The 60,948-nt window shown below is 43.5% G+C and overlaps 2 protein-coding genes across 3 annotated transcripts in view; both read left to right on the top strand.

The window, feature by feature from the left end:
• Nucleotides 1-7,303: 7,303 nt before the first annotated feature.
• On the top strand, nt 7,304-41,913 carry ABCB10 (ATP binding cassette subfamily B member 10). 2 transcript variants are annotated; one of them, XM_080822690.1, is made up of 13 exons: nt 7,304-7,852; nt 18,010-18,210; nt 19,083-19,285; nt 22,904-23,038; nt 23,818-23,964; nt 24,907-25,042; nt 29,041-29,136; nt 30,226-30,435; nt 32,517-32,596; nt 34,345-34,525; nt 37,112-37,155; nt 39,531-39,565; nt 40,034-41,913. In XM_080822690.1, exons 1-13 carry the CDS (start codon nt 7,336-7,338, stop codon nt 40,263-40,265), a joined length of 2,217 nt encoding a protein of 738 aa, XP_080678816.1. In that variant the 5' UTR covers nt 7,304-7,335; the 3' UTR covers nt 40,266-41,913. The 2 variants fall into 2 exon arrangements, with proteins under 2 accessions (XP_080678816.1, XP_080678815.1); XM_080822689.1 differs by lacking the exons at nt 29,041-29,136; nt 30,226-30,435.
• Nucleotides 41,914-46,759: 4,846 nt separating this feature from the next.
• NUP133 (nucleoporin 133) overlaps nt 46,760-60,948 on the top strand; it is a 56,101-nt gene continuing 41,912 nt past the window's right edge. Inside the window, exons 1-8 of the mRNA XM_080823475.1 lie at nt 46,760-47,053; nt 49,236-49,354; nt 51,885-51,988; nt 53,161-53,268; nt 54,822-54,956; nt 55,815-55,985; nt 57,673-57,828; nt 58,115-58,185. Coding sequence (XP_080679601.1) covers nt 46,872-47,053; nt 49,236-49,354; nt 51,885-51,988; nt 53,161-53,268; nt 54,822-54,956; nt 55,815-55,985; nt 57,673-57,828; nt 58,115-58,185 — 1,046 coding nt within the window. The 5' untranslated portion in view covers nt 46,760-46,871. The remainder of the gene's footprint in view (nt 47,054-49,235; nt 49,355-51,884; nt 51,989-53,160; nt 53,269-54,821; nt 54,957-55,814; nt 55,986-57,672; nt 57,829-58,114; nt 58,186-60,948) is intronic.

The raw sequence follows: 60,948 nt of genomic DNA, 5'->3' as shown, positions 1-60,948 counted from the left end.
AAGTCCTGCTCATTTTAAAGTTCCTTATGGAGTGTTTTGATCCACTAGAACCCTTCCCTCTCTCCCATATTTTCACCTCTAAGTTTTCCTTCCCTCTTGTGATTTTAGGCCAATTTTAGACCCCTTGCTCCCCTCTTCTTTTGTTTTCACAGGTTTTCTGAAGTCTTCCTGTCCCAGGTCTGTTCAAAGCCTTGTGACAGAGCTGGACAGAGAACTCTGGCAAAAATTGGTGTTTATTTTTCTATGCACTGGCAATATGAGCTTTGTAATTACATTATAGGTATGAGATTTGTGTGGCTTTATTTGTTCTTTTTGTTAGTCCATTTAGTTTTGGGGCACAGGTATAAGAAGCTCCGTATTTAGTTGGCTACGATCAACAACAGTTTTCCTTAGCTTCTTTATTTTTTTATATCCTAGATTCATTTCAGCAATTAAAAAAATATTTTTCAAGGGCTTAAATAGAATTATGTTAAATCTATAAATTAATGTGGGAAAACCAACTTAGCCGTTAGGCATGTGCTTTGGAAACTTCCAGAATCAAATCCCGCTCTGCCATCTACTATTTGTGTGGCTTGAGGCAAATTGCTTCAGCTCTGTGGGTCACAACTTCTTCAGTTTTTTTTTTTTTAATTATAATTTAAAGATTTTATTTATTAATTTGTTAGAGAGAGAGAGAGAGCACAAGTAGGCAGAGAGGCAGGCAGAGGCAGAGAGAGAAGCAGGCTCCCCACTGAGCAAGGAGCCCAGTGCAGCACTTGATCCCAGGACTCTGGGATCATGACCTGAGCTGAAGGCAGCGGCTTAATCGACTGAGCCACCCAGGTGTCCCTTCTTCAGTTGTTTAAAAAGAAAGAGAAAAACCCCTCAAAATATTGTATGATTATGTGTATAAGTTGCTTAACACAGGACCTGGCACATATCATGTATTTTTAGTTGGTCTACACACCCAGGAAAATATCTCATCTTTTTATTTGAGTCTTCTCATTTCTACCTCAGTACAGCTTTATTATTATCTTCACATTTGTCTAGTACATTCCTTTTAATTTGATTACTAGGTGTTTAAATTTTTTTTTTTTTTAAGTTGGCTCCACACCCAGGGTGCAGGTGAACACACGGCTTGAACTCATGACCCTGAGATCACAACCTAGGCTGAGATCAAGAATCAGCTGCTTAACCAACTGAGCCACCCCGGAACCCCTAGGTGTTTTACATTTTTATTATAATTATTAATGCCATTTTTGGGCAGTATATTCTCTACCTTCATTCACAAGAAAACTTATTTTTGTCAATTTTGGATCCAATGACCTCATAGAATTCTTATTGCTTCATTTTTTTTCACTGAAGTCTGTTTTTTAGGTAAATAAGAATATAATTTGCATGCAATGATAATTTTATCTTTCTCCTGTTGATAACTATACCTCATTCATTTTTATCTCTTCCATCGGCTAGTACCTCCAGCACCATGTTTAACAGTGGCAGTGATGACTGGCGTCTTTGTCTTATTTTTCTAGTGGTTCAATAATGAGTATGACGTTGGCTGATGGCTTGATCTAGATGCTCTTTCTTAGGGCACTGATTGTGTAATGTGACAATTCTATTCTTATCATGTTAGTTTAGTGATAATGTGTTCTGTTGGATATGATTTGCTGTTGTCTTATTAAGAACTTGTATATTGATATTTTTCTGTCTTTTGCTTTTGGTGGCTATCTTTGTTAGGTTTAAATATTAGGGCTCATGAATTTCATAAAATAGACGAAGAAATCTATCTTTATTTATGCTTTGGGGTATTTTATTTTCCACGGGAATTATTTGTTCTTTAAACATTAGAAAGAGGAGGGTGCCTGGGTGGCTCAGTGGGTTGAGCATCTACCTTCAGCTCAGGTCATAATCCCGGGGTCCTGGGATCCAGCACTGCATTGAGCTCCCTGCTGAGCAGGGAGTCTGCATTTCCCTCTTCCTTTGCCCCTCCCCCTCTGCTCGTGCTCTGTTTCTCACTTTCTCTCTCTCTCAAATAAAAAAAATTTTTTTTGAAAGAGGCTCTCAACACAAGGGTTTGTAAAAATAAGGAAAAAATTACAAATAAAAAATTTTGAAAAATTTTAAAATTTTCCTCCCTTTTTCCACATAGAAGGCTTTTATTGTTTCCTTAATTTTTAGTCAATAATTTTAGTTATTCTACTAGGTGTGTCACTTCTGGGAATTTAAACTACAGACAAACTCCTACATGCGTGGAATGCTAAATGCTTACAAAGATATTTACCGCAGTATTGTTTACAATGGCAAAAGCCTAGTATTAGGACATTAGTTAAATAAATTGGGGTACATTCAGGCAATGGAAGGCCATTCAGCCTTTAGAAAGGACGATGTGCCCGTTGGGAACCAATCCTAAAATGTACAATGAAAAAAGCAAGGTTCAGGGCTGCATGTCCAGTATGCTATATTTGTGTAAAAAATAAAAATATAGGGGTGCCTGGGTGGCTCAGTGGGTTAAAGCCTCTGCCTTTGGCTCAGGTCATGCTCCCAAGGTCCTGGGATTGAGCCCCACGTGTGGCTCTCTGCTCAGCGGGATGCCTGCTTCCCTTCCTCTCTCTCTCTCTCTCTGCCTATTTGTGATCTCTGTCGAATAAATAAATAAAATCTTTAAAAATAAAAATATAGATACATATACTCACACACACATGCACTCCTATATTACCAGAATATCTTTGCAAGGATACACAAGGAGCAGTGGTTTTCTCTAGACAGAAGTGAATGACTAGGGTATTGGTATATGTGTCCTCTCGTAACTTCTGGGTCTTTCACCTCCTACTCAAAATATGCTAAAATGTTTCTCTCTGTCTGGGTCCAACCTCAGATGGTTAACATAAGAGAAAACACTGTACCTAAATATTATAAAAATTATAGAATCAGGCTCGCTGTCTGGTTTCATGTATGTTACCTTTGTGTAATAGTCCCGAGCTGCATTTCATGAGATCATGCAAGCTTCTCTGTAGCCTGAAATCTGGCCAGCTGTGAGACATAGTCCTGGTAAAACAAAGTTAGGCGTTGTAGGAGATAAGGCCTGCAAACCGACTGCTTAGAGTAGCCTGAATAACTCAGTTGCTTATTTGGCTAAACATGGGTTAAATGAGCAAATACCGGGCATCTATTGTAGTACGATTTAAGACATTGATGTTAGGCCTTTGTAATACTTTCCTAGAGCTGCCTTACTAAAATACCACAAACTATGTGGCTTAAAAGAACAGAACTTATTTGTCTCGTGGTTCTGGAGGCTGAAATCAGGGTGTTGGCCGAGCCATACTCCCTCTGAAACCCATAGGGAAATCTTCCTTGCCTCTTGGCAGCTTCTGGGGATTAGCAGGCAATCTTTGACATTCCTTGGCTTGCAGCTGCATAACTCCCAATTTTGCCCTGGTCATCATATGGCGTTTTTCCCTGTGTGCCTCTGTCTTCATATAGCCACCTTCTCATCAAGATACCATATTCCTACCCCAATTAGGGCTTCCTCTTACCTTAATTAACCATAACTGCAACCACTCTGTTTCCAAATAAGGTCCCAATCTGAGATACTAGGGGTTAGGATTTCAACATTATCTCTTTTGGAGGGACACAATTCAACCCATAACCACCTTTGGGGAGAAGGTGAGAGAGAATGTAAAAGCCAAAGATGCGGGAACCTACATACACTGCATTCGGCCTGCCTGGGTCCTATTGGTGAGATTAAGTGATAGCCTCAGGCTTCACTCTAAGAGCACAGTGAAGATGAGTTAGCAAAAACTTCAATCTGGGCTCCAGAGGAATTTACAAATTCGGCCCCATGCAGAGCCCCCCCCACCCCGCCCTTCCTGGTTCCTGTTTCACTGATCCGCATGCTCTACCTTCAGCCATTGCCCTGCTACCCCTGAGTTAAGAGAAAAAGAAATGTACTAAGAACGGTGGAATGACAACCCCCCCTCGCCCCCCCCACCCTCATCAGATCACAGGCTTCACACCAGGAAGACTTGCATTGGCTTCTTGTGCTATTGGGCTCCAGGGGCCCCTCCTGCTGTCCACGTGAGCACCTTTCGTATACTCTGAGAGGTACAAGAGCCCACAGATGGAAATGTTCTTGGAGTAATCCCAACTGCTCTCAAGTTTCCGTCCAAAGACATCCTTTTTGAATTCAACACCTGTTGACCACTAAGCCTCTTAAGGGTCTGTTCACTGAAGGCCAGATTTGGCTGCTTGGTTCAATCACACCTCCACTGTGAGCCCTTTCTGTCTGTCAGTGGGCAGGATATGGACTTCTGTTTGTTGTCTCAAAATTAATACACCCTCTTTTCTTGCTTTTCTGTGTTTTTTTATATTATTAATCCATTCACATCTAACTGTTTGAATCTTACTTTCTCAAACGTAGCTTAGCGTATTTCTTCCCTTTTTCAGTGGCCAAAGAACGTCTAAAAAGGCAAAGAGAAGTTATCCTTATTTTTTTTTTAAAGATTTTATTTATTTATTTGACAGACAGATCACAAGTAGGCAGAGAGGCAGGCAGAGAGAGAAGGGAGGAAGCAGGCTCCCTGCTGAGCAGAGAGTCCGATGCGGGGCTCGATCCCAGGATGCTGGGATCATGACCTGAGCCGAAGGCAGCGGCTTTAACCCACTGAGCCACCCAGACACCCCAAGTTATCCTTATTTTTAAATGGGAATAGGTCATGGTGATGCAAAGCGATAACATGTATTTAACACATATACATGTGCAAAACATAGATGCTTATTGCTTTGCATTACAGCAACCTTCTCTTCTCATATGAATGTGTATTGAATATATATATACACACGCACATATATTTAGAGTAGCTTTTTTTTTTTGGCGTGATAACTGTGTTAATCGCCCTAGTGATTATTCTGCCAATATTTATTCCCTACTCCATTCTCCCATTGTATGTATTTTTTAAGAGCCATTGACCTTTTCTTTAGAGTCTACAGAAATAATTCTTGCCTTGTATATGATATGATGGCTGGGAAGGATTTTTATTTTTAGCATGACATTTTTGTCAAGGTTGATTGATTTCCTATTACCTGCCTGATTTTTAGAAATGCAAAGGACCAATAATTGTTTTGTTTTTTTAATCAACTACACTTGGAGTTATTTTTCTGTAGACTCCAGGCCCCAGAGAGTGCTTGCCGAATAAGTCTAGTGGACATCGCTCTGGGGAAGGCAGAAAGCAAAGGATGGTCCTGCCTCCCCAGCCCTTGGACCAGCAACCGCGTTCTGGAAAATGGGAAAAAAGAAAGTAGGAGAAAGGTTAGATTTGACTTAAAATTGTCACTTTCTGGGGCGCCTGGGTGGCTCAGTGTGTTAAGCCTCTGCCTTCAGCTCAGGTCATGATTTCAGGGTCCTGGGATCGAGCCCCACATCGGGCTCTCAGGGAGCCTGCTTCTGCCTGCCTCTCTGCCTACTTGTGATCTCTCTGTCAAATTAAAAAGGAAAAATTGTCACTTTCCAACTGGGAGAATGTCATTTTTTGACATTGCTTCAGCTGGGGCTTAAATGGGAATGTATAATGTGAGGTATGAAGCACTATCTCCTCGCTTTTTAGAAGTCGCCTAATAAAATCTTTCCAAAAAGCAACATGCCTACTCATAAATCAGTGGAGTCAATTTCAATCTATACCCTGCGTTCTAGAATTTAGACACCAATGAGAGGCTAACCTAAGTCGTGGTTAACTTGGATGGGGGGGGGGGGCGGCAACTCCATGCTCCCCTTGGTCTAAGAGGTGGAGTTTAGAGGACGGCATGCTTCCTGCTTACTTCCTGCTCACTGGGCATTTAAAGCACAAATTATTTAATTCCACACTACTATCAGTACTTCGTTTCAAAAGTCCTACACTCCTTGCCTACCACCGCCCCAAGTAGGGTGAAGTGAGTCACTCTCCTGGGAGTGAAGCTTAATGGAGGCCCAAGAAGTCTCAGTAACCAAGATATATAACATTTTAATGAAAATTTTTTTTAAAAAAATGGTAAAGTAGGCCAGCTGCTAACTGCCTATTTCTGTAAATAAAGCTTTCAGGGGTGGGATTAAGAAGAGAAGAGAGGCTGGATCGTGCAACTGCACAAATGCATTTGAAGTTTGATATATTTGAAGCTTTGATGTATTGCTTATCATGGATTTTTTTGCATTAATTTTGATTTTTTAAAAATTAATTTTGACTTTAAAAATATTGCATTAAAATATTTATCTTGACTAATGAAATGTGAGTTTTTTCCCCAAATCCATAAATTTTGCAATTGAGCCAAGTGTCTCTCGCTAGCCTTACCCTAGTATCGGCCCTGTAAAATTACGAGTCAACAAAAACCTATCCACCTTGTTCAACCATGACTCTTACATGTGAGAGAATCGGGCTGCTCCCCTCCCAATCCTCAGCGTAGGGATGCCCGCACCATGGAGTCTCCTTGCGTCCCCGTGGGTTTTAGGATCCTCTTCTCTGGCTTTCCTTGCACGTGTACTGAAATACTACATTGCATTTGAATTGGTCTTGCTCTGAACAGCCAGCGTGCCTCGACTGTGTCTGCTTTTGCACTTCGGCTCAAGTTAGGAAATGATCTCTTCCTCTGCTCAAAGTTAGCCAGTTCACTGCTCGCCCCCGACGCCCTCCAGAACGCCTCCCACAACTGCGCTGACCCGCAGCGATGTCCTCTTAGTGTTCCGCGTCTCAGGCCGGTGCTCTGGAGCGGGACACAGGGTGACAGGACCAGCCCTAGCCTGGGTCGCCGAGGCCGCGGACCCGCCCCAAGCGCCGACCAGCGAGCTGTCTGGCAGCCCCATCCTTTCACCGGTCATCGTGTGATCTCGTCTGGGCGCTCCGCCGAGGGCTCTGGCGTGAGAAACGGCTCGCGCCGCTTCCAGGTTTTTACGGGAGGATGCTGAAAAGCGCGAAAAAGCTCCCCGCGCGGTAGTGCGCAGGCGCAGCGGCGCCCGGCGCTTTCTTCAGCCCAGGCCTTGGCGGAACCCGCTGCGCGCCCAGCGCTCGCCATCCCCGTGGGGGCGCTGCGGGGAAAGCGTCCGAGGCGGGAGGGGGCTCCTTGGAGGGGGTGGTGCCGGGCCCGGGTCGCCGGCCGCGGGGGGCGGGGACCCGTGCGGGCGGAGGGCGGCGGCTGGGATGGGTCTGGGGCGGACGCGTCCCGGGGCAGGCACAGGGGCCGCGGGCCGGATGAGACGGGTGACGGCGGATGACAGCGGGCGGGGCGGCGGGCGGCGCCGCGTTCACGCCCTCTGCTCGGCCGGGCCAGGAGGGTCCTCGGACTCGGTGCGCGCTGGGCCGGGCGGGCTGAGGCGCGCGGGTCGGACGCGGCGCCATGCAGGGCCCACTCGCTTGGCCGCTGCGGCTGCTCGGGTGGCGAAGCCCGGCCGCCAGCACGTGGACCCTGGCCGCCGGCGTCCCGGGGCCACGACCTCCGCTGACGGGCCTGTGGCCGGCGCGGCCTTGGGGCGCGGGGCCGGGGCTCCTCCGGGATGCCGGCGCCGCGCGAGACCCGCGTCGCTGGACTAGCGGCTGCCCGGGCGGGGGTGCCCGCGGCCCCGGCGGTGGAGCAGGCTTGGCGCGGCTCCTGGGGCTGTGGGCGCGGCCCCCCGGCGCCAGCAGGTGCGGGGCCCTTGGGGGGCCCGACGCTCCCCGGCTCCGCCGCGCTGGGCTCCGGGGCGGACCGGCAGTCGCTACCCGAGGCGGGGGCGAGGCCTGGCAGCGCGGGTCGGCGTTGCCTGCGGCCGCGGCGACCCCCGGAGACAACTCGCGGCTGCGCCCGGCCGCGGCCAGGCGCTCGGAGGCCCAGAAGCTCTTGAGGCTGGCGTATCCGGAGCGCGGGAGGCTGGCAGGTAGGGCTTTCTCCGTCCTCTCCCCTCGGCGGGTCCGCGCACCTTACAGCGCGCGCGGTCCTGGGACAGAGTGGGGGCGGCAGGGAGACCCCGGGCCCCTTGTGACGCGGTGGGGAGGGACGGGCTGGCCCTTTTGTGGGGATCTTTACCAAGAAGTGCTGAATGGAGCGCTCACCTCTCGGGAGCATTGTCGAGCCTTTCAGGTTGGCTGAGAATCTGCTGTCAGTTGTCTTTTAAGTTTGTTTTCTTGGCTTGACACAGAAGGGCAACAGTATCTCATTATTGGAATCTTGGGGGCCGTTCTGCTTTGGCATTGCCAGCGTTCTCAGAGTGAGCTGGGCTCCCCCCCTTACATTTGAAAATTTATTCTGGCCAAAAATATACCTGTTTTGTATTATGCAGTTATATCACTTCTTATAAACTTTATGTATTAGGCTAAGCGAAATTAGATAAAGACAAATACCGTATGATTTCACTCATGTGGATTTTAAGCAACAGAACAGATGAACGTAGGGGAAGGGAAGGAAAATAAAATAAGAAAAAGAGAAAGGGAGGCAAACTGTTAGAGACTCTTAACTATAGGGAACAAACAGGGTTGCCGGAGGGGAGGTGGACAGGGGGATTGGGTAACTAAGTGAAGGGCATTAGGGAGGAGGGCACTTCATGTAACGAGCCCTGGGAACTGTATGCAACTGATGAATCACTGAATTCTACCTCTGAAGCTAATAATACACTGTATGTTAACTAAATTGAATTTAAATAAAAAATAAATAAAAACATTTGTTTTAGACAAGTTTGTTAAACAGTCAAAAATTTTTTGCTATGTGAAGCGAAACAATGGAAACCTTTCAATTTGTTTCAAGTGCTTTTTGCCTCCCTGAGTGGTAAGCAGGAAGTTACTACCTCTTCAAACAAAATCAAACACTGGCATGATGAGCAGTCTGTGTACTCCAGAAAATATGAGAAACTGTAGATCATAACCCAACTAAATCATAATTGAGTAATTTTTAAAAGAAATCAAAACGAGGGGCGCCTGGGTGGCTCAGAGGGTTAAGCCTCTGTCTTCAGCTCAAGTCAGTATCTTAGGGTCCTGGGATCCAGCCTGCATCCTGCTCTCTGCTCAGCAGGGAGCCTGCTCCTTGCCCTCTCTGAGGGCCCCTCTGCCTACTTGTGATCTCTCTCTGTCAAGTAAATAAATAAATAAATAAAATCTTAAGAAATCAAAACAAATGTTTTTAGAACGGTTTTCAGTAGTTCCTCATTTAACCATAGTAGGGGAAATGTTTACATGCAAGGGCCTTTTAAGATCTAAAAGTTTTTGAGATTCCCCTAAATCTTCATTTCTTTAATTAATATTTATTGAGCCCACTCAATATACAGTAGGCCATGTGGTTACATTGGCAAGCAGAAAGAAACTTGGTTCCTGTTCCCCTTAGGGCTCCCAGCTTAGTGGGGGAGGAAACCTAAGTGAAATAATCCTATGACTAGAGATAAAAGTGCAATCATGATGAGGGCGTGGGAAGAGGGCCTGTGAGGTTGTCAGATGCAGCCCTTGAAACAGGTGAGAATCCCACGTGCTTTGCTGCAAATCCATTGCTTTCTAAAGAATTTAACTGGAGTCATTTGTCTTGTAGGGCAGGTAGAGTAGGAATCTTTTACCTCTGACTGACCTTTGAAGCTTAGGGTGGTTCTTGGTATCACAGAGGTATAAAGAGAATTTATGTCATTGCTCAGTTGGTCGTATGTAGATTTTGATGGAAATAAAGATCTTTTACTTTATTAAAAGAAAATTTTGAGACTAGGTGATCTCACTGGACTGTGAGCTGCTTGAGACAGGCGCTGTGTCTAATTCTGTCTAGTTCTTAGCATGTGTGCAGCACAGAGCAGGGGCTCAGAGTGCCTGAGTTGAGGGAATAAATAGTGGTCCCACCAGGCCCAGATTGAGGCCGAAATTTGGAGATCCTGAGTGCTACAGGGTATGTCTGCCATTCCTATATGCAACTCAAAGTGAGTGCAAGGAAAGCCAGTTTTGTTTTGTTTTGTTTTAAAGATTTTACTTATTTGACAGACAGAGACCACAAGTAGGCAGAGAGGCAGGCAGAGAGAGAGGGGGAAGCAGGCACCCTGCTGAGCAGAGAGCCTGATGCGGGGCTTGATCCCAGGACCCTGAGATCATGACCTGAGCCGAAGGCAGGCACTTAACCCACTGAGCCACCCAGGCACCCCAAGGAAAGCCAGTTTTGTTTTATTCCTGAAATATCAGGTGCTGAGAAGGTATTTTAGGTATCAGGCTTTGCTGCTGCCCACATGTGCTCAGCACTATGGGTAGCCCAGTCCTACCTCTTTTGTAACCATCATCGCTGTACCATCTTCCCATTCCAACATGTCCTACCATGCTAGTATGTTGAGAAGACAGTTTTAAATAAAGCAAGAGCTGTACCTCCTTTATTTTGAGAAGAGCGATTTTGATCTGCCTCATTGAGTAATTGTGACCATGTCATTTGAGAAAGTCCGAGGTTGATACACTAATTTTTTAAAACAGATAATAAATACATATTGTATCTTACACGGAAATCTGATGAAAAACCCTTACTAGGACGTATGGAGTCCTTAAAAGCCATTATATGTGATATATTGAAGCCAATCTGGATGTTGGCATTTGTGGGATTAAAAGGAAGTGGGGTGTCATCTTTAATTTGTAACTTATCATCGTAAGAGCAGCCTCAGATGTTGGCACATCTCTTTGAAATTTGGATAAAGAGCTGTGTGTGTGTGTGTGCGCGCGCGTGCGCGTGCGTCAAGAAACCAAAAAAAGCTGAGATGAAGAAAAGCAATTCCAGTGTTAATTTGCCAATTTTTAGGAAAACAAATGCAAAAATCCTTTCTCAACGATTCAGCTATACATTTGATAAACAGTATTTTCATCTGTCTTTAGCAATTTGCTGAGTATGCTGCCTGAAGTCTGGGACCAGAAAACTTTGATCTGAAGTAATTTCTATCAGAAACTTTAAAATCAGGGTCTACCATTTGAAATGTTTCCAGATGTGTGTGGAGAAGAGTTTTAGCGTTATTCCCATCCTCCTCCCAAAGGCACTGCAGTCCTCTCACCGGCCCCGTGCTCCCTGTCCCTGAGGCTCACTTGGTATAGGAATTCGCAGCCATCTTCCTATAGCCGTGGCCCACAAAGTTGCTCTCCCGTGTCTCTCTCTTATCACCTTGGCCAGAGGAGTCTTAAAAGATACAGGAGCTCTCTGGGGAGCCCCTGTGGGTGGACTGTTGGGATAAGAAGTAATTTGTCCGAGCCCCTTGCTGCATCTGGCAGATAGAGGGAGGCTGTGGAGGGCTTTAGCCATCCCACTGAGTTAGGGGCAGGGAACACTGCATAAATTGATACCAGGAGTGAGCTGTGGGTGGTTGGAGTACTGTGAGGTTCTAATGACAGTGCCAGCCTGCAGGTGCACACGGAGGCAGATTGTGTTCCCTACACTTCCCAGGCAGATTCCCGGGTACACAGTGCAAGCAAGGTACACCTCCATCCCTCCACCCGCGCCGTTCAGTTGAGGCCTCTGTGGAGAACTGGGGAGGGTGCCTCTCGTTTAAAATACTGATAAGGGCTTGTGTGGTTTTGAGATTAGGACTGTTCTTAGAACCCGATGCCCACCAGGAGTTTTTGCTGAATTTTCTTGTTTTATTTCTTTTATGAAGGGACCAGAAAGAACAGAGTGATGAAACCACTGAATGCAGAAAGCAAGGAGAGGGTGAGCAGTGCTTAGAGTGGCTATTTCCTGAAGCCCAAGTCAGGACAGAGACTGTACCAAGGACAGTGCTGCCGGCCCAGGGGGCCGAACCTCTGAAACTGAGACTGCTCCAGAAAGCTGAGGACGTTTGTTTGCCCTGGAAATACCACATTTCAGAGAAAACATGAACATTCTGTAGTTGTGCTATGAAATGTGTTAGAATTGATTGAAGCAGACCATGCCTACCATATTTTAAAAGAACTCGGTATGAAGAGAAGTAGGGTTCATTATTTTTATGTTGATTACAGGTTGATCGATATTTTGGGTACATTGGATCAAATACACTGTTGAAATTAATCTTACCCACTCTTACTCTTTTAATGTGGCAGAAGATTTGAAAGTACGTAGGTGACCACTGTCTCCTGTCCACTGAACACCGAGTGCTGGAGTCAAAGGCATTCTTCCCACGGTTGCGGATACGGCCCACATGCCTCCGTCTTTAGCACGTGCTGGCCGTCTGGAAGGTCTTTGTTCTGCACATTGCTCCATGAGCCTGAGCAGTTTCCTAAACTCTGTTTCCTGCTAGCCTGCCAGCTCCTGACACCTTCACTTCCTTTCCCATCCAGCTGACATACCAGGTTTCTTCACCTCACCCTCCCTCTAGCCTGCAATATCCTCTCCTCCTTTGTGCCCCATGATACCCGCCTTGCATCCACGGAGAGTGTCGTAGACGCTTGAACACTCAACATGTCCAAAAACCAAAGTTGCCTTCCTCCCCAAAGCTGCCTTTTCTGCTCTGTCACTTCTCCCCGAGAGTGGGCTGCTGCGTGAACCCCTTTGCCAAAGCTGGAGACATTCTTGGTGCCTTGTGAAGCTAACAGTAATGAAGATAATAGCTAATTATTGTTTGCTAGATATTGGGCTCTGTATCCGATGCCTCACATATATGTACTAATTTACTCCTTGTAATGTTTCTGTGAAGGAGATATAACTTTATTGCCATTTTATAGATGAAGAAACTGAGGCACAGAGAGGTTAAGTGACTCACTGGAGGTCAAACAGCTAGGCGGCAAAGAGAGGTTCAGTTTAGACCCTATCCTCCTATCATGTTCCCCAAATCAAGGCAATCCCCTGGTCCTCTAGCACCTAGTTCTTATTTATCTCCAGTTCTTGTCACCCTCCCTGTCCTCTCGACCCCTATCCCAGTTCCCACCAGTCCCTCTTGCTTGGAGCAATGGAATAGCATCTTCTGAGGAGTCTCTGTCAGGCAGCCAAGCTGGCCTCCGGCCTGCAGCCAGAGTGGATCATTTAAGATGCAAAGCTGGGGTCACCTGGATGGCTCAGCCGGTTCTGTCTGCCTTCAGCTCAGGTCGTGATCCAGGAGTCCTGGGATCGAGTCCTATACCACGCTCCTTGTTCAGTGGGGAGTCTGCTTCCCCTTCTGCCTGCTGCTCCCCCTACTTGTGCGCTCTTTCTCTAATAAATAAATAAAATCTTTAAGTAAATAAATAAATGAAATGCAAAGCTGACTGCAGCACTACCCAATGTAGCGTCCTCTTAGCCTGCCATTCTGCAAATTCCCTATTCCATGCTGTGATCTAGAGCCCACTACCTCTCCACTTCATTTCTCAGTATTTCTTCCTTTGCACCATGAGGTCCCTGTCCCAACTCTGTCCCGCAGCCATTCTGCTTCCTGGCCTGCCGCAACCCCCGTGCTTGTTCCCCTTTCTCTGCTTCGAATGTGGTGAGATGAAGGCTTTAGCTCAGTGTGGTTCTGCATTACATGAACTGGGTGACCTTGGGCAAGCTCCCTCACCTCTCTGTGCTTGAGTTTCCTTTGAAATAATGTGGATAAAAGGGGTTTGGGGAGGATTCAAGGAGACAGTGCCTACCACATGCTTCAGACAGTGACGGGGACTCACTTCTGTGTTTCATCTATAGTCCTGGACCCCACCTAATGGTCAGATGACTCGTTAAAAGATGGGTACCGTGTCTCGCAGGAGCTGGGCGTGCTGTACAGCTTTTTCCACGCATCCCAGACCTCTGTTTTTTCACGAGCTAACTCTGCATTTTAGGGTTTCTTTCCCCCTTTTGAAGAGTTTTTCCTTTTACTTTTTGAAGGCCATGGTTCAGGAAAATGAAGATAGCAGAAAGATACCTGAAGATATCTGTCAAGAGATACATGACAGTTGCTGGGGTCCCATCAGACAAGGATAGGAACAAGCAAGAGGCTTAACCACAGAGAAAAGTTGGAGAAGGATTTCAGAAGGATTGTAGTATAGTCAGTATGTCCAGTTTAGGGAGGGATCTGAATTGATAGTTAGACATTCACTAATGTCTAAGACAGTGGTATGTGGTAAAACCTCCATTAACAAGAATCCATCTAAACAAAAGCTGAGAAAAGTCTTTTACTTTTGTCTACATTCAGTGTGTAGGAAAAGGACACATATGGCAATAAAATAAATGGATAATTTTTTAAAAATTAAAAGGCAAAAGGGGATATCCTGGAATGAGTTTGGATTCAACTAAATTCCTTCCTCCGTAATCATTATTATTACTGTGTAAGAACTAGTGTTCAGAATCAAAATCATAGGGCATTTCATTTACAGACTACAGATTCTGATTTGGAATCAAAGCCTTGAATTAGAGCCCTGGGGGAGGGAGGGAGGGAGAAGTGGACCCTTCCAGCACTTTGCATACATTATACTCTTGGAAGCATTTGCCAGAGTGGAAGAACAGACCAGAGAGAGTAGCGACTGGTGAAAGATGAAGCAGAAAGCCTTCTCAGCTCGATCCCTTATTCCCCAGGACACCTCCTCCTGGAGCCTGCCTGTTCACCACAGTTGTGTCATGCAGTATCCCAGGTTAGACGTTGTGCGTGCCTGTGGGCTTTCAGTCCCTCTGGGCCCTGTCCTTAGGAGCATGGCATTTTGAAACAAGACCCCAGGTCTTATAGCAAAGTGAAATGGCCCCTGGCCAGGTTCATATTATCAAGTTAAATTGTGGTTATGGGATTTTAAGCCAGACACAGGGACTTTCTGGCTCTCTGCAGAGTCATTTCCATCTGGATTTTCTGAGGCACCAGATCTTCACGTTCCTATTTAGGCAACTGAGGAACTTTCGTCTGATACACTTTTGTGCCTTCTTTGCCAAAGTTCAATTTATTTGTTCATTCATTTAATAAATATTTATTGAACTTCTACTGTATGTCAGGTGGGGATATAGCAGTGAACAAAGCAGACAAAAATCTTTTATGTCTCGGGGCACCTGGCTGGCTCAGTCGGAAGAACTTGTGACTCTTTATCTTGGGATTGTGAGTTTCAGCCCTATGATGGGTGTAGAGTTTACTTAAGAGTAAATTCTTAAAAATCATTTATGTCCAAATGGAGACACAGACAATAAATAAGTGAAACATTTAGAATGCCAGAAGTTCGGGGCGGGGCGGCCTAGGAGAGAAATGAAGAGGGAGTGAGACAGCCAGTTTTGGATATCTGTATTTTATTTTATTTTTAAAGATTTTATATATTTATTTGACAGAGAAGGTGAGAGAACATAAGCAAGGGGAGCAGCAGAGGGAGAGGGAGAAGCAGGCTCCCCGCTGCCCCCTACAGGGCTTGATCCCAGGATCCTGGGATCATGACCTGCGCGGAAGGCAGCCACTTAACGGCTAAGCCACCCAGGCTTAGTCTTTATTTTAAATAAGGTTGTCAGAGTAGGTCTTCTCCAGAAGGTGTCAGAAGGCCTTGAGGAAGGAAGAGCGTGATCGTGTGAAACGTTCCTTGCTTAAAAGACTCTGCTTTCTCCTAGAGCTCTGCCAATTAAAATTGTTGACACTGAGTTTGCTCTGTACTCTTTTTAAGTATAAAAACTATTTTTTACTTGAAGTATAGTTGGTGTACAATGTCATATTAATTTCAGGTGTATAATATATTGACTCACTATTCTGTTACTCAGTGCTCACCGTGATAACGGTAGTCACCATCTGTCACCAAACAACGTTTAGTAATGTATTATTCACTATGTTGCCTATGCTGAACTTTGGTCTCTGTGACTTAGTTTGTAATTAGAAGATCGGACCTCTTAGTCTTTCTTAATTTCTCACTTTCTCAATTTCTCCCTCCCACTTTCCTTCTGGCAACTCTCAGTTTGTTCTTGTATTTAAGAGTCTAAAATGTTTTGTTTATTCATTTGTTTTGTTTTTTATATTCTACATATAAGTGAAATCACATGGTATTTGTCTGTCTTTGACTTATCTCACTTAGCAAAATACCCTCAAGGTCCATCCATCTTAGAGCAAATGGCAAGCTTGCCTTCTTTTTTATAGCTAATAGTCCAGTGCGTATGTGCGTGTGTGTGTGTGTGTGTGTGTGTGTACCAGATCATCCAGTCATCTGTGGGTGGACACTTGTGTTGCTTCCATATCTTAGTATTGTAAATAATACAGTCTACACTCTTTTTATTAAGGTCACAGAAAAGTAGTATCTTTAACTTCGATGTTAGCATTAGACAAAACACAAAGAGAAGCAACTGCTGTTTGCAGGGTGTGAGAGCTCCCACCTCCCAGGGCTCAGTCCACGTTGTATTGATGTAGGAGTCTCACCATTGAATCTGGTGGTGGTGGCACTAGCTGAGTTCCTGGTAGGACCAAACTCAAAAGGGATGCAGTGGCAGGTACCCTGCCCCAAACACCTCAATCTTTTTCTTTTTTTAAGATTTGATTTTATTTATTTTAAGGAGCAGGGGAGAAGCAGAGGGAGAGAGGGGGAAGTAGACTCCCCGCTGAGTGCAGATCCCGATGTGGGGCTCGATCTCACCACCCTGTGGTCGTGACCTAAGCCGAAATCAAGAGTCAGATGCTTAACTGACTGAGCCACCCAGGCGCCCCCAACCCCAGTCTTTTTTTTCTTTTTAAAAAAGATTTATTTATTTATTTTACACAGAGAGAGAGACACACACACACACATAGAGGGAGCACAAGCAGGGAGAGTGGGAGAGGGAGAAGCAGGCTTCCGGCTGAACAGGGAGCCTGATGCAGGGCTGGATCCCAGGACCCCAAGATCATGACCCGAGCTGAAGGCAGAGGCTTAACGACCGAGCCACCCAGGCGCCCACCCCAGCCCCAGTCTTAAGAAAGAACTACTGTTACCTGTTTCTTATTACTCTCTCAGAGATGTGCTGTGTGTATATGAACTTAAGAACCAGTGAGCAAATGTTAACGTTTGTGTCTTAGGCTGTTTTCCCTAACAGGTTTATCTTGGTGATGTTGACACCTGGAGAGTTCCCTGTTCTTCTGAATGACCATGTAATACGCGTAAAATCAATGCTCCTTAATTAATTAACTTGTTCCCCACTGGCAGTTGTTTGCATGCTTTGAGTCTTTTGCTGGTATAAGTAATGCTGTAATGAACATCCTCGTATGTATATGTTTCACGTGCACATATGGGAGTATGTGTATAAGTTACAATCTTAGGGGTGGGATTGCTGGGTCAAAGGGAGTGTACATTCACATTTTAACTAGAATGAAAACATCATCCTCCATGGCAGTCGGAGCACTTCGCACACCCACTAACAGTGTAGATGCTTCTTTTCCCACAGCTTCACCAACTCAGTGTGTTATCAAACTCTTTCACCCTTGCCAATCCGATAGATGAAGACTGGTATATCTTTGTAGGATAAATTTGCATTCCTCTTGTCATGAATGCACTTACTTGCCTGGGGTATGTGTTGTTCCTGGTTGGATTTTCTCAATATTTTCCTTTCTGTTAAGACTCTATTTCCCTGTTTTTTGTATGTGTGAACAATTGTGTTATTATCTGTTTTCATATCATGCTAGTATCCTGGAGCTTTATTCTCCAAAGCAATAAGATTAAGGATCATGTCATGTGCGTCATGGATGCCAGTTACAGTGTACTATTTCAAAACTTTGTATAGCCTTTAGAAATAGTATATGTAATCAAGAGCTTTACCTGCATTGTTTAATCTTCAAGCAAAGACACAGTTAGATGCCAGAGAATGACAAAGTATAGCAGGAATGTAGGAAAAATGTCACCTGAGCTGAACACCCAGATCAAGAGGCCGGGAGGGAGGTCAGAACGGATCTTCAGATTTTCATAGTTAGTTTTCTTGGTTATTTCTGGCAAGGAAGACACGATCAGACAGACCTGGGTAAAGCAAAAGTCATTTTGTCGGGTACTTGGGTATGATCCATCCCTCCCTACAGTTGCCCTGCTTGTCCTGTCCCTAGAACCTGCTGGATTCTTGCCTTTAGTCAAGGGTCCAGGAGCAAAAGGAAGGAAACTCCCATCTCCCGGCAGTAGCACGTGCTCTGAACAGCGGCTCTGGGAGAGAAGCATGGTGAGGTCGGCCCCCTGCTCCTTGCTGAAGTGCCCACGGACCTGAGAGCTGCTTGTGTTTTTCTAGCCGCAGTTGGGTTTCTGGCCATGTCCAGTGTCATCACCATGTCCGCTCCCTTCTTCCTGGGGAAGATCATCGATGTCATTTACACAAACCCCACTGTGGACTACAGCCGTAACCTGACCCACCTCTGCCTGGTGCTCAGCGGTGTGTTCCTGTGCGGTGCTGCTGCCAACGCTGTTCGTGTCTACCTCATGCAGACTTCAGGTAAAAAGGCCCCCATCCTGCACGAGCGAGGCATTCCAGAGGACTCTAGTGTGGTCATGTGGGGTTACCGGGGCTCGAGCTTCCTGTGCCCCGAGCCATGTGGTCCTCTCTCCCTCCCAGCACGTTCAGTGGGGACAGAGCCCCGTGTGCGGCCAGTTGTTGGACTACGAATTGTTTTAGGGCATACACTCTCTTCTCAACTCTCCGTGTGCATGAAGCAAAATGAGGGAAGTAGCCTGTCTTATGGGAGGTTTGCAAACGTGGCCCCTGCTCAGGAGGCTGGGGTTCTGCAGCTCCTTCAGGGACCTGTGCAAACCTCATCTGCTCCGTGTTTGTGCTTCCCCTTCAGTCGGCACGGGGGTGATGAGTTTTTACAGTACTTCCGAGACGAGGCCTGGCGGCCAACAGGTGGGCGACTACCATCATAGTCATAAAGCCCGGGATGCCCGACTCTAAGTCGCTTCTCATCATCTAGCTAATAAAACACTCTGCAAATAATTAACCCATGCTCGCTCTTTGGAAGTTCAGTAGAGAAAAGGATTGCCAACGAGGAGCAAAATTAGCTTGGGCGAAGTTAATGTGGTGCAGCTTATGGGTGAACACTCCTTTTGAAACATCTCGGAGATACTGTATTTTATCCTCCACATCCACAGTCTGTGTGGGGTTACTAAGAGAGAAATCAGTGCTTGTGACCAGCGCACACCTGCTTGTATGCCAGGGCTCAGGCGAGTCCCTTCCCACTGGGGGGACGCAGGGCCCCAGACATGCCTCAGAGCCTGCAGTGCTCAGAAGAGGTTGAGGACCGCAGGGCCAGGCTGCTGCCTGTGAGGGGGCTGCACCCCAGCTGATGCCATTCCTGTTTGCTTTTGCAGGTCAGCGCATTGTGAATAGGTTGAGAACCTCCTTATTCTCCTCTGTTCTGCGGCAAGAGGTTGCTTTCTTTGACAAGACTCGCACCGGAGAACTGATTAACCGCCTTTCCTCAGACACCGTGCTCCTCGGGCGTTCGGTGACCGAAAACCTCTCAGATGGGCTCAGGGCGGGGGCCCAGGCTTCTGTTGGCATTGGCATGATGGTATGTTGGCCCGGCCCGTGCGGTACCTTCTAGTCAGGGCTCTGGCCTGTGCCAGGCCTCACCGTCATGAGGGGAGCTCAAGTTGAGCTCTTCTCATCACCCTGTGAGCCAGTTAGCCAAGAAGGCTGGCACAGGGCAGCAGGGTCGTGGAGAGGGTCCCCTGCAGCCTTCGTTTCTCCAGGCCTGCCCTGGTCTGGGAGTGGACCATTACATTTAGAAGAGATTACATGATTGCCCGGGTTTTCTAAAAATGTGTGAAAGAATGTTGCAGAGGAAAGCAGCAGGTGGAAGGAATCCTTTGGGTGCCAGGCAGTGGGCTAGAGGGAAGACTGTGAGGGACATTCTCTCCCTGCCCCCAGGAAAGACAGTGTTATCTTGACAAGACCAAGGGATCGTTTCCTCTCCTCTTCGTGTAAGGAGGAGGATGAATTCCATCCTTCTGTGCACAGAAGTAGATCTGTATGGCCCTGAGGTGAGCTCTCTCTGCCCCCACAGCCTCTTTCCTGCCTTAACTGGGTGGCTTGAGCACTGTCTTGTCTGTTTTCCTCCCTTGACAACCGTGTTTCTCTTCACACCTGTGCTGCTGGCCAGTAGAAATGTCATGCAAGCCACACAGGTAATTATGAATTTTCTAATAGCCGCATTTTAAAAAGTAAAAAGAAAGATGAGGTGAGATAAACTTCAATAATATATTTTACTTAACCCAATATAAACAAAGTATCAGTTCAACATGTCATTTCTATAAAAATTATTAATCTGATATTTAGTATTTTTTTTTCACGTTAAGATTTGAAAATTCAATGTGTTTCTTATACTTATGGAGCATCTCAATCCGGATACCAAATTTGCATTGGAAATACTTCATCTGCATTTCGATTTATAGAATTTGCCATTGAAAAAGTGGATTGATGTACCAGGTTTTCCAGACGTACGTAAAACTTTACCAGTAACTGAACAGAAATAGAATATTCCTTTTTAAGTTTAAATTTTAATTAACACTAAACAAACTTAAGAATTCAGTTTCTCAGTCACACTAGCTCCATCGGAAGTGCTCAGTAGCCCCGTGATGCTGTCATTTTAAGCAGTGCAGTCCCAGAGCCCTAGAACGAGGACTGTAATTCATCCCGTCTCCCAAGTGAATAGCGTGGGCTCATGTCCTCTTTGCTTCCACGTAGCGTTCAATCCAGACCAGAGGAAGTGTTGCAGGCTGAGCTGGTAAGGTCGGATTATGGAATGGGAAGCTGCTTGGAAATCCCGTGTTTTCCCAGCCAAGAGAGAAGCCAAGCTCTGGGAGAAGACCTGTCCCGCACGAAAGCAGCGTTTCTAAATATTGAAAATTCTGGGGTTCAGGAAGAGTCAGGAACCTCTGTAACAGTTTCAGACAGTTCCGTGTAAGTCTGATGGCTAATCAGAAGCGGCCTTCGTCTGCTCAGGCCGCCCTAACAAAGTACCACAGAGCGGGGGCTTAACCGACAGATTTATTTCTTACAGTTCTAGAGGTTGGAGTCCAAGGTCAAGGTACTGGCAAGGCTGGTTCATTGTGAGGCCTCTTCTCTTGGCTTGTTAGGTGGCTGCCACCTTGACATGGGCTCACGTGGCCTTTCCTCAATGCTTGGGTGAGAGTGTAGCTTCTTTGGGGTCTCTTCTTTTAAGGGCACTGATCCTAAAAAGGCCCCACCCTTCTGACCTCATTTCACCTTAATTACCTTCTTAGGGGTCCCATCTCCAAATACAGCCACACTGGGGTCAAGGCTTCCACATATGAATTTTGGGGGGACACAGACATTCAGCCTGTACAGGGCCTCATGAGGTGGCATCACCTGGAGCCTGGTCTGTAGCTCTGGAGGAACAAAGGGATTCTTCGCTTCTCACAAGCTCCCTGGAGATGACTTAGGATCTTCCTGCTCACGAGAACCTAGTAGTGTCTCTACCATACTGCAGGTTTAATCCTTTACATTATGGGATCTTCCTTCCTGCATTAATATGTGTTTTCCTGCTATTCCAACACCCCTTTTTGGTGACGGGGCACCTTCAGAAAGTTCCTACCGAGCATGGAACCAGAGCACAGAGAGGGGGTGGTTCTGAGACAGTCCCCCCAGGTTCTGGTGTTGTTCCTGCCCCACTGCAGAGGACACCCCATGTGGATGGTTTTCTTGAGCTGCCTTCTCAGGCCCCAGAACCATCAGGCCTGCTGTGATCGCGTCACTCACCCTGCGTGTGTCCTGCTGGCAGCCATCATCCCGGGACCCTGCTGGACTGTATGACTTGCTTGCTCGGGGCCGGGGTGGATGGTCATTCCACAAACTGAAGGTGCCAAGCTAATTCCTGCTTCAGGGCCTTTGTGCACTTGCTCGTCCAAGACCCTATTACACCTGAAATAGTCCTCTCTGTCCCTCTTTTACCCATTAGCTCTCTAGCTCTCCCCTTGGGTAAAACTCCGCATGGGTCAGTTATCTAACAGGTGCCTGGAATGGCGTGTGCTGCATGTAGGCATTGGGTTAACGAGCTGTCAAACGAGTAAATGAATGAATGATCGGTTGGTCCGTCTGTTGCTGTGCATTTCAGTGTGCAACTTTTCCTCAGCTTTTTTTTTTAAAGATTTTTAAATTTATTTATTAATTTGACAGAGAGACACACAGCGAGAGAGGGAACACAAGCAGGGGGGGTGGGAGAGAGAGAAGTAGGCTCTCCGCTGAGCAGGGAGCCCGATGCGGGGAACGATCCCAGGACCCTGGGATCATAACCTGAGCCGAAGGCAGACGGCTAAAGACTGAGCCACCCAGGCACCCCTTTTCCTCAGCTTTTTAACAAAGACTTATGCTGATTATACTATTTTCCATGCAAATGAGATTTGGCAGATTTTAACAATTTGTTGAAAAGATGCTAGTGCCATTTAAAATCTAGTCACCAAATTGCAGGGTTGATAGGACCCACTGTGTTATTTCTATGGAAGTTGATTACTTCCTCCCTGAGCATCTCCAACTGTTAGAAACTCCTCCTGTCGAGTCCACATCCATCCTGCTGAGACGTCGTTCCTCTGAGCCGTGGAAACAGCTCCAGCTCTCCCTGCACTTGTTAGCTGTAATCCCTGCGGGCAGTCCTCTTCCGTCTCTTATTCAGTGTGGGTTTTTGTGTGTCTTTGCCGTCTTGGTCATTTCAGTGAGGCATGTCGCTCGGTTGTTCAGTGCTTTTGAGGGGATCCAAGCTCAAATACAGAATTCCTGGTGAGGCCTGGTCAGCACGGAGCAGCGTGGGCCTCCTTCCTTGACTCCTGTCCTGCCTGCCCCTTCTCTGTGAACAGCATGGTCTACTGTGCAACAGCACTGTATTGGCAATGGTACAGCATTATGGGGTCAGATATTTCCATCCTTTCTTCAGCAGCTTTGTCTTCTTACCCCTGTGTGGCATGCTGCATTTTCATGGAGTTTTGGGAAGATTGAAGATGTCCGAAAAGTTCCACCCAAACAGGATGTACAATTTAGAGACAGCACCTTCAACCTTCAAACCTGCCTATTAATTTAAACACACACACACACACACACACACACTCTTACAGTAGGTCATGAGAATGTCTTGCTATTCTGTGTAATGAACACCTTTGGCTTTTGTTTTTGACAGTTTTTTGTCTCACCTAGTCTGGCCACTTTTGTTTTGAGTGTGGTGCCTCCAATATCCATCCTTGCTGTGATTTACGGACGTTATCTACGGAAACTAACCAAACTTACGCAGGATTCCCTGGCACAAGCCACTCAGGTAAAGGCTGCTCCCCTGTGTGGTCTCCACCAGAAGGAACTCAGAGTGGCGTACTAGGGGGCACGCTCTCGGCGATGTACTTAGGCTTTTCAAAAACCTACTTACTTTTCTTCAATTAGCCCTCAAGATCCTAGAAACGTAAATTACTCTGCCTTCTAAACTCTAGTACCACCCATACCTTGGAGTGGATCCCACGTGACTGAACAATGTATGAACTCCTTAGTTCTTTACCATTTGCTAGTTTTTCTAGGATGGAAAAGCTAATTATATTTTGAAAATAGTTTCTGCATGACACTCTGTCCTTTTAATTAATAAGCAAAGCCCTGCAACAGTATCCAATATTGTATTTTTTAAAAATTAAAAATAATTCACATTTTCATGTTACAAACACCGTGTGTGTTTGTAACTGAAAACCTGAAAATATAAAGAGGGAAAATAACACATACAACCCTGTCTCTCAGAATGAATGCTATTAACATTTTAGAGTCTATCCTTTTTATCTATCTTTTTTCTCAGCATTAAAATATATTTCAGTGTCTATTAGCCCTCCTGTTTGTCTGTCTACATATATATGGCGTTGGTATGTATAGATAAATATTTGTTTGCAAAAATAGGATTGCTCATATACTCTGCTTCGTAACCTGTTTTTGACTTAGTCGTGTATCCTAAACAGCTTTCTACTGATAGTGTCTTAAAAATGCGAGTCCTACTTTAACTTGCCTGTAGAAATCTTGAAATGTGACTTTCCTCTCCCTGAAATGTGTTTATTATTCTCCCAGCTAGCTGAGGAACGTATTGGAAATATAAGAACTGTTCGAGCTTTTGGGAAAGAAATGACTGAAATAGAGAAATACGCTGGCAAAATGGACCACGTGATGCAGTTAGCAAGGAAAGAAGCATTAGCTCGGGCTTTCTTCTTTGGAGCAGTAAGTAGATCATTTTGAAAAGAGTGCAAAGGGCGGACGTTATGACTGAAAGACAGTTTTATTCTGTGACTTCGTCATGGATAGAAAATAATTCTATTCCACTTCAAGACCAGGTGTGAGCCTTCATAAACTATTTCTGTGAAAGACAAGGAAAACCGCTACGTGTAACAAAAGGCAGTGAATGATGAGTGGCACTGATCCCGAACAGTGTGGGATCAGGCTTCCCGGTGTGGTCCAGACCACCTGCATCTGCTTCACCTGGGAATGGGCTGGACATGCAGATTCTTAGCTTCCCTCCAGACCTAGGAACCAGAGGCTCTGGGGCGGGGGCCGGCATCTGTTTGAGACAGGCCTGTGGGTCATTCTTATGCAGGCAGTTTGAGACCCACTGCGGAATAACCAGAGTCACCGTGAGGGGAAATCCATAGCGTGTTCAAATTGGGAAGAACTTCAGGTGATTCAGTAATGGTCACGATTTAGGGACACGGAGGAAGGAGAGGCCCAGATAAGGCAGCATTGACCAGAGACCACACACCTAACAACGTTCAAGGCAGATCAGACAGATGGGACTCTGTCTCTTATCCAGCTTTGCGTGGGGTGTCACATTAGAATATGTAAACACACATATTAGCTGTGTACTCGTCTCCTCCTTATGGAGGGAGTTCTTCATGGTGTTTTTTCCTTTGCAAACTGAACAGATTGAGTAAAACAGGAATCAGATGGGTGTCCTAGCTTCTAGGTTTTCATGTTGATGAGATTGTTTCCTTCAACACTGCAATATTTCAGAAATATTTTTTATTTGAAATTCAGATTAAAACATACTCTTTGGAAAAATCTTGTTGCGATAGTTAAATGCAAAAAGGAAATTATAAGCCATTTTAATCCTTGTAGACTTTTGGTCTCTGGTTCCCACTTGATGTCTCTGTTTTCTTCATTTGACAGACAGGGCTCTCCGGGAACCTGATCGTGCTTTCTGTCCTGTACAAAGGAGGGCTGCTGATGGGCAGTGCCCAGATGACCGTGGGTGAACTCTCATCCTTCCTACTGTATGCTTTCTGGGTTGGAGTGAGCATTGGAGGTATATAATCTAAATAGGTTTGGGAGTTATAGATTAAAAGTCAGGTTATTGTTTCTGAAATAAAAATTTAACTTTCCCATTACATCACCTCTCATCAGTTAACTTCCAACTGAAAAAACATTTCGTAGAACAGTAGTCCAACTTAACTTTGAAAGAGGGAAGATCAGTGTGATCCCATGTAGGTGGGCAGCTCCTTGGCAGGGAAACTGCGGATTTTTACAGGCCTCTTGCAGTTTACCGAGCTCAGGGTCACACTGGAGCCGTGTATTCCAACTCGAGGATTAAGACTGTGTGTTTGCTTTGGCCCTAGACGGTGGGAAGGAGAAAGGACCGTGCTGAGCAGGTGTGTCCACAAACCCACAGTCCTGTGGTAGTGGTAGTTTTGTATGAAGTTCGCCCTGTTCAAAATTGCTGAACAGTCAAAAAGCGTAAATTGGAAGGTGCACGAGACAGAGTTGCTTGCTTTTGTCAGGAATCTCTGAGTCCAGCTTTGGTTGTCCATTCCCGGCTCAAGGGAAGCAGGGTCCACAGAGGCAAATCTGTGTGAAGTCTGCGAGGTTTTCTTTTCTGTACTTCTCCGGCAGGCCCAGCCAACAAGGAGCAAGTGATTTCCTGCTTTTTGTTTCCTGTCTGTGAAGGCTGAGACGGAAAGGTTAGATAAATAGCTTGAGGTCTGGTCATCGGAAGTCTGGTATCCCACAGTGTCACCTCAACCTGAGATTTTTATTGTCAGGGCTTAAAGGCAGAGGCCTTTCCTTAGACATCTGCAGGCAAGTGACGATATTTTCTGGACTGAGATTTCCGGAGATCCCTGAGAATAGCATTTCAGTTCTGCTGGCTGCTCTCGAAGAAGAACCTGATTAGGACGGTGCAGGGTGCTGAGTGGCTTGGGGTGGTGAGAGGGTCAGCTCGGGAGGACCTGCTGAGGTGGTGTGGCTCTTCTCTCCACCCCTGGGTTGAGCTTGCTGGGCTGGAGGGTCTCACTCCTGGGAGGGGACGTTCTTTCGGGCCTTCTGGCCTGCCTCGGAGTGGATCGACCCACCACCACGTCCCCTCCCTGTGGCCCTCAGCTTAATGTTTTCTGCCACGAGCTGACTTGATCTTTCTAAGTCCCTCTGCTCCCCCCACCCTCTTTTCTCCAAACTACGTGGCCTGATAGAAACCACGTCTGTTGTGGTGTGTTCACTGCCTTACTTTTTGTCCTGACAAGTTCACAGCTGTGTCTTGCACAGAAGTAGGTTGGACACACGGTTTCCGTCTGCCAGGAGTTGGTTATCTCCCCCGTAGTAGAAGGTGCTGCTGAGGTTTTGTGCTCGAGGTTTAGGGGTGACTTGCTTTCGGAGCCGCAGGCCAGCCCACATCTGTGGTTGCCATCTTGCACAACACCTGCCGTGTGCTGGTGGAGCGGGTAAAGTTACGGGTCCGTGGTATTTTGTACATTCATAGCACTGTGCAACCCCCACCTCACCTTAGCTCCCAAATATATTTGTCATCTCAAAAGAAAACCCCACACTCCTTAAGCAGTCTGTTTGCACATCCCTCCCTCCCTCAATCTCTAGCAACCACAGTTTGCTTTGGGTCTCCATGTGTTTGCTTTAGTTCATATAAATGGAATCACATACTATGTGGCCTTGTACGTTTGGCATCTGTCACGGAGCAGAATGTTTTCAGAGTTCACCCACATTGTAGCATGGCTTGGTGCTTCATTACTTTCCGTGACCCTAACACTCCATTGTGTGGAGAGACCACAAACTGTTTATCCAGGGCCATTTTGTTTTGTTGTTTTTAGTTTTCAGAGTCTAAACTCTACTGTGTTGAACTACCCTCAACTCCTTCCTTCCCTTCTTTTTTGCATTAGTAGAATTTTTTTTTAGAGGAATGTTAGGTTCACAAAAAGATTGAGGGAAAAGTAGGGAGAGTTCCCCTATCTCCCCTGCTTCTACATGAGCACAGCCTCGCTCACGATCAACATTCCCCTCCCCCAGAGTGTTACATTTGTTATAATTGACAAACCAACACTGACACGTCATTATCACCCAAAGTCCACGGTTTATATTATGTTCACTGGTGTTGTATATGGGTCTGGACATGTATCTATCATCACAGCATCATACAGAATACTTTCACTGCCCTAAAAATCCTCTTCCTCCCATCCCCTGACCCTTCACAACGGATCTCTTTACTGTCTCCGTAGTTTTGCCTTTTCCACAATGTCACATAGTTCAGATTGGCATCTTTCATTAGTACAATGCACCGAGCGTTCCCCCATGCCAATTTCAGGGCTCAAAAGCTCATTTCTTTTTAGCAATGACTAATATTTCATTGTCTCATGGACCACAGTATATCTGTCCATCCACATATTGAAGGGCATCTTGGTTACGTCCGAGTTTTGGCAGTTGTAAGTACAGATGCTATAAATATCCATGGGCAGATTTTCATGTGGACGTAAGTTTTCACCTTCTCTGGGTAAACACAGAGGAGTGAGGTTGCTGGATCAGACGGCAGGAGTATGTCTACTGTAAGAAACTGCCAAACCGCCTTCCAAAGTGGCTGTCCCGTGTTGTGTTCCCGCCAGCAGTGAGTGAGGGTTCCTGATGCTCCACATACATCCTCACCACGTTGGCAGCTTGGGTTTTCGTCATGCTATTAGGTGTGCGGAGTGTCTCCCTGTTGTTTTATTTGCATTTCCTTGATGACATATGATGTGGAATATCTTTATGTTTACATACGCTTTTTTATTATCTGTATTTCTTCTTTAGTGAGGTCTTTGGGTTCAGGTCTTCTGCCCATTTTTTAACTGGGTGGTTTTCTTATTGTTGAGTTTTAAGAGTTCTTATATTGTGGATATCTATCCTTTAGCAGGTACGTCTTAGACAAATATTTTCTCCCACTCTGTGGCTTGTCTTCTCATTTTCTTGGGAGAGCTCAAGTTTTTGCTTTTCATGAAGTCTAATTTATCAGTTTTTCTTTCATTGATCATGTGTTGGTGTGGTATCTACAAAGTCATCACCAAATCCATGGTCATTCAGGATTTCTCCTATCTTATCTTCTAAGAGTTTTATAGTTTTGTTTTTTTACATTTAAGTCTATGGTCCACTTTGAGTAATTTTTGTGAAGGGTGTGAGGTCTGTGTCTAGATTCTTTTTTTTTTTTTTTTTGCATGTGAATTTCCAGTAGTTCCAGCACCATTTGTTAAAGATTGTCCTTTCTTTATTGAACTACCTTTGCTCACTTGTCAATTAGTTGACTCTGTTTATCTGGATCTATTTATGCCCAGTGCATTTTTAATTTAACCTAAAGAATTTAATCCACTGTATTTTGCACAAATTTCCACAAATGTATGCACAAAAGTACCTTAGGAAGAATATTTGAATAGCATTTTTGCAGCATCCTTATTGAGGGAAAGTGTTGCAAGTGTACATTCTTGCTGTTTACATGGCTTAGTGTACTTGGAGTTTGTTTGCTTTAAGTCGTAACTAATTCATAGTTCAAAGGTGACCTTAAAGAGATCATTGGAATATTTAACTTTTCCAAATTCTTTTTCAGTTTTTAGCCTAGTAAAAGTTCTATTTGTTGAGTGACTGAAAAGGGGGGTTTGATTTTGTGGATAGGAATTTAAAATGAATATTTAGATGTTTTATATTCCTTTTAAGTAAGTGTTATATTTTATTTACATTGTATGTTTTTCAACTAGGTGGATTTTCTCTGTGACATTGTGATTTTAATTCAGTGGTTGATTACTATGGCTATCTGTATTTGTGAATTCCCAATTAAACAGTTTATCTTTATTAGAAATCAATGAAATTAGAGGAGAAGCTGAGGGCAAACCAAGGGTATGACACAGGGAATTTGAATATGGTAGTTGCCTCAAATCCTTTTTTGAAAGTTAACAGATTTTATATTAAAAGCAACTTATTGTTACTATTTGCAAAGGGCTGGGGGTAGCAGATGGCCATTTCCTGGCATTGGTGATGGATATGTTTGCTTCTTGTCCTCAGGTCTGAGCTCTTTCTACTCGGAGCTGATGAAAGGGCTGGGTGCCGGGGGACGCCTCTGGGAGCTTCTTGAGAGAGAGCCTGAGCAGCCTTTTAATGGTGGGTCTCCCATGAGTTTGTTCTTTGCTGGGATTAAACGAATGTGGCTTTGGACACTTAGACCACCGCCCTGCTGTGCCTGCAGAGGATGAGCATGGGAAGGATGTCCTCCCTGCCACACAGCAGAGAAGGGTGATCAGAGGGGCAGGCAGTGAGAAAGGAAGGAAGTCGGCGGGTACCGCAGCTGGGCAGAGGATGGCCCTGGAAGCGTGGGGGCTGACCGCGTGGTGTGCCGTCCCTGCAGGTGATTCATTACCACCAATAGCAGGAAGGAAGCGAGTACCACCCAGGGTTGCAAATAGGAAAGGCCCTGGCCGGTCCAGCAGACTGATCTTCTATAGTGATTCTGATGTTTGGGCAGTGGGGAGGATCGGGGGAAAGGAAGACAGACCACACATATAAAAGCCTCTGAATTTCTTGGCTTTGGGTAGTGGGCTAGGGGATGCTGGTGTTAATTGGCTAGAGCAATCTCCTTTATCAGCTGCTTTCCTGGAAGCTCGTTCTGGGGGAGCTGTGTGGCCCGGAGCAGTAACCGTTCCTCATCACTGACTCCCAGGACATTGTCGCTTAGCCCCAGATCATGAGTTGAAATCCCAGTATTCTCCAGTGTGACGGGCTGGAGGAAATAAATGCAGCTGAAAGGGACTGAGCAGCTTTTCCCAAGTCATTAGCAAGGTAGTACCAGGCTCTGCAGCTGTTGTGCAAGGCCTACCCATTTACCGTCCCTGTCTTGAATATTTATTTAGAGTAGATAAGATGAACTCTGGACCTGCGGAGCTCCAGAGGCATAGAGGAAAGGCAATGGGCTTTGAAACCCGACTCTCCCCAGGTGAAAGCTAGCTCCACCTCCAGTCAGCTTGGGCAGGTGCTTGTCTCGGAGAGGCAGTGTCCTGTCACCTGTGCCGCTCAAGGCTGTGAGAATCAGACGAGCGCATGCGCATCGTGCCTCGTACGGAGTGGGTGCCGAGCAGGGTCAAGGCCTCCTCCTGCCGCCGGCGCCGTCTGTGTACGGTCCGACCGGTGGGAGGACGGAGATCTGCTGCCGGTTTGATCTTCCTGTGAAGTGACTCGCATTCCGTCCCGTTGCAGAAGGGGTCGTTTTAAACCAGGAGAGCTTCCAGGGCACTTTGGAGTTTAGGAATGTGCACTTCACCTATCCAGCTCGCCCGGAGGTGCCCATATTCCAGGATTTCAGCCTCTCTATCCCATCAGCATCGGTCACGGCGCTAGTTGGCCCAAGTGGTTCTGGCAAATCAACAGTGGTGTCCCTTCTGCTGAGGTTGTATGACCCCGTTTCTGGTGAGTGCCTCGTCCCGTGCTAGGTGGCAGGACCCTCCAGAGCCCTTGAACTCCCGTGTTCTGGGGGAGGACGAAATCATGCAAAGACCTGTAGCGTGAGGGTTGTGAAATCCCAGAGGACTGGTTCCCAGGAAAGAAGCCCCTTACATAAAGGTGTCCCTTTTTTTTTTTTTTTTTTAAAGATTTTATTTATTTGACAGACAGAGACCACAAGTAGGCAGAGAGGCAGGCAGAGAGAGCGGGGAAGCAGGCTCCTTGCTGAGCAGAGAGACCGATGCGGGGCTCGATCCCAGGACCCTGAGATCATGACCTGAGCTGAAGGCAGAGGCTCAACCCACTGAGCCACCCAGGTGCCCCAAAGGTGTCCCTTTTAAGAAGACATGAAAGGCCTGGCAGGCAGTGTGTATGGTTCATGTCTGACCTCCTCAAGTCCCGAGTGACTTCCTGAATTCTACCTCCTCGTCTCCCATGCCGGTGTCCCCTTCTGATGCCCCCTCTCCTGGGAGACGATGGGCAAGGCTGCTCCACAGCTCCAACAAGGTGCCCCACATGGGCCTGAGCAGCACCGTGGAGTAAGTACCACTCTGTGCCAGCCGTTCAGCTTGTAGAGCTTCTCTGGAAGCCTTCAGGGTGCATCTGCCCGTGAACTGCCCTGTGGCTAGCATGCCGACGGGTGACTTGGCAGCCGGGGGTCCCTTCTGTGTGACTGCCTTACGGAAACTATTTTGAGGTAGTATGGGTTTTCTTAATGGATTCTTCTTATTCTGGTTTTTATTTTTAACTGGATTATATCTGTTAGAGCAAAGAACATGTTCTTTTATTTCTTTATATCCTTTGTTAATTAAGATGTAATTGACGTATAACATATTAGTTCCAGGTGTGCAGCTTGATTCAATGAGTGTATATTGTGAAATGTCTAACATCCCTCACTGCACATAAAGTTTGTATCCTTCTTCGTATCTGAGCCTGGAGTAGATAGTCCATATTAGTGGGTTTGATTTTGGGCTGAGAAGACAGTGATGTTTCTCAACAAGAAGACAACTCTTAGTAAAAATCACATCACTCGTTTAAAATTCATCTGTCTTACGATCTTTGTATCTGTGCCGTTTGGTTAAGACCATGGTCATGTGCCAGATAACTACTCAACTTGCAGATCCTGACCCACGGAATCACCAACTGTGTTAAAATAGGTATTAACTATACTGTTGCCTCTGGAATCCCTGTTTTGATTCACTCTCCTTGCTATAAAATTCTGAACTTAGAAAAATCCTAGTCGGGTGAATGCAAACAAGTCAGAATATGAAGCCTCTAGTTTCTTTATCATGGTGAACAAGTCAAGGAGAGGAGAAACTACATGTAAATTCCAGCCTTGCGTAGTCTATAGAACACTTGTACTATTTAAGTCAAAGACCTCAGGTTTTTGCTAGTTTATGAAAGCTTACAGCTGACTTGTGTGATTCCACACCACAGAGAAAGAGTGTGTCTTAGTCACCATCATCGCCGTCCCCAAGCATTGTTGAGTTCCCTCCATGGTGTAGAATTAATTCTGTTAGCTAGGGTCACAGAACCACATCTGATTATTGAAAAGTTCTGCTCTGATATCAGATATGTGGTTGTGGATAATGATTCTCCTCTGACCTTATTTATGCAGGCAGGGCTATTTTAAGGAGTAATAAAAGAGCTAAAAAAAAAATCACTGCCAGGGTTGAATTTCCAGGACACCTCTCCAAAACGTCACCACAGAACTTCAAGGTGGTTGCTGATGCTGACGTGGTCAGGAAGCTCCAGAGTTAGAATCCTCTGGGGGAGCCCTGAGTCAGTCCAGGAAGGAAGTCAATCACTGCAACGAAGTGAGTTGGATGGATGAACTAGCAGGTGGGCTAGTCAGCTAACCACTGCAGGGAGACAGTAGACAGGGAAATTCCATGAAATATGTTGATTTTAGATTCTGTTTGGAGATTTTGAACATACTTTTCATCTTTAAAAGAACTGAATGTGGAATTTTTCCACCAGATCCTTTCAGTGTTTACATTAGTCGTTGGCCCCATGACATTCCATGACTTTCCTCTCCTCTCTACAAGGAACTATCCGTCTCGATGGCCATGATATCCGTCAGCTAAATCCAGTCTGGCTGAGATCCAAGATTGGGACAGTGAGTCAGGTAAGAAGAGAGGTTCTTATTTTTGTTACACTGTCTTTTAAGTTTGCTTTTATTATTTATTTTTTCTTTAGACTTGAACCTCTCAAAAGAGAAGGAGGAATGGAAGTTCTCCAGATATGCTAAACTAATCTGCCCTGGCATGTTTTTTAGGTTTGTAAATAGTGCTGTATCCTGACCACCTTAAAGACTTGAACATGTTGAAACCAACTTTTTATCCAAAGCCAGGGACTAGTGTAGCCTTGTAATGCAGGTGGTTCAGAGAGGATGGGCGGAAGTGATAGAACTTTCTAACTTTTACGGACTCTTCCCCAATTCCTATTCTCGTCACTGGCAGTGTCTGCTGTTTTACATAATAGGTTTCAGGGATAAGCAAGCAACGATGATGGCGAGAGCCAGGGTCTCCTTGCAGAGAGGTTGCTGGTTTCAAGGCAGAATGTCCATGTAATATGGTCACTTTAATGAGGCTGTTTTCATGAGACCATCTGGTGCAGGGAAGTTTTGACACAGCTGCTGATACTTTATTATCAGGCTGTGTGCATCACAGACAGACCTGAGGCTTCCCTCATTTCCGAGCCTCTCCCTCTAATGAACTTCCCCTCACCCCACTCCACCGGCTGAGGAGCAGGACGGACAGTGATGGGGGTGGCTTGGCAGTATAAGGATAGCAGCAGGGCGTATTGTTTAGGGATGGAGAAAAGAAGCTGGAGGCTTATTTGCTGTTTTAGGACCATTCCACAGGGTTCTGTTAAAATGTCGTGTTCCCACCTGGTTTGTGTATATTTCAAAAAGTAACAATTAGAGATGGGGATTCCCCCTCGATCCTTAGTGGGAAGCCCGCAGCTGGAAAATACAGATAGAGCCGGTGTCTTCCATACCTGACAATTCCCAAGGGCAGGAGCTTACACTTATGAAGTATCTGCTGGCTGCCGGGCACCTGTCTTGGGATCTCATTTCCTGCAGTATCTCGGTGAAATCAATCCTGTTCATGGAAGAACATGAAATTTTTAGAAGTCAGCTGGGCAGATTTATGGAGAATGAGGAAGTAGAATCAAGGTCGTATGCAGTTGGGCTCCTGGCTGGCCCAGTGGTTGGCGTCTGACTCTTGGTTCCAGCTCCAGTATTGGGATTGAGCCCGTTGGGCTCCGTGCTCAGTGTGGAGTCTGCCTATCCCTCTCCCTGTCCCTCTGCTCCTTGCTCCCTGCACCACTCATGTGCATGTGCACGTGTGCACACTCTCTTGCTCTCTCTGTCTCATAAATAAATAAAAAATCTTTAAACAAAGAGTGTAAAGTTGACACTTGAACAACATGGGTTTGAACTACATGGGACCCCATATGCATGGTTTTTTTATAGTACAGTACCATAAATGTATTTTCTCTTCCTTAGGATTTCTTAATAATGTCTCTTTTCTCTAGCTTACTTTATTGCAGGAATACCATATAGAATATGTATATAACACACAAGATATGTGTTAATCCACTGTTTATGTTATCAGTAAGGCTTCCGGTCAACAGTAGGCTCTTAGTGGTTAAGTTTTGGGGGAGTTCAAAAGTTATACTCAGATTTTCGACAGCATGGGGGTCAGCACCCCTACCATTTGTGTTATTCAGCAGCCGACTGTGTATTCCTTGAGAGCAATTTGATAGTTTTTCGAGGTAAGGACTGTATTAAGCTTCACTGCATTTCCTAGATATGTTTGAAGTCTGTTTTGAAATTTGCAGCAAATATGCTTTGTTTCCAATTTGCAGGAACCAATTTTGTTTTCTTGCTCTATTGCTGAGAACATTGCTTACGGTGCAGACGACCCCTCCTCAGTGACGGCCGAGCAGATAGAGAGAGTGGCTGATGTAGCTAACGCAGGTGCTTTCATCCGAGACTTCCCCCAGGGATTCAACACTGTGGTCGGAGAAAAGGGCGTTCTCCTTTCAGGTGCCTTTTTGTTACTGTTTGGCCCCCAAAACTCTCTGCTCCAGAGAACTCTGCAGCATTTCATACAGCACTATTAATTTCTAATTAAGCTTTTGTCCTTAGAGTTTATGAGATTAGCTTTTCTACTTTTTTTTTTAAGATATTTATTTATTTGACTGACAGATCACAAGTAGTCAGAGAGGCAGGCAGAGAGAGAGGAGGAAGCAGGCTCCCCGCCGAGCAGAGAGCACGATGTGGGGCTCGATCCCAGGACCCTGAGATCATGACCTGAGCCAAAGGCAGAGGATTTAACCCACTGAGCCACCCAGGCGCTTCTATCTTTTCTACTTTCTAAAATCTCTTTTGTATGTGGACAGCTCCCCAGTTTCCTTCACTTTCCACCTCAAAGGCATTCCCAAATTCCCACGGAGTGTCTCATACTCCAGAAGTATGAGATGAGATTTTTCTCTCATCTGAGGGAAAAAACGTCCTTTCAACTTGAGATCCTTGAAAATGGCCGAAATTAAGAGAGGTACAGGTGACAGGCTGATGTGTTCAGGGGGGCAGGGGCTGTGAGCCGGAGCAGAACTGAAACCGAAGAGCTCTCTGTTCCCCATGTTGTGCTTTCATGTTAAACCAGGGGTCCCCAGACTCTCCTGTAAAGCACCAGAGAATAAATATTTGAGATTTTATGAGCCACAGGTGGTTTCTGTTACATGTCCTTTGTTGATTTTTTTTTAAACAACCCTTTAAGAATGCGGAAACCACTCTTAGCTTGAGGGCCACGTACAAACAGGTAGTGGTCGGGATCTGGCCCTTGGCGCAGTGGGCCACGCCCTGTGCTGGACGCAGACAGGACTCATGGCTGAGGCTCAGTCGCTCTTCCCTCGGATGTTAGAGCACATTGCAGTGCAGTGCATTTTGGGTACCATATTTTCAGGAGGGAAAGAAAAAAACTTGTATTCTGTTTGCTTTAGAATACAGAAGTAGGACCAATGAGCAGACTTAAAGGGAAAGAAATCGGGGGGTAAGCACAGATAATTTCTTCGTTACAATTATTGCCACGTGCTCCCTTCCATGCGATGAGCTCTCTGTCACTGGAGTATCTGAGCAGAGGACAGATGCCTCCGTGTCAGATGAAGGTGGCCGAGTTGGACTAGAGCAGTAGTCCTTTCCAACTCAAAACTTTTTGTTTCAGGTTAGACCACAGAAAATTTAATACAGGCATGTTTTTATTGTGTATGATTTTTTAAACAATAGGCAGTGGATGAAGAAAGGTTTTGGATAGATTTGCAAGGTCGCAGCAGTAGAATCACACATTGCTTTGTACAAATGAACTGCTCTGGCATCTCTCAAACACGTCCTTGGGTAGAAAACCAGTTTCAGCTGCTTGTGGTGACATTATTGAGTATCAGGGGGTCGGGCCGAGAGCTACCTCACTTTGTCCAACAAGCACGTCACCTCCTCCCTTGGAACAGGTTCCTCACGGCCTTCCCTGTATCAGGATTCTCAAGCTCCCATTTCGGAGTGAAATAACCAAAGGTGTCAACCCATGGTCACTTTCTGGGTAGAAGAAAGGACATCTAGTGACAGATGCCCAGTGCACCAGTTGGCACTGAGGATTTCTCAGAGCTGACCCAAAACCCCCTGCTGACTGCTCAGCCAGCCCACCTCACAGCACTCCGACACCCTCGCCAACTTCAGAGGTTCCCCCAAAAAAGGGATTTCCCTGGTTCCCTTGTGAGCACGGGGCTGCCTATTTGAGGACAGCTTTCAGGAGCACCACACATTTCAGATGTAATTTGATTTCAGTTCATCATTTATGAGCTTCTTTTAGATGAAGTCATGTAGTGTCCAGCGGATTTTCATCCGATAAAATCAACCAGAAAGGACTGTTTTCATCACCAAAAATATAGTGAGTTTTCTAAAATGAAGTAAGTCAGGAGGAGTCCCGAGTACTATTTGTAAGTTACGGTTGTAACTTGAGGGTCCCGTTCCCTGGAGGAAAGGAGAGAGGGTGGTGTGAGGTGAAGATGAGGAGAGGAATTCTCAGAGATGTTCTAGTGCCTGCCTCTGTCCCGTCTGCATTTACCCACTCCTGTCCCCCAACCCCCAGTTTCTTCCCTTGCTTTTAGTAGAATTTGAGTTCTAAAAGGGTGGCTCAAAGGGGCTTACTCAGACCTTGACTCTGCCACTTACCAACGGTGACACCCGGGACTGGTTATTTTGTGCCCTTGGTTTTTCATCTGTGGAAAGGGAATAGTTACAGGATGTACTTCATAGGATTTTTTTTTAAGGCTGAGTGAGATAACATTGTAATGCTTTTAGCCTGGTACATAGGAACTCCTCAATAAATGTAAATGTTAGCTGTGATCATTGTTGTTATTACTTTTGAGGTGGATGAGGAGACAATATATTTTTTAAAATAGGTTTTTGTAATACTGTCTATCTCAGCTGTGACTAACCGGAAGAAGCTGCCTTCAAATTGCCACTTAGCTTATCAGAAAAACCTATTACCAAGAATTTTTGTTAAGTCTTTCAAGTTTAAAAAATATATATATTGTAAAAAAAATATATATATATATATATATATATTGTCATTGTCAGGTGGGCAGAAACAACGGATTGCGATTGCCCGTGCTCTGCTTAAGGTAAGCTTGAAGCCACTTGGCCAGAATTTTTTTATTATCATTTTTAATTAGGGACCTTATAATTTGTAATTTACTGTGCTTCTTCCTTTTGTTTCGGAGGGGGAGGGTAGGTATATGGTTGATAGTTCCCGTGACAGGTGAGTTGGGAGTTCCACTGAATATATGTTGTTCGAATTTAACAAGTATTTCTTGGGTGTTAGGGGCCCGGTACTGTGCTAGGGTTGTTGGAGGGAGAAAAGTTTAACACATGGACCTCTGTGAAGAAGTATGCGGTCTAACAAGCAAAACAGTGATTCTATAAAAATATCAAAAGAACACAAGTATGATTCTTTGTATAATCTATAGTCAATTGCTAAACTTAGTATAGACTGGAACACAAGACTCCCAAGAGGAGAGGAAGGCCATTTTAGCTGAAGACCCCAGCCGTTGTGGTTTTTAGGACATGATAGCCTTCTGCTTTGTTATATAACTACCCTCCTCAGATTTATAGGTGATGTTTAAAAAAAAAAGAAACAGCGTTACTGAAGCATACCATAAAACTCACCAGTTTTAAATGTACCCTTCAGTGATTTTTAGTTAGTGTACAGTTGCTCAACCATCACACAGTCCGATCTGAGAACATTTCTGTCACCCCAGATAGATCCCTGGTACCCACTTGCAATCTTTCCCCATTTCCACACCTAGTCCCAGGCTGCTGCCAATGTACTTTCCGTCTGTCCTGATTTGCCTTTCTGGACATCTCAGATAAATGCAGTCCGACAAGATGTGGCCTTTGCATCTTGCCTATTTTACTAGTATGATGTTTGTTTGTTTTCTCAAGGGGGGAGGGGCAGAGGGAGTGGGAGAGTGAGAATCTTAAGTAGGCTTCCCTCCCAGCGTGGAGCCTGACACAGGCCACGATCTCACGACCTTGGGATCATGACCTGAGCCGAAATCAAGAATTGGAGGCTTAACCGCCCAGTGAGTATCATGTGTTTGAGGTCTGTCCATGTCTGTCCTATATCTCCTGTTGTGGGGGCACAGCACGACTTGATTATCCATTCGCCAGTGGTGAACATTTGGATGGGTGAACATTTCCAGGCTGGGGCTGTTGTGAATAATGCTTCTGAGAGCAAGTAGCGTACAGGTGTCTGTGTGGACATCTGTTTTCATTTCTTGTCTAGGCACAGCTAGAATTTAATGTGTTCGAGACATCAGTTGACTCTTACATCTTCTCAGTCTTATGTGATGCTCCTAACTAAACTACAAGCAGGACCTTGAGCATCTAGACTCTGTCTCACTCACTTTAGATCCCGCCTCACACTGCTGGGTGACCGGCCAGCAGGGTAAAATGGCACCATAAACAACGTCCAGCCCAGTGACGCCCATGACAGCAGTTCAGCGTCGCCTCTAACTCTTCCATTTGTGGGCTTAACTCACACACCTAGGAGTCTGTGCTTTTCTTTCCCATAGCAGCTTTATTGTGATGTAACTTACATCCTATACAGTGTTCCTGTTTAAAGCGGGTTCAGTGGGTTTCAGTGTGTTCCGAGTTGTGCATCTGTCACCCTGATCGATGTTAGAACATCTAACGTGGAGAACATCTAACAAGAGACGCTCGATTCTTCACCAGTCACACCTGGCCTCCTCTCTTACTTCTCTGTTGACCTCAGCCCCAGGTGAACACTTTGCTACTCTGTCTCTGTAACATGCCTGTTCTGGACATTTCCTGCAGATGGAGTCCTGTACTGTGGGGCCCTTTGTGTCTGGCTTCTTTCTCTAGCAGAATGTTTTCAAGGTTCATCTATGCTGGATTGTGTATGAGTACTTCATTTCTTTTTATTACTGAGAGTGTGTGTGGGTTTTTTTTTTTAAAAGATTTTATTATTTATTTATCTATTTGACACAGAGAGAGAGATCACAAGGAGGCAGAGCAGCAGGCAGAGAGAGAGGGGGAAGCAGGCTTCCCGCTGAGCAGAGAGCCTGATGCGGGGCTCGATCCCAGGACCCTGAGATCATGACCCGAGCTGAAGGCAGAGGCTTAACCCACTCAGCCACCCAGGCGCCCTGAGTGTGTGTGTGTGTGTGTGTGTGTGTGTGTGTTTAAAGATTTTATTTATTTATTTGACAGACAGAGATCACAAGTAGGCAGAGAGGCAGGCAGAGAGAGAGAGGAGGAAGCAGGCTCCCTGCTGAGCAGAGACCTCCCCCCCGATGCGGGGCTCGATCCCAGGGCCCTGGGATCATGACCTGAGCTGAAGGCAGAGGCTTTAACCCACTGAGCCACCTAGGCGCCCCGAGAGTGTGTGTTTTTATAATAAAATTGTGTTCCCTTTCAGAAGAAAACAACATGAAAAACATATTAACAATTAAAAATAATGCTTTTCTTTTTTCAGAATCCCAAAATTCTTCTCCTCGATGAAGCAACCAGGTGAGCATATCTTAGTACTATGTGATTGTACAGTCCAATTCTTCCTGCACCCAAAACTTACTATTCTGTGCTTCTAAGTGTTACAGCTGAAAATGCTGTTTTTCCCCCTTCGATGTGAAAGTGACCGGGTCTGGCTGAATAGTGACACCTGGGAGGCAGTGGACAGGCCCAGTCAGGGTGGAAGGATCTAGTTTCAGATCAGTCATGTTTGTGATGAGCCCCGATCACGCTCAGCGGCAGCCGTACCCAGTGCTTTCTACTTCTGTGACAGGAGGTCTGTGGGAATCAAGGGTCCCAGGTTTCTTTGCTGTAGTAGTTTTGGAATATAAAAAGTAGATCGTAGAAGTATATGTAATTCTGATCACAGTGAAAATGTCTGGGGCAACTGCGTGAGTAACGGGTAGCTCTTGAGTGCGTAGTGTGCATGGACTGACGTCTTTGCTTTCTCACACGGTTTCTGGTTTGAAGTGCCCTGGATGCTGAAAATGAGCACCTTGTGCAAGAAGCTCTAGACCGGCTCATGGCGGGAAGAACAGTGTTAATCATTGCCCACCGTCTGTCCACCATTAAGAATGCCAACACGGTGGCTGTTCTCGACCAAGGGAAGATTACAGAATGCGGGAAGCACGAGGAACTGCTTGCAAAACCAGATGGGATATACCGAAAATTAATGAACAAACAGAGGCTTGTTCCAGCATAAAGGAGCAATGATCGATAACATGGACATGAGAGACTTAAGAGCAAAACATCGTTGCAGGAAAAAAACTTAGGGATGGTATCTAATCTGTAGATCATACTTCAGGTTATTTAAAATACGCCTATTTTTTCCAAGGTGGGGAAAATATTGTTTTGAGATGTACCTGTTCTCAATACTGTTTTATTCAGAGTTTTAATAATTATGACTTTCTAAATGTCTATAGCACTGAAATTATCTTCAGGTTTTTTACTTTCTTTTATCCTGGAATACTTTAATTAATATAACATGGCACCTCATTTTATTTTTTTTACCGACTCTTATAGATTGAAGCTATTGTCATATGATAACTTTTAAAAGGGGGGTGTAAGTAAAAAGCTTAAATTGTTTTAGGTGATTTGCCAATCAGTCTGTAATTCTCTTGGTAGTATTCTACCTGCATTGTGTCTGATTTTACTATAAGATGAAATCTTCCCTTTTTAAAATTCTGATAATCTCTTGAAGGGAACCTGAAATACAGACATACAGGAATAGTTAGTGTCACATGGTGAGAAGGGAACATCTACGTTCCCCATCTCCTGTATCTTCAGGGGTATGGGACCTTAGAAATGTGTGTTCCTCTGGGAGGAGACTGCGTTTCGATGTGTGTGGTTTTCAGCATTTTTAGCACATGAAAGCCTGATCAGTTTTAAAAAGGGAAGAGGCCCATCCTTTGAATATGGAAACTTCTATTTTTAATTAACAAAGTAACATTTGTTACTTTGGAAAGCGAGGCACGAACTACTAGGTATTATCAAGAGGTAAAAATGAATTTTTAATGCCCTTTTCATGCCTTTTATGTGAAGGCCTGTATTTTGAAAATTATCTTTTTCAAAAATTCATAATTCCTAGCCAAATTTTAGGTTTTATCAGTTAAATACTTTTGAAATTTCATTCAATGAGGCAAAAAACCTAAATAACTGTAATTTTCAACCTTAAAACATTTGAAGAAAGTTTAGTTCTTCCTATTCTATGGAATATCAAGAAACTTTCAGAACTTGTTACTCTTCTGAAAAAAGGACAATAACCCTTTTTATTTATGGCTATAGTTTTTTTTCCACTCAAACGCCTCAGAATTCTGAAAGCAATGCTGATAACTGTTAGATTTGCCATACTTCAAATCAGTGCATTAATTTGCTCTGCCTCAAGAAAAAGTGCTTTTTCTTACATTGATAATGCCAGAACCTAAGAAATAACTATGTTGATGTAATTAAAATGGAAGTTTGTCCGTGTCCTAAGTATTGATGAGTTCACTGATTATTTCATGATAAACGTGTCATATTATAATTCATTCTACATAAGGGAATTTATTATTGAATAAAATGAACTCAGTGAGTGAATGAACTCCATGTTCTTTGTATTAGGAAACAATACGTCTGTGACAATCATTTTAACAAGCTTTACTTGTATTCTTTATACAATTTGCTATTATGGTGTGGTTTTCAGAAAGCAGACAAAACAATTACAAGGCAGGATCTGAGGGAAATCTCTTTGTGCCATAGAAGTATTTACAAAATTGAATTTGATCATTATATTTTATTTTCTAATACAAGATGTTCAGTTGTGTCTTTAGGGAACATTTTTTATCCTGGATTAAAATTTATAGTGAACTTCATCTGTGTCTGTCACTTCTTCTAAAACATGATAAAGAAAAGTAAGTAGTAACTACAAGTTCTTTCCTTTCCTCCCTACCTGATTGTTAATGTCCTCATATTTACTTTTATTTTTTTAGTTTTTTTTGCTATTTACCAACTGCTAGAAGGTGGGGGAGGGACAGTAAATTAACCCCCAAACTGAGAAGGTACTTAGAGACTGGAGAACAAAGCAGGTGACTCTATCCAATTTTCACAGAGTTTTATTCAGGGTAACTTGCTGATGGGGGATTGGGTGGACGACGGCCAGGCAGCTGCACAGCTACTCTCCATAAAGTCCAGACCTTGGTCTACAGATTTTATAGAGCAAGGAGATGCATGGGTGGGAGGGCACTGTAGTGAGATCAAAGGGCTTGCATGCACCTAACTGAGAGCTAACTTGTAATTAGATAATTGTGGCGCCATCCATGCATCGGGAAGGGTAAAGACTCTTACCTCCAACAGATGCATGGGAGGCCAAAGCAAGCCTCCACACATCCCAGTCTTGGTGGGCATTTCTAAGGTATGTATATTAATCTTCAAGGGACCTGGAACACAGAGAGGTCATAGAGCAAACATGAACAAGATGGAGTCAGTATTGTTAGTACTCCTACATAAACACTCTGTTTAGTTGCTTCAGTGCAGCAACTAAACACCCCCTGCCCCCACCTTGGACAAGGGGTTGTGCTGTGGAGTTGATGACAGAATGATTATCTGCCCTCTAGGAGCTTCTAGTTTATTTAGAAGGAGAGATAAGGCAGATAAAAATTAATTACAAGGGGCACCTGGGTGGCTCAGTGGGTTAAGCCTCTGCCTTCAGCTCAGGTCATGATCTCAGGGTCCTGGGATCGAGCCCCACATCGGGCTCCTTGCTCAGCGGGGAGCCTGCTTCTCCCTCTATGCCTGCCTCTCTGCCTACTTGTGATCTCTCTCTGTGTGAAATAGACAAATAAAACCTTTAAAAAAATTAATTACAAGAAAATAGCTAAGTAGTACAGAGGTGTTGTTGCTAGCACTGTGGATGGTACCACTTTGTTTCCAGAGTGTACATGTTAACATGTTTGATACTTTCACAGTCCTATAAATTATTTATTTATTTGACAGAGAGAGAGAGGAGGCATGCACAAACGGGGAGCCGCAGGTGGAGGGAGAGGGAAAACCAGGCCCTTTGCTGAGCAGGGAGCCCGATGCAGGGCTCGATCCCAGGACCCTGGGATCATGACCTGAGATGCCCCAGATAATGCTATAACTTACATAAGTACTTATTATCCCCTTTTCACGGAAGATGAAACACAAATAGGCGAGTTGTAAGTCAGTTCAGCACTGATGCTATATAGAAGGACATATTTAAGAAAAGGGAGCCAGATCTTGGGGGACCTTTAATAGCTGGAAATCTTAGCTTTCATCCTACATGCATGGAGATCCATTGAGAGAGATGTACATTCATATAAGCAACTCAAAAAATAAGCAAAAACCACTTTTAATCACCAGAAATTCTACCTGTGAGGGTAAAATTTCATGTTAATGAGCTTAGGGGTTTTTGTCCACCCTCCCAAGCTCACCCCTATGTGCAAGGCCTTCTCTGACCCTGGACTTGACTGGTTCTCAGGAAATGATCATAAGCTAAATAAACTGTTACAGGCTAAACCCTTGTCAGTACATTTTTATAAATTAGGGCTCCATTTTGGGAAATTCATTTTATTTCATAAAAATGCCAAAGCTGTTAGAGAATAAATGAAAATATGTTACATAAGTATATTGATGAAAGAAGTATGTGAGAACTACATTGTAAATGTTCTGTTGGGGGTGTTCTACATGATTTTTACATCTGAGGCATCATGGCGATCTCTATTCATTCAAAAAACATCTATTTTGTTAGGTCCTCTGCCAACAAAGGACCTGTGACTCCCTCAATAAACTGCCCCGTGGATCCGCAAACTAACCGGCTGCCTGATTTGTATGGCCTGCAAGCTAAGGATGGTTTTCACAGTTTTGTTTGTTTTTAAAGATTTTTTATTCATTTAGTGAGAAGGAGAGTGTGCAAGCTGGGGGAAGGGCAGAGGGAGAGGGAGAGAGAGAATCCCAAGCAGACTGCACAGAGTGTGAAGCCTGACTTTGGATTTGATCTCACAACCTTGAGATCCTGACCGAGGCAAAACCAAGAGTCAAATGCCTGACTGACTGAGCCACCCAGGTGCCCTGGTTTTTACAGTTTTAAATGATTTTTAAATACCAAAAGAAAAATGTTTCATAACACATCAAAGTTATATGAAATTCAAATTCCAGTGTCCATAAATAGAGTTTTATTGGAACACAGTCACACTCATTCGTGAGCAGTTGCAACAGACTGTATGGCCTGAAAGCTGGAGATACTTTCTGACCCTTGACAGTTTGCTGACTGCAGAACTAGTGAAAACAATATGTATTCCTCCCTGCTCGGAGGACTTCCAAACTACAGTGAAATTTAGAGTTTAGAGTCTCAATTTAGAGTCTCAAAAAGTTCCACTGCCATTAGATGGCAATTAAATGAATGCCTTGAAAATGATTAGGCATGGATAATTTCCATGATGAGTTCTTCATTGTTTCCCTGCCTTTCCATTTTAATAATATCACCATTACTGTGTTGGTGATAGTGGAATTCTAACAATTCTACCACAGCTGCAGGAAACAATTCTGGCTACTATCCCATTGTTGATTGCAGTGATTAGTGCCCCAGAAATCAAAGTTTGGAAGGGCAGTCTTTAGGAAGGGTATATAAAAAGGAGGCACGTGTTCAAGTTGAGCTTCTCACACGTGTACATGTGTCTATGAGGCATTTTTTAATTGCAATAAAAAATGGGCTCATAGTGGACATACTGTTTTTGACCAACCTGCTTTTAAAAATTTTACAACAGGAGTGCCTGGGTGGCTCAGTGGGTTGAGCCTCTGCCTTCAGCTCAGGTCATGATTTCAGGGTCCTGGGATCCAGCCCCGAATTGGGCTCCCTGCTTGGTGGGAAGTTTGCTTCTTCCTCTCCCACTCCCTCTGCTTGTGTTTCCTCTCTCGCTGTCTCTCTATTAAATACATAAATAAAAAAATTTTTTTAAAAAGACAGCATATACAAGTTATAAAGCTTTTTGATAGATTATCCTTTTAAAAGACCATACTAATTTATAAAAATCTCACCAAAAGTGTATACATCAGCACCTATTACCCCACAGCCTTTCAGCGTGAACTATTTTCATTTTAAAAACCTTCCGGCTAATTCAACAGGCAAACAATACTGATTGGTGGTTTCATTTGCATTTCTTTAATTATTAGTCATGTTGAAGATCTTTTCATGTGTTTTTGGTCGTTTCTAGTCTTTGACTTAATGCTAGCTAGTTCATGCCCTTCATACATTTCCATTTTTTCTAATGGGATAGCTTGCTTTCTCTAACTGATTTTCTTTAAAGAGTAATATTTTATTGGAAATACTGTTTCTCTTCGCTTGTTTGCCTTCATTCTATGTTATTGTTTTTTGACTTCCACAAATACAGTCACATCTGTATTATCTAATTCTCACAAGTGAGTACTACTAGTAATTTAATAGAGGCTTAAAACGGAGACAGTAAATAGCACAGCGGAGATCTGAAGCGAGTCCCATTTAATTCCAGAGTCTATACACTCAATTACTACACCAGTGGTTATCTCCGGGTCCCCGGATAGCCGCATCATTCAACACCTAGAAACTTGTTAGAGATGCAAAGACACTGTGATTGGGCAGCAATGCGGTTTAACAAGCCCTCCTGGTGATGATACTGCTTGAGTGTGAGAACCACTACACTATCCCTTCCTCTAGATTTCCTGTCTAAGGGACTATCCTATTCAAAAAGAGGTCGAAGTATAAACAAGGAAACGATTTGTTGTTTTTTGTTGTTGTTGTTTTGTTTGCTTGTTTGTTTTTTAAGGAAATGGCAGCCACTAGGAAAAGGCAGAACCCTGGGTAGTGATAAAGAAGTACTTGTTCTGCCCCCAAGGCACAGGTCCTGATACCGTTCCACTCGCCGCGGTCACCACTGTCCACTGCAGAAGGCTGACGTCCATGGACGGCGTTCAGGGGCTACAGTGTACCAGAAGTCGCAGTGGCGGTTAAGTGTGAAGAATGACTCCTGGATAGAGCTCTTCTTTTTGACTTGGGTAACCGGCCAGTTTTACCAGGTGGGGCAGAGGTGTTAGGACAGGGGCCCTAAAGGAAAACAAGAATTCGGCTTTTAACAGGTGGCTCGTCAGGAGTCCTGCAGGACATGCAGGTCGAAGTGTCCACTAGGGAGCTGTTTGGAGCCTGCAGTTTTTGAGCAAGATCTCGGAGAAAGATGTGGACTTGTGGCGTCACTAGCGTGAATGAGACAGCAGGGAGTGGAGAATGATACACGTAGAGAAGAACAAATATAACAGCGTGTGAAACCGCTGGCAACTTTTCCGATTTCCCCCTCCTCAGCGTGGATCAGTGAACCGACACTTTCCAGTTCCCAAGAGGCTCAGGAAAGACCAGAACGCAGAGAGCCTTCGCGTTCAGGCTGCTAAAGGGCCAGACAGTCGAGAAGGGCACCTGGCTCTCCAGTTTCACTTCCCTGAGACTCCGGACACCCGCCAGCCCCCTAAACCCTCCACTGGTCACCTATAGGACAAAGTCCCACGGCCCGAGGCAGCCTCTGACGTCATTACCACGCGCTCTCCCCGGCCCGCTACGCACGCCTCCGACCACACCCCGCGGCTGGCGCCGCGCTTTTACGTCTCATCGCGCTCCCAACCCGGGCCTCCCCCGCCTCCCAGACAAAGCCTGCAGCTCGGCGCTGTGCTTTTGCGTCATCACCGCGCGCCCTCCCGCCTCTGGGCGTTCAAGCTCCCCGGCGCGGGAGCCGAGCTATATAGAGCCCCACAGAAGGAATCTGCGCGCCCCGTGTCGCCTCTCCGTTCCGTCATGTTCCCGGGCGTCTCCTCTCCGCGGACACCGGGCCCCGGGACCCGAAGGGGCCCGCTGGGCGCAGTCGGACCCGGCTCCACGCCCCGGGCGACTAGCAGAAAAGGTCTGTCACTAGGGTCGGCAGTCAGCTCCCCGGTGCTCTTTTCGCCGGTCGGCCGGCGTAGCTCGCTGAGCTCGCGGTAAGTGATTGTCCCCGGTGCGGTCTGGTGACCGATAGTCTTACGTGCCTCGGCGGGCCTGATGGGGTAGTGTCTCCAGAAGCCTCCGGAACCGGGGGCGGCGGGGAGGAATGCTAAGTTTTGGGGAAATAGATCTTCGCCATCTTTGCGGGTAGTTATTTCAGCCTCGCTTTAATTTATCAGGCATCCACTTTGCACCTTTCATGGAATTAGCTTTGTGTAGAGGTGAACAAATTAGAGTTCAGTCGGTGGTTACCTGCCTCCTTACAACCCCTGTGTTGCGGTGTCAGACAGTCATGAGTCTTTTCGTCTGTGTAAAGGCGATGGCCTGCTTCACTTAAGGCCAAATGAATCAATATGAAATCCGTCGACGGTGGTGGGAAAGAGCATCTCCAACCCAGGAAAATGCCTAATAGAGTTATTGTCATTCATATCTTCTGATTGATATGTAAGGGAGTTTTGGCCATACACGTCAACTTTGTAGGGAAATTAATAGGCGAAAGTCTTTCCATATAGCAGTGAGTTAAGAATAGTAATTTTGTAAATATATAAAAAACGTGGCACATCAGTCCACATCACCTGTTAAGTCATGCCCCGCACCCACCCTTTCATAATTAATCTAGAACTTTAGGCGGAAACTTGTTTCTGAGTAGGTTCTTCCGACTTTGTCTACCCTAAAAGAACTTTGTTTTGCAAGGAAACCTAGATTTTTTAAAGTGCTCTTCAAAGTGGTGATCTTGTCAGTGTTTTCTACTCCTTTTGAGAAAAGTCAGGGAATTAAAGCTGTACTTTACTTAATGTGTTTTTAAAATATTTTCTTACTTCCTAGTGATTATTTAAAGAAAAATCTTGGTTATAATGGTGTGTCAAGAAACAAAGCTCACTTAATCCTCATGATAAGAGAAAATAAATTTTATACTGGTAACTACATTATTTTTTGAATGTTAACAGGGTGAGGAGATACAATTTCAACTGCTGTATCTGCTGTTGAAGAACAGGTAACAGCAGATACTCATGATTCTAATTTCTTGTACAAATCTGGAGTTGCCTGTGTGGCTAAGTCCGTTAAGCATCTGCCTTCGGCTCAGGTCATGATCTAGGGGTGGGGTCCTGGGATGGAATCCCACACAAGGAGCCTGCTTCTTCCTCTGCCTCCCTCCCCGTCCTCTCTCATGAATAAATAAATAAAATCTTTAAAAAAAAATCTGGTAGATATCATAAAATTCTATAGCTGATGAGGGAAAATGGATGAAAGGGAGTGGGACGTACAGACTTTCAGTTACAGAATGTGTAAGTCATGGGGATGAAAAGCACAGCACAGGGAATATAATCAGTGATGTTATAGTAGGGTTGCATGATGAGAGAGTAGCTATACTTGTGAGCATAGCATAGAGTTTCTAATCACTGTTTTGTACACCTGAAACTAATATAACATTGTATGTCAACTATACTTCAATAAAAAAAAGTTCCAAGGCTGATGTGAGCTTAAAGATAATCTAATTCAATGTTTGTAAAGCTTATTTGACCACAATGTAGAATAAACTCTAGATTATATTCTGTTTTTCAAAAATGTTGATTGAGACCCTCAAAATGATCCACAATTTGGAAAACACTCAATCTAGTCCAACCTTCATATATCACAGCTAAGGAGGCAGTTATAAGGAGTTTAAGTGAATAGAGCATACATCTGATTTCTAGAGCATAAGAGTCAGAAGCCGTTTTCTAGATTCTGTCAGTCTTTTTTTTTTTTTTTTAACAAAAAAATGTATTATGCAGTACATATGAGCCAGAGTTGTGTGTGTGGTTTTGTTTTTTGTTTCGTTTTGGTTTTGGTTTTCAGTTTTGTTTTTGTTTTTTTTACTCTTACACCTCATCTTTCTTCTTGTTTATCAAAGATCTTCTCTTTATGTGAAAATATGTACCTAAAAATTAGGATACTGGAAAAAAAGTTTTTCAAGGATTTTATTTGTTATTTGACAGAGAGCAGGGGGAGTAGCAGGCAGAGGGAGAGGTAGAAGCAGGCTCCCCGCTGAGCGGAGACCCCGATTTGGGTTAGATCCTGAGACCCTGGGATCATGACCTGAGCCCAAGGCAGACGCTTAACTGACTGAGCCACCCAGATGCCCCAAGACAACAGAAAATTTTAAGATATGGTTCAAGGAATGTTGTCTTTTTTCTTTAGAGGAACACCTACACGAATATTGCCACACCACTGTGTAACGGAGTCTATGAACTATGATGTGAAAACATTTGGATCTTCTCTTCCTGTTAAAGTAATGGAAGCCTTGACATTGGCTGAAGGTAGGTGTCATTTTCCGTTTGCCTCTATTAGCAGCTCAAAATGCAGCCTGGCTCTGGCTCAGATTGGTATTTGTGCTTTGTCTGATGTACCTTCACTTAAATGAGGTAGAAACAGGTAACATTTGGTTTTCACTGTAATTGAGAAATGTAATGAATTTGAAAAGCAGAATGAGTTTATTTTTAGCACACATTTCAGTGCATATGCAAAACTCAGTCTCATTTAAAAAGTTGATCGTGTGTATGAAGTTTAGCTTAAAAAAACCCAAAACACTGCCTCACATTATTGGGTGTGATAATGCAGTAAGGTCAAGGCTTACTACCTCCATTTCTGGATCCTATATAGTACCCTAGAGGTTATATGTACACGTTTGTGTTATCAGTGTGGTGTACCGTTAGAAGATTCTCTTGGCAGAGAATCAGAGTGGCAGTTTGGAAGAACCAGTCACAGAGGGGTCAGAAAGGCAACAGTAAGGATGAGGGATTGGGTGACTGGGAGAGCAAAGTTCGGAGCATCCTCATGGATGTTCCCAAGTCATCTTTATTTGTGATTCAATTCTAGATTTTTGTGATTTTCTGGAACTGTTTTTCAGACTGCAGGTAGTAACTGAGATCAGTTTAGTGGCTCATGGCCAACATTTAAAAAAATAGAATGCAGAATATCAGAGTGCATTTCATATGATAATGTTAGATGGCTTGCTTGTTGTATTTAAGTTGTATGTGAATGCATTATGATAGAAAATGTATTTCATACTGTGAATGACAGTCAAAAAAGGTTAAAGTGTACTCCATTCTAGCAAGGAATATTTCTCATCAATCTGAACTTGCTTATCTTGCCTGTGAGTCCTTGAGAACTCGGGTATAGTGGTTTTCAGACAACTAAACTTCTACTAACCTCTGTCATGCACTGTTTTTATTATTTTTTTAAAGTTTTTAAATTTATTTTTGTGAGAGAGTGAGCATGCATCAGAGAGAGCACACACAGGAGCGGGGGGAGGGGCAGGGGGAGTTGCACCTTTCCTGCTGAGCAGGGTAGGACCCTGGGATCGTGACCTGAGCTGAAGACAGATGCTGAAGGTGACTGAGCCGCCCAGGTGCCCTGCACTATTTTTGTTTTAAATATATATATATATATTCCATTTTTCTTTACTTTTTTAAACATTTGAGCTTAAATTATATTTAAACCTTTTAATATACTCCTGGTTCATGCCACCAGACTTTTAATAACAAAGAATACACAGCCTCAGAGGAGAGAGTCCCTAGAAATTAGGATGTTTAAACTGAGGGGTGTGTAAACTGGAAGAACTTTTCGCTGTATGGAAACCTACCAATGGCCGTGTGTGAAGTCAGAGACCTCAAGGACTTACCGGTAGAGTATTTGGAGCTGCTTTATTGCTTTCAGGAAAAGAAAATATTGAGCCGATATGCTAATTCAGCAGAAGACCACACTTAGCCTGCGTGAGTTAGTATTTTAGCTTGTACACTTACTGAGGTTTACCACCAGTGTTTATGACAGCAATATAATAATTGTTTTGTCATGTAATATGGAATGTAACCCATCGGGTGTCTGGGTGGCTCAGTCGCTTAAGCGGCCGACTCTTGGTTTTAGCTCGGGTCGTGGGCTCAAGCCCTGTGTCGTGCTCCGCACTTAGTGAGGAGTCTGCTTGAGGTTCTCTTCCTCTCCTCCCTCTGCCCCTCCCTTGTGCATGCTCTCTATCTCTCTTTCTAAAATAAATAACTTCTAAGAAAATATGGAATGTAACCCTTGATGTCTGCATATAATGAAGTGCTTTATCATACTTTTAAAGAAAGTATTTGAAAAGTACTTATCATACTTTAAAGAAAGTATTTGAAAATCACATTCTTTTGAAGGAACAATTTTTCCTTGAAATTTTTTAATATATTTAATGGGAATGATTAATATTTGTGTTGCCATATCAAAATAAAATTACAAATGTTACTAAATATTATAGAAAGTAAGATGCTGGTTTATAACCAATATTAAAAGATGTTAAACCTAAGTCCAAAATATACTTTTTGCTTTCAGATACATTTTTGAAAGTGATTATCAAAGTTAAATGGATTTCTTATTTTGGGTATTAATAACTCTTGAATTACTCAAGAGCATTTTTTGATGTGAATGAATTTTTTTATGTGGTGATCACTTTTTTATACACACACACACACACACACACACACACACACGTATGTAAAGAATGTAACCATAAAGAAGATCTTGGTATAAGGAATTTTAAGGGTTTTTTTTTCTTCTTTTTTTTTAAGATGTTATTTATTTATTTGACAGACAGAGATCATAAGTAGGCAGAGAGGCAGGCAGGGGCGGGGTAGCAGGCTCCCCACTGAGCACAGAGCCTAATGCGGGACTTGATCCCAGGACCCCGAGATCATGACTCGAGCCGAAGGCAGAGGCTTAACCCACTGAGCCATCCAGGCGCCCCTTCTTTTTTTTTTTTTTTTTAACAGGTTTTCTTATTCATACTTTAAGTTTAATTATGTACTTTTTTTTTTTTAGTTGATGATCACCTGACTGTTCACATAGATGAAGGAGGATGGGCTTGTCTGGTCTGCAAAGAGAAACTCATTATTTGGAAGATTGCTCTGTCACCTATTACTAAGGTAATTGCTGTTTAGGGAGCTAAAAGGAGGTAGAGGAGAGGATTACCAATTGGATCTTAATTTTTACCCTAAAGCTTTAGAGTTGTTAAAGGACAGTAATCTAAATCTACTCAGACCTGGCTCTGCATTTTTGTTATGATACGGAGTACTGAGCATGCAAATACATTTTTGTGTTGGGAAAATTTCTCCCATTTAATAATTTTAAACTAGATCCATGTTATTTACATTTAATAACATTAGACTATATAATTTTTAATTAATATTACAAATGTCATTTCAGTCTACCTAATGAAGTTTAAGACTAAATGCTGTCCACCTAACCTAATGAACTGAGTTTATTTATTTCTAAGATAGAACTCTGTTTCACTAAATCCACCGAATGATGCTTAATAGGGAAAAACTGAGAGGTGGCTGTGTGACTCAGTCAGTTAAGCAGCTAACTCTTGATTTTGGCTCAAGTCATGATTTCTGGGTCACACAGGATTATCATTTGTGTTTCTAAGACCTTATCCTCAGCAACTTATTTTCTTTTGTGTTCCAGATAAGGCATCCTGTCTTGCACCAGTCACTGGTTACTGTTGTTACTGGGCCATTGTTCTCTTGGAACTGGGGGCTCGTGCTTACCCAAACTCTTGACATCTGTGGTCTCCATACTGGTGCTGCCCAGATAATAGAATTTGTAGTTGAGAGCATAGGTGAGGGAGACATCCTGGGGGCCCTGATGAGTTAGCAGAAGGAGCCTGATATCTAGCTGAGGCCAAGAAATATTTTCTGGACAGCTTGGTATAATTAGTTATTCTGTGGTCTTGAAGATTTTAGATGTTAAATAAACAAATCAAGACTAGCCTGGGAAAATTCCATACATACATCTCTTAACCAGTAGACATCTTTTTAGTCCAGAAAGATACTGGGTTTATTGATATTCAGGGTCTGGTCTACCTCTTAAGTTTTCCTGATTCTGTATCTCTTAAGATACTTTGTTTTGAAATTAATGAAAGCCCTGATGAAACCCTAATCAAAAAGATATGAGAAAAAAGAATATTTGTAGAATGGTATTTCCAGCAATGAATGAGAATCTGAAATATGCAGGGAAAGAAAATAGTGAAGTCAGGTACGTATTCAAAAAACTTGGATTTGATGTGAAAGATTTTTGGTTTGGGTTTCTTCTTTAGTTATCTGTTTGTAAAGAACTTCAGCTGCCGCCTAGTGACTTCCCCTGGAGTGCTGACTTGGTGGCTCTCTCTTATCCTGATACTGCAGGTGAAGCACATTCTACTCAGGTAGGTGACTTAACTGCTTATTGAAATATAGATTTTTTTTTTTAAATAAGGGAGTTCTAATATTAGAGGAATCATCCAACCTGATTCAGACACATAACTGTAAAACCACAGGAGTCAAGACATTAGTATTGGCAGATAGACACATAGAGAATGCAGATACAGAGGTGGCCCTTTGATCTGTGACAGCTGCAACAGCAGTCCAGTGGAGTAAGGATAGCCTTTTCAGTAAATGGTGTTGGGACCGTTGATCATCCTTATGCAAAAAAAAAAAAAAAAAAAAAAAGACTTTTCCCCTAAACTTCCTACCTTATACAAAGATTAACTCAAAAGGGATCATAGATTTAGATCTAAAGCATAAAACTATAAATTTTTGGAAGAAAGCAGGAGAAAATCATCATGACCTGGGATTAGACAAAGAGTTCTTGGAAATCACCAAAAGCGTGATTCACAAAAGTAAAAAATAGGTAAATTGGACTTCATCAAAATTAAAAACTTGGCTCTGTCAAAGACAGTGACAAGAAAAGAGGCAAGCTACAGACTGGGAGAGAATGTTCCTAAGTCCTATATCCAACAAAGAACTTGTATCTAGAATGTAAAATGAACTCTCAAAGCTTAATAAGAAAACAACCCAATTTCAAAACAGAGCACAAGATTTGAACAGATACTTTACCAGAGAAGATATAAGGGTGTCACAGAGGTGTTCACATCATTGGCCATTAGGGAAATGCAAACTGAAACGACAGTGAGCTGTCACAGTACACCTATTAAAATGGCCAAAATACAAAATACTGACCCTGCCAAGTGCTGGCAAGGATGTGGAGCAGCTGGAACTCACACATTCCTGATGGGGATGCAAAATGGCAGAGCTTCTTGGTTTTCACTTTCCTAGCAATTCCGCTCCTGGCTATTTACCTCATAGAAATTAAAACTTAAAAGTTTACACAAAAAACAGTGTATGATTGTCATAACAGCTTTATTTATGATAGCCAAAGGTGGAAACAACTTAAATGTCCTTTTAACAAGTGAATGAATAAATAAACGGGTTTCATCCATAGAATGGACTACTATGCAACCGTAAAAAGGAGTGAATTCTTCATACAGCAACAACCCAGATTAAAGACATGCTGAAGTGAGATAAGCCAGTGCTTAAAGGTTATATTCTGTATGATTTCATTTACTTGGCATTCTCAGAAAGATGAAACTATAATGATGGGAACTGGTTGCCAGGGTTAAGATGGGGAAAAGGTGTGATTATAAAGTGATAGTTAGCACGAGGGAGTTTGGGATGTTTATGGGACTGTGCTGTGTCACTATATTGGTAGTAGTTACCTAGGTCTATACAAGTGTTAAAATTGCTAGAACTGCACAACAAAAGGAAAAGAAAGTAAATGTTATAGTCTGATGATGTTTAAAATATAAACAGGAAGGGTTATGTCCCCCCTAATTTCTGTAAATCAAATAATAAATTGCCCTAGTTTCTTTTATCAGTGTCACCAGACACACCAGACACACCTTTTTACTGTAATTGCTGAGTGTTACGATCTTGTTTGAAGGCTCTTGCTGTCATGGTTGCCACCAGAGAAGGATCCGTCCGCTACTGGCCAAGCCTTGCTGGTGAAGATATCTACACAGAGACCTTTGTAGATTTGGGAGGTGATAAGACTTACAGTTTCTTAACAGCAGTGCAGGTATGTGATGGATTTTCTTTCATATTTTTTTTTTTGGAATGGACCAAAGGATATTTTATTATTTATGAGAATTTTTCAAATGAGAATTTGTAAAATGAGAACTTCCATGTCCTTCAGATAGGCTCTTAATTTTTTTTTTATTTTTTATTTATTTTCAGCGTAACAGTATTCATTGTTTTTTCACCACACCCAGTGCTCCATGCAATCCGTGCCCTCCCTAATACCCACCACCTGGTTCCCCCGATTTTCTTTCATATTTATTGGAAAGCTGTGATTTGCCTTGGAGTGAGATGTGAATGAGTAAAAATTGTTTTGGATAGACCATACAGCCAGAGAGGGATCAGAAAGAGGCAAGAGAAGAATGTAAGGGTCTAGGAATTGAGTGGCTGGACAAAGGAAAGCCTTTTTCCTAGGACTCTGAAATACCAGTATTGGATCATAGCCCATGGTATTCATTTCTTTCAGAAATGTTTCCTGACGGTGACTTAGAAACCCTTTGACATTAGGAAGAATGGCTTGCATTATAATGTACACTCTGCAAGTTTACCAAAGAATAAAATGTGATACTTGATTTGTTGAACCTGTAGTGTGGTGAACCTGTATTTTAAAAATCAGAATTAAGGAAACACCCAATTAAAAAAACAACTAAAGTTTATGTAAAATTAATAGTATCACATATTAGTAACATGTTATAGTATTTGTAAGTAAATCATTTTAGTAAAATGATACTTTTTTTTCTTTTAGATTTGTTTTAAGGTACAGATGATAGACGACTTGTTTCTATGTCAAAGCATTTTGTGTTAATGCTCTTTATCTTAGTTATAGATGCGTAACTAATTTCACAAAATTTGTTCATAGGGAGGAAGTTTTATTTTGTCCTCATCGGGAAGCCAGCTGGTTCGGCTGATACCTGATAGTTTAGGAAAGATTCATCAACACATTCTGCCTCAAGGACAAGGGATGCTTTCAGGAATTGGTCGGAAGGTTTCTTCTCTTTTGGGAATTTTATCTCCCAGTAGTGATCTCATCGTAAGTTGATAAAATGATTTTGTTTTACAAGCTTGTTTCTTCGTGAAATCAGTAAGTGGGAGGTTTCCTATGAAGTTGGTATTGTCCCCATATGAATACTAGTGTATAGGAAGTAAAACCTTTGATGTTTTCAGTGAAGCACTTTTATTGTGATCAAATGAGTTCATATGAACTCTCTCACAAACCCTGTAACTTTAATATTCTTAAATCATACAGATTCTCTTACATGTACATTCTTTGGATTAAAACTGTTATATAAAATTGTTATATAAAATTATATATAAAAATATATAAACTGTTATATAAAATTGTGTTTAAGGACCAGTTTTGCTTTTTGACTTAACCGAAAGTGTTCTGAACTCCCATGACTCCAACTGTTTGTGTGGATGACTTGAATCTGGATCTCTCAGCCAGGCTTCTGCCTCAGGCTCTGGCATAGCGAAGGGAGGCAGATGGCAGCAAACCCGGAGCATCTCCTCTCTGCTGGAGGCTCTGTATTTGTTATTTTGAGCAATAATTGTGATAACCTGTAACGTAGAGTGTTTTCTCCCCAGTTTGCAGGTGAGCAAACAGCCTCAGTGACATTTATGTAAACTGCCTGACATTGCACGACTACTCTGTGGCAGATATGTGCCCAGGCCTCTTTGAATTGAAAGCCCATATTCTCTTCTCACTGTGCTGTGTCCTTCTAACTGCAGGTCGCTCTCACCATCTGCTTTCTTGATGGTCTAAAGACCTAAAACCTAATATGTCTGAAAACAAATTGCTCATATTACCTGTTCCCTCAATTTCCTACACCAAAAGTGTATATAAAACTCGTTTCTCTTTTGGCCTGTTAATTTCTGTTCATGACCCTGTCACTGTTTTCAGTGACCTGGGTATAAACTCTCCAGTGTGTGTGTGTTTGTGCATGTGTGTATGCACGCCTCCCTTCTATAGCAGATTCCATACTTAACAGATACTGTAGATTTGACTTCTATCATGTCTCATTTTCATCCCTACCTTTTGCTTCCATTGTTATGCCCTAATCTGGTGAATTTCCCCTAAGCCCTGGGTGGCAGTTCAGTTTACTCTCTGTTAGCTCTCTAACCCATTAGTGGCCAGAATCATGGTGATAGGAGAAATGGAGAAAATGGAGAAAATCAGGGCTTTAACTCAAAACAATCGTGTGCCCAACTAAAAACATAACTGTACTTCATAACCAATATATACTTGAAAAGGCAGAATAATCTATCTACATATAACTTGCCACATTCCTTTTCCTATAACACACCTCTTGAGTTCAAAAGCCATTGATAATACCTTGTTTACTAAGTTTACAAATTCACATTCAGGACTCTGCTATGTGTCCCTAATTTTTCATTTGAGCATTATTTTTCCTCCTTTTCTAGCTGTAGTCTAGATTCCAATGTAACAGGACTGCTTGTTGTTCTCTGGAAGGCCTTATAACTTTCCCACAACTGTACTCTTTGTGGGCTGTCTGCTTTTATATTTTGGAAATCTTACCTTGCTTTCAAGGTCCATTTTAGGATCACTCCTTCCTGGAATACTAAATAAAGAATTCTGCCAGGATTACTAATGAAATACTTATAAAACATATAAATTTGAATTTCAGAAAAGTAGTTCCTTCATATTAGAACTTCAAAATCTGTAAATGTAACTTTTTTCTTCTCTCCTCTCCATACAGCTTTCAAGTGTCCTTTGGGACAGAGAGAGAGCAAGCTTTTATAGCCTGACAAGTTCGAACATCAGTAAATGGGAATTGGATGATTCTTCAGAAAAACAAGCACATAGTTGGGATCTAAATAGAGTCCTGAAGGAAAACATTACTGATGCTATTTGGGTAAGGAAAAATAATATTCATCTTTGTAATTCACATTTTGATAGATGAGAATACTAGTTTCTTTAATTATTTTATTAGAACACATTTCAATGCAGCATAGCTTTAATCATCAGATAAGTAGAAATAAGTAGAAATACTGGAATTCACTGATTTACTTAGTAGTTTTTAAAATACATATATTATTTATTCAATAACTTTGAACTGTTCAGTAGGTGCTGGGAATACAAAGGTGAAAAGCAATGATCCTTACACTCATGGAGCTTATGTTATTGGTGTTTTCATGTAGGGATCTGAAAGTAACTACGAAGCTATTAAAGAAGGGGTCAACATTCGGTATTTGGATTTGAAGCAAAACTGGTAAGCAGTTAGCTTGTCATCAAGAATACAGGTAGTTTTTTGGGAAAGTAATGTTTATTGTACAATGATGATCAGTCTTGCCATCTGTTCTTCTAATACTGTTCGCATCATACTTTCATGCCTTACTGAAAGGTTTTGTGTCCTAGAGATGCTGGTTGATTTGAGAAATATAGGCAGTTCTCAGCCTTCACCTGCATATTCTTATGTTAGTTGTCTGCCCTAGTTCGAGACTCATCTTTCCTGCTCTTATGGCTGGAGCCTCTCTTCACACTAAGAGATGCCCTCCCTGCTGCTGTGGGTGCCCCCTGCTGTCATCCTTCTCTTCTCAGTGGCGATACCAGGCATTCTTCTCCAGCCCTTTTGCTTTAATAAGCTTAAGTTTGTGGCGATATTGAAGAAAGGAAAGTGGGGTGAGGTTTTGTCTTGGCAGTACAAGTGAGAACTCACTCAGGGTTTATATTCACAGTGAATTTCCTCTTAGAGACAGTGCTCTCAGTGGCACTTAGGTTACTCTGATAAATCCTAGGTTAGTTATCCTGTGTTATTATTTAATTTTAATATTAAAGGTCATAGGGAACTTAAAAACCATTTATAACATGGCTTCCATGAGAAAGTTCATAATGAGTACAAATATATGGCTTGTAATTCTTCAAAACACAACATACCAGAAGTTAAGAGCAATTTTTATGTGTGTTTTTTTAAAATATTTATTTATTTGACAGAGAGAGAGAGAGACCACAAGTAGGCAGAGAGGCAGGCAGAGAGAGAGGGGGAAGCAGGCTCCCTGCTGAGCAGAGAGCCCGATGTGGGCCTCGATCCCAGGACCCTGAGATCGTGACCTGGGTCGAAGGCAGAGGCTTAACCCACTGAGCCACCAGGTGCCCAATTTTTATATGTTTTAGAGTAATTTATTTAGTACAACAAATTCTACTTGTTATTTTTGGAAGGATATTGCAGTTCTGCTGTATAATTTTTCTTAGGCTCTTGAGAATGTCAGTAAGATCCTTCTTTATAGTTTCTGAAAACCTTACATAAACTATCAAAGAGGTAGAAATAGCATGTGTTTAATTTCCACAAGTGGTTTAATTAAATATAGTTTATGTGTTTTCATATATCTTTACCAGACTTTCAGGAATTTAGAACTGCTGCTAGGGGGCACCTGGGTGGCTAGTCGTTAAGCATCTGCCTTCAGCTCAGGTCATGATCCAGGGTTGTAGTAGGATCGAGTCCTGCATCAGGCTCCCTGCTCTGTGGGAAGCCTGCTTCTCCCTCTCCCACTCCTCCTGCTTGTATTCCCTCTCCCACTGTCTCTCTCTCTGTCAAATAAATAAAATCTTAAAAAAAAAAAAAATACTGCTGCTAGGACACAGCCCACATGGTCATACGATGCAGATATTTTTTCACATAGTTTTCAGAACGGAAATGTGGACTGAAAACAGTAGAGAAACATGCTTAAGAATTTCTGGACTGGGTCAGAGCCCGGGCTTGTCTCCTCCATTGTTGCCATGCTAGCAAGATGCTTGTGGGACTTGTAAGACGCAGCTCTTGTTCTCCTTCTGGACCGTCTAGTGATCATACAAAGTGTCTGTATCTGCATACGTTTCTTCTGTTTAAGAATACTGTTCGTGGGGTGCCTGGGTGGCTCAGTGGGTTAAAGCCTCTGCCTTCAGCTCAGGTCATGATCCCAGGGTCCTGGGATCGAGCCCCGCATCGGGCTCTCTGCTCAGCAGGGAGCCTGCTTCCCCCTCTCTCTCTGCCTGCCTCTCTGTCTACTTGTGATCTCTGTCTGTCAAAGAAATAAATAAAATCTTTAAAAAAAAAAAAAAAGAATACTGTTCGTCTACCTGATGCTCACTGATGCTCCTTGATCTTTTGCTTGTTTTGACTGGGTTTGTGACCTAGGCATATATTTTCATGGAACAGGTTTATAAGTTCTTTTACTAGATTATTACGCAGAGCTCAGAAAGCCTCATTTTAGATGTGAAATTGGATTTTTTAAGTCTTAAGTGTATTATTTTGTATATACTCATGTAAAAATTTAACAATAAATTTTTTGTTTTTAAATTTTTTTTTGAAGATTTTATTTATTTATTTGAGAGAGTGAGGGAGAGCATGAGAGGGCAGAAGGTCAGAGGGAGAAGCAGACTCCCTGCAGAGGTGGGAGCCCGATATGGGACTTGATCCAGGGACTCCGGGATCATGACCTCAGGTGAAGGCAGTGGCCTAACCAACGGAGCCACCCAGGTGCCCTATTTTAAAATTTTTAACAATAAATAAAAAATTTATTGTTAAATTTTTATTGGTTTGCAAAATTTAGAGTATCTACCCGTCATCTCTGCTACCTAAAACAGCTTCATGTTTTTTTCAAATGTGAAGATGTTTTTATATAGATGTCAAATAAAACTGGTCTAGCACTGCTCTAAGAAATTCTGTTTGTTAGACATGTCTCCATGACTTGGTGGCACCTGTTGTCACCCAGTATGCAGTCTTTAGAGTAACTTCAATATAGAGCCTTCTCATAGGTATGACCAACTCTGCGTCCCTCCTTGGTACATTCAAGACCACATTCTCTGGGACCTCACTTGGTTTCTTTTTTTTGTCTGTCTTTTTGGCTGTACTTTTCATCTCTGTGACCTGTTTATTTTATAACTGGAAGTTTATACTTGTTAATCCCCTTTATTTTGCCCATCCCCTCAGCCATCTCCCTTCTGGCAACGAAGAGTCTTCTTTTGTTTTTCTGATTGTTTATTTGTTTTGTTTTTA

Source organism: Martes martes (genome assembly GCF_963455335.1).
Source record: "Martes martes genome assembly, chromosome: 14".
In the NCBI taxonomy this organism is placed as follows: domain Eukaryota; kingdom Metazoa; phylum Chordata; class Mammalia; order Carnivora; family Mustelidae; genus Martes; species Martes martes.
This window is presented reverse-complemented; position numbering and strand designations above follow the sequence as displayed.

What these genes read in the sequence shown, in the direction of transcription:
- ABCB10 (XM_080822690.1), top strand. Translation starts at nt 7,336, where the DNA reads ATGCAGGGCCCACTCGCTTGGCCGCTGCGGCTGCTCGGGTGGCGAAGC. An exon ending in GGTTGGAGTGAGCATTGGAG is followed by an intron (nt 25,043 to 29,040) that starts GTATATAATCTA and finishes TCTTGTCCTCAG; the next exon opens with GTCTGAGCTCTTTCTACTCG. An exon ending in GTTGTATGACCCCGTTTCTG is followed by an intron (nt 30,436 to 32,516) that starts GTGAGTGCCTCG and finishes CCTCTCTACAAG; the next exon opens with GAACTATCCGTCTCGATGGC.